The sequence below is a fragment of the Urocitellus parryii genome, chromosome 7 (genome assembly GCF_045843805.1).
Source record: "Urocitellus parryii isolate mUroPar1 chromosome 7, mUroPar1.hap1, whole genome shotgun sequence".
Lineage (NCBI taxonomy): Eukaryota > Metazoa > Chordata > Mammalia > Rodentia > Sciuridae > Urocitellus > Urocitellus parryii.
Genome location: NC_135537.1, coordinates 89,885,986 through 89,958,074, shown reverse-complemented (window position 1 = coordinate 89,958,074; position 72,089 = coordinate 89,885,986). Strand labels below are relative to the sequence as shown.

Genomic DNA, 72,089 nt, shown 5'->3' with positions numbered 1-72,089 from the left:
AGAGTTAATTATAGTGTATTGTATTCAGGATTTTTGCTAAATGAGTAGATTATAACAGTTTTTCCCACATGGAGAAAATGGGTTACTATGTAATGTAACACATATGTTAATTTGTTTCATTATAGTAACAATTTTATATATCATTATAGTAACAATTTTAATTTGTTTCATTATAGTAACAATTTTATATAGTCTACATGTTGTATACCTTAAATATATAGGATAAAATTTATTTTGGGGGCTGGGGTTGTGGCTCATTGGTAGTGTGCTCGCCTAGCAGGCATGAGGCACTGGGTTACAGTCTCAGCACCACATAAAAATAAAGACAATAAAGTCCATCAACTAAAAAAATATTTTTTAAAAAATTTATTTTTAATGGGCTGGGGTTCTGGCTCAGGTGGTAGAGTGTTAGCCTAGCATGCATGAGGCACAGGGTTTGATCTTCAGCACCACATAAAAATAAAATATACTGTGTCCACCTAAAACAACAACAAAAATTATTTTAAAAAGTCTCAGAACAATTGAATGTAACCTTAATTAAATAAATTAGCAATCATGAGTACAACAGCTATCTTTTAATTATATTTTAAATTAAAATTTAAAATTATGGCATAAACTAGAAGATTAAAAAAATCTTCCTTTTATTGCAATAAGCATGGAAATTAAGTAAAAGTATTATTAAAGTGTGATTACATTTTATAAATGCATAAATTTGGTTGGGTGTTATAGAGTCTAATTTCTGACCTCCTGTGGAATAGCTGCTGGCCACATGAAGCACCTGTAGGGCACAGATGATTTCCAGATGTGGAGGAAGGTTCTTGCCTTGAAAGGTGTGTCCTTAGAGGGCTCTGGCCAAGAATCCCTGAGAAAGGTTTGTTTCCTGAGAAGCAAGTGAATCAACTCTGCTTTGAAGGTTAGAGGGACCTTCATGATTTTCCCATCTTGAATATCTATGCTGATCTCCTTTAGTTCAACTATGCTAAAAATAGCTTCTATTCAGACTAGTCTTCTCAAAAATTTGATCTGTTTAATATTGCCAGATAAATTCCTGCATCAGACATGGTATGACATTATTTGGGATTCATATTTAAATAGGTGCTCTAAGCAGTAGGAATTCTAGAATGAGATATTCAATGGATAAGTATTCACTGATTCAATTGAGTTAAAAAATTCTAAACATAATCATTTTTTTCTGCTTTCCCTGTAATATGTTCCTCACACCTTCCTTTTCCTGGCCTGTTTTTTTTTTTTTCTTTTCATTTTCTAGTACTGGGGATTGAACTCGGGAACACCCTAACACTGAGCCATACCCAGTCATTTTTATTAATTTTGAGACAGGGTCTCACAAATTGACGAGAATGAGGTCAGCCTTGATTTGATGATCCTCTTGCCTCAGCCTCCTGAGTTGCTGGATTATTACAGGTGTGGACCACTGTTCGTGCTTTATCTACCGGCCTGCTTTATCTCATCTTGGGAAGGCTGTTTTTGGCTTGAGAGGTGAATGGCAGGCAGGTCTAATTTTGGGAACTGTGCGTACTTTGTTTTGTATTGTATGGTTCCCAGGGAGTGGAGTCATCCTTTGGATGTGACAATTCCATAAAGCAGATGAATAGATTTCTCTGCTGTAAAAAACAGAAGGGAAGTATATGCAACTTTAAGGAGTTTTGGGTTTTTTTTAATCCTCCCATGTGCAATTTTAGAAATGCTGATCAAAGTGTGGTTTAAATTCCATTCATATTTTCAGGTCTTAATTTGCATGTCATATCTTTCTTAAGTTAGTTTGCTAGCTATGCCTTATGAAGTGAATGTAATAATACTTGTCTTAAGTGGGACACCCCTGTGCTGTGGGGCTCTGATCTCTAAACCTGTATCTCAATAATTCCTCCTGGAGTGGGCTCCCGGAGATGTCAGCTGGCCCATTCTACCCTTTAAATGAGCTACACAAGGAGGGAAAATAAACATTGGTAAACAACAAAGTGAAAGTTCTCTACAGCATTATTCCAAATGATAATCTGTGAATATATGAAGAGGCAGGTCTAGTTTCCAGAAACTTTGCTTGTTCCACAAGACATGCCCTTCATATGCCCATGAAATCTAGTATCCTCTGATTATTGACATTTGAGAAACACAGAAGGCACAGCAGTGAGGAATGAAGAAATGACTGTCCACATCTTCCTGTCACTGAACCTCCCACTGCCTGAGCCCTGCAGTCTGGGCCTGGCTCCTGCCAGGGCCTGGGCTTCCCGGCTGCTGCCCACAGCCTCTGTTCCTCCCCCTCCCCCTCTCAGGCACCCTTAGCAGTTTCTCCATTGCTCTTCTTCTTTACCACCCTTTAAGCCTTGGTGTTCTCTGGGTTCTTTCCTCATTTTCCTCTGTCACTGGGCCTCTGGGTCATCTCTGGATTCAACTGCCAAGTACACTTTCCAACCCTGGCCTGGCCTGTCTCTCATGGCTCTGAAGGCAACATTCCCACACGTCTCACCACGAACTCAGGAATCCAAAAGTTACCAAAATAACTCCACCAGAGCACTGTTCCCCTACATCCTTGCTACCTCAATTTCAACCATTCCTCCTGCTCACACAATCATACTTAGATCCTCATCTCCATGATCTCTCTCTCCAACGAGCCGTCTTTCCATTAATGTTGGAGCATCATTTTCTTCAGTGAGCATCTCCCCACAAGACCTTGCACTCTCTCGGCTCAGACTCTCCTCTCTTCTCACTCAGGCCATCAAGAAACACTCTGACTTGTTTCCAAGTTGCCAGCCTCACCCCTGGCTGACAGGGTCTCCACAGGGCAGACAGGTAATCATTTAAAAACTGAAAGTGGTGGCACACGACTGCAACCCCAGCAACTCAGGAGGCTGAGGCAGGAGAATCACAAGTTCATGGGCAGCCTGGGCAACTTAGCAAGACCCTGTCTCAAAATAAAAAATGAAAAGGGCTGGGAGGTAGCTCAGTGGTAGAGTGCCCCTAGGTTGAATCCACAATACCATGAAAAAAACAAAAAAAAGTTAAAAAACAAAGACTTTAAACAGTTGAATTAGTTCAGTGATTCTCCACATTTTCTACCAGATAAGTTCACATTTTATAAGGGAAGAAAGATTTGAATGTGTCCCCCAAAAGTCCAGGTGCCTGGAATCTTAATTCCCAAATTCATATATTGATAGCATTTGGAGGTAGGGCCTTTGGGAAGAAATTAGGATTAGATGATGTCATGAAGGTGGGACCCTACCATGGTATTGTAGCTTTTTGGGAAGAGGAAGAGAGCCCAACTCCTACTTCCTCACCATCCAAGATCATGATGCAGGAAGAAGGGCCTGCTGGATAAATTTCCGTTTGCTATAAATTACCCAGTCTCAGGTATTTGTTATAGCAGCGGAACATGAACAAGACAGCCTCCATCCCCTTCTGAAAACCCAGCTTCATTTCCCTCCTCTCTTCCATGCTTGCTGCATGCTGGTTCATACTCTCACATCTCTTGTATTTCTGTCTTATGCATGCTGCTCAATCTGTCTGGGGTTCCTATTTGTCTTTCAAGATTTAGCTGAACCATGATATATAAGAGTTACTTGAGTACTTAAAGAAAAGGAGGCATGCACTACTCTTGCTTGGGGCAGCAGGGTATCTCATGGTGATATATCTCTCATTTAAGACACTCAGTACTTAGTATTGCAAATATTTGTACCTCCTATCAGACTGTGAGCTCCTTAAGAACAAGTGCTCAATTTTAAAACCTCATTTTTATATATCCTCACCATAAACACCACAGATAGCATGGTGTCTCACCCATGACACGTGGTCAGCACATGCTTACTGGAAGGGATGAGCCACAACATCATGTGGATTTGTAGCTATTCCCAGCTGAAAGGAAAAGACCCATTTTTAACTTATCTTGAGCAACATTCAGCACGCAGGGGACCTGAGCCTCAGCCCTCTGCTGCTCTGAGTTCCTTGATGTGGAAGTTGAGCACTGCAGTCTACTATCTTCTTTCCTGCTTCCATGCCAAGAGCCTGCAGCTGCATGCATCTTAGAACCCATATGGTTGCAAGTGATGGAGACCCACATCAAACCAGCTTCAATAATAGGGTTTATGGATGAATGATAAAGAAAAATTGGCTTACAGAATCTGAGGAAGGACTGGATGACCAGGTTGTGGGAAGAGCCAGGTGCAGCTCAGCCCCAGAATGTGATGGAACAAGAGCCTCCGCACACCTGCACTTTCTCTCCCGCTCTGCTCCCCTGCTTCCTCCTCTCCTCCTGATCACCATTCTTTCCTATGGCAAACATGGCCAGGGATGGTTTCTACATTCTCACAACTTCTACCACCACAGGAATAACCCAAGTTCTCTTTGGTTTTCCATCCAAACATCGTAGGGAGGAGGCCTCATTTGCCCATCTTTACTAGGTGCCCACCACTGGGCCAATCAAGTGGACCAAAATGAGGCTTCCCTAATAACAGTATATTTGGGGAAGGAGTCACTTCTAGAAGAGGATGCTGGCAGTCTCTGCCAGGGTTCCATTACTATTACTCCAAACAGGATGGCCTGGGTAGGTAGTTTTGAAATTCCATGTTCAAGAGACCCAATGTTTCTCTGTCTTTCCTGGACAAACCTTTTTTCTTCTTCTCATGTCTCCTTCCCTCAAAAAAATGTTCTTGTTCCTTATATGCAACACACACACACACACACACAATTTGACTCCTTGAATTTCTATCCAATCCTGTGATTTCCCCCCTTGCAATCAGAATAGGGTTTCCCAGGTAACCATGAATAATTTCATACTTTCTACAGTTTTCTGAACTCAGAAACTAGTAGCTTTAAGCTGTGTTGTGTGTGTGTGTGTGTGTGTGTGTGTGTGTGTGTGTGGTGAGGAGTGGGGGTGGTGGTGCCAGGGATGGAACCCAGAGCCTCACAGAGGCTAGGCAAGTGCTCTATCATAAACTACACCCTGAGCCCTAAATTGTATTTTGTATTACATATGATCAACCTTCTTAAAAATCACTTTTTTGTTTTTCTTATTTCCTTCTTCCTCTTTGAACATTTGGCTTGAACCAAATTATTTTTAAACCAGCAGTTTACTTGGAACCCAACTTATCACATATCTGTGTCCTGTTTTTAATGAATACTGCCCACTCCACTCTGTCTTTCCTGTGTAAGTAATCATAATCCATGGTAAAGAGTTCTGGCCACCCAACTGGAAAATCTTGTCAACGGAGGTAAATTCTAGCCTGTAGAGTAATTAAGTCACTTCCATCCTGAGAAAACATGATACAACATATGTTGTTGCTGGAATTTTTCTTTATCATTCATTCATCAAAGCTGTGTATTGATTACTTACTCTATTATATCTCCAAACCATAGTACAAAGCTAAGCTCCTAGGGCTGATGGGAATGCACATGCAATGGTGGGAAGAGGTGCAAATACAACGCAAGTGGCAACTGCTATGAACAGAGGAATGTGTTAGGAATGCTTGTCCCACCATCATGGCAGAATGTCAAAAATTCACAGTGTATTTCTGGTCAGACAACCTGCTAGGAGGCATGACCATATTTAATGAGTGCTGCATTAGGAAATTATCCCAGTAAATTCTGTGTAAATGTCTAGACCATAGCTATCCCTCTTGTACCAACATTTCACCTGCTTAATTCTCACTACTAGTTTCCTTTTTCCTTATCTTAATTCTTAGTTTCCTTCAGGAGGAAGTACTGGTAAAGAAAATTGGTCTTATCTACCAAACATGGAATCCAAATACTATTGTGGGGTTTTCTTTTGTCCCAGAGAAATAATATACATAATATTGCAATGCTCATCTTCAGAAAGCTGAACTTGTAAAATATTCAATATTCACAAAAGATTATAAGGTAGCTGGCATTTTGTTGACTTTCTGAATCATACTCTTGTGGAAAAGATTTTGCCTAAACTGAGATAGAGTTAAGTATGAAGTGAAATCTCCAGGCCTTTATTTGCATTCCTTTATCTGGTGGATGAAACCTAAGGATTAGGGTTGAGGGAACGGCTTTGCCAGGCAGGTAGGAAGATGGGAACCAAAGCCCAGGTGCTGGAGAACCAGGTGATGAGTTGACACCAGCGGGGGCAAGGCACAGGTCCGGGCAAACCTGGCATGCCCAACGATACCAGGAGGTCCCCAAAGCCTCTGCAGTGGGCCCCGGGGATCCAGTGGGAAGCAACATGCAGGGCAGAGGAAATAAGCCTGGGTGTGGAACCCTCTGGGACTTCCATAAATCCTTAAGAGGGACTCTGCAGAAAAGTGGGATCCTTGAGAGCAGATGAATGGTAACACACTGGGGACATGGAAGCATTCACACAGCTGTACTCATCAAATCCACAGGCTGGTGTTGTTTCCATCTGTAAACTCTTTTCCTCAGTATCTGAGGACTACCTCTTGCTTGTTTCAGGGAACTCCCGAAGAGCAGGAACCCCCTTATTTGTACCAAGTTGCCTTGAAGTGTCCTCTGCTTCCTGTAAATCTCATGGAACATTCTACCTGTATTTTCCCCATTAGACACCTAATTAAATTCTAATCATGACAATAAGATTCCTGGCTCCAAATTATACCTGAGTAATTGGATCACTGTGAAAAAACAAAACACAAATGGAAACCCCTGAAAAGACACACGTGTCCCTGGATTTTTTAACGTGACCACCCTCATATCACTTCTCATAGGTTCAGCCTCGTTCTGGACCCAATGCCCGATCTCAGCTCTAGGGAAGATGATCAGAGCCCTGGCCAGCTGCTCACCAGCAAGCATTATTGCCAAGGATCCTGCTGTAACCTGGGGTTTCACACCCCTGGGGACTGGCCCACACATTTCCCAGTAGCCAAGACGTCTCTAGGAACTGGGCTGCTGTCCCCTTTTCTGCCCCCCCACACCTCCACCTCCACTGACCACTTGGTCCTCCACCAAACACCCCCCAAGAAGACACTAACACTGGAATGTGGGTGGAGTCTGGACCCTCAGTAACATCTGTGCACACCCCTGGTCCCCGCCCTGAAACTGAACGCCCATCACCCTTCATACTTGGCACTCACCCCTGGCTGCCTCCTCAGCCTCAGCTCTGTGCAAGCTCAGGGAAAGAAGACTAAGACACATGGTGACTCCCTTGCCTGCGCTAGCCAGTAAGTCGTGGCCTTGTTGTTGCTTGATGCTGGAGGCCAGCACGTTTGCTACTCAGGAGAGGCCCAGCAAGGTCTGCCATGCCCATTTTTGAGTTTTAGAAATCTGAACTTTTAAAGAGTGATTTTAACAAGTCTCACCTGCATATTCTTGAGACTGCTTTATAAATTCCAGGCCCATCTCTAAAGACTTAAGTCCAAAACCTGTTATCAGGTAACCGGTCTTCTCAGGTTGCTCAGAGTCAGGCTGCATCTGAATTCATAAATCTCTTGGGTCTTAAGACAATATCACTACTGTCTGTGATGTTTGGCCATTCAAGGCAGAGCCATCCGTGAGATATAATGGAGTAGCATGTGAGTCCACTTTGTGAAACTGTAACCGACATGCCTGAAAAGGTCAACTTAGAGGAAGAAAAGTTTATTTTGCATCACAGGTTTAGAGGTTCTGTCCATGACTCCACTGATTCCACTGACTCCACTGTTCTGGGCCCAAAATAAGGCAGGACATCATGAGAGAAGGGAGTGGAAACTGAGGAAAGATGCTTATTCATGGCAGCCAGGAAGCAGAGAGAGGTTGAGTGCAAGAAACTGCCCATGGTTACCACCCTTTAAACCATTCAAATCATTAATCCATCAACGAGATTAATTTGTTGATTAGGTTATGGTTTTAATGATCTGATCATTTTGCCTCTGACTATTCTTACATTGTCTCACACAGAAGCTCTTGGGGACACCTCAGATCCAGACCATAACAACTAGGTCACTGTCACAGGTAGACGAGATGGGGAGGGAACATGAGGAAGATTCCCACTGTTCTGGGACATAAAATGTAGTTGGTAGCCAGAGGAAGTGAGTGACTTTGTGAACTGGGTAACAAATTTAAAGATCCAAAAACATTTCATTCATAATTGTCCAACATGATGAGTTCCTTCCCTTTCATTTCTGTCAATGATCCTCTGACTTATTTTCCCTTCACAGGTGCTCTTTGTGTGCATTTCAGCTTGCTGAGATCACCCGTCACGTGGAGGGACAGGGAAACACCAAAGGAGGCAGGTTACTCATCGTGTGACTTAATCGTTTTCTGTTGCTACAACAGGATCTGACTGTGTGACTTACTTAAGAAAGAAAAGAGGTTTCTTTTGGCTCATGGTTCTGCAGGCTGGGAAGTTCAAGATAGGGCAGGCTCTGGTGAGGGCCACGTGCTGCTCTACCCATGGCAGAAAATGGAAGGGGAAGGAGGCTCATGTGGAAGAGATCCCATGGCCAGAAAGGAAGCAGGAGCTGAGGAAGCTGGACTTGCTTTCTAACAAACTACTCTAAGCACCAGAGTATGAACTCAGTCCCATGATGACACTCATCCTTCCCCAGGGTACGCTGCCCCCAAATGCTTCCACTAGGCACCACTTTTCAACACTGGTGCTATGGAGACTTGAGCCTCACCAGTGTCTTCCTGGGGGCAAACCATAACAAACCACAACATCATGCATCTTCGAATGAGTGTTTGACACTCACGCTACAAAACACTGAACAGGATGCCAAGTGGACTCAATGTCCAAGCACTCCCGGAAACTGCCAACTGAACGTCAAAGAGGAAAGGGTACCTTCACTGGTAATTTCCACAAAGGTTCGTACCAGAGCAGCTCCACAGAGGCAGCTGACGAAGTGCCTGGCTTCTGTCCTTGCCTGGCTGTCAGACAGCCGTCTCTCTGTCCCTTCCCCACTCTTTATGCAAAATAAACTTTTCTCAGCAGAGATGCTTCCCTTGGGGCCCAACCAGAGCAGCACTAAAGGCAACCAAAGAGTCCTTCCACGAACAGTGATGTGCTGGGGAACAAAGTGGAACCTGGTGTTCAGGGACCAAACCAACTGTGTTCTAATTTGTCTGACATTGATAGCAAACGGGGCTGCTGTGTGACAGTAATGACATGCACTCCTCATGGGAGGCTGTGAAAAGTAGGTCTAGAGAAAAAAGGGAAGGAAAGGAAGGAAGGAGAAACAAACACCCAGGCTAAGAATAGTTCTTTGGAATTGCTGTCTCTGCGGCCTGAACCCCATAACAAAGCCTTTCTACCCAGGCCACGAGCGATGCAAAGAAAACTGGAGAGGGAAGGGAAGGAGCCAGAGCCTTCTAAAGCTGGCCCTGCCCCCTCTGGCCATCTCTTTGATACTGCACACTGTCCATTCAAGAGGACACAACTTCTGACCAGCTCCCCACATCTGGGGCTCTCCCCAAATTACCTGTCATTGCCTTTTCAATGCTGGGCAATCTGTAAGTTCAGATAACTGCCTTTATTTGGCTCTGTCAAAAGAAACAAGACCGGGGTTGATTTGCAAACAGAGATGTCACCCCACCTGCCACTCTCCACTGCATCTCCCCAACCTAGGACCCAAAGAACAGCCAGATTGACTGTGCAGCTCTGCTGATCAGCATCTAGGCCATTTTACAAAGTATTTGTATTATTTTCTGTTTAAAAATTTACTCCTTAAGTTGCAGAAAGAACATGCATCATTTTAGAATGATGGTTTTATCTGCAGTCTCATTCTGCTTCCCTTCATCACCATGACTTACCAGTCATATGCAGCTGGCTGCCAAAGCCAAGACTCCTATCTGTACTGAGGTTATTCTTTATTTAAAGGAATCAGTTAGATTGATTGTGGAAATTACTTTTTACCCTAATAGTGACCATATTTTTAGAATTCTGTGCATTCTTCAAAGCATTTCACATATGCAACTTCATCTAATTTTCATAGCTATAACTTAAGGCAAATATTATTTCTAGTGGCAGATAAGGAAACTGAAGCTCAGAGAATTCACAATGTCACACCTACAAAAGGGTAGGATTCAATCCATGGCTCCCAACTATACATTCTAAGCTCTTCCCACTGAATGACACTGCCTCTACTTACTATGTCCTCAACTATTTTCAGTCATTTAATAAAAGCTTCTCTAAGGAATGAAGGGTTAGTCCCCCACACACTATTATAAGCATGGAGGGAAGATGGACGTGAACTACTGTCTGCATTCGTTCTGCCACCATAACAAAATGCCTTAGACTGGGGAATTCATAAATAATGGAAATTAAATCCTCACAGCCTCCCGTTCTGGAGGCCAAGAAGTTCAAGATCGAGGTGCCAGGAGAGTCAGGGTCTGGTGAAGCTGCTCTCGGCTTCACAGATGGTTCCTCTCATGCATCATCACATGATGGAGATGATGAAAGGGAAGAGGAACAAATGCTGTAGCCTCACATGGAGGAAAAGATGGAGGCAGGCAGCTAGCTCTCTGAAGCCTCTGTTACAAGGGCATTGACTTCATTCCTGAGGGCAGAGCCTCAGGACTTAATCACTGCCCCAAGGCCCTACCTCTTACTACCATCTCGATGAGATGAGAAAGTTTCAACAAGAATTGTGCAGGGGCCACACGGGTTCAAACCATAATGACTACTATGCCACAGGCCCCTATTCACTTCCCATCAAGTGGAACCACCTAGGAGAGTTAATGCACATAACGAACAAAAGATATGACTGAGCCTACAATAAAGAGCAGTCACAGAGTTCTACACATGGAGCAGACCTGTGCCAGATGGGGGAATGAAGAGGCAGTGCTTGCATTTTGTTTGAAAAAAAATGTCCAGTCAGCCCATGAGGTAGAAATTGCTCTAGCAACTGGGGCTGGGATATTCCTGACAAGATCAATGATGGATCCTTGACCCAACAGTGGTCCACCCACAGATTTCCCAGAAGCTCAGAGGGGGCAGACTGGTGCAAAGGACTCTTCCCAAGGAGGGGATGGTAGGTAGCTCCATCAGTGTGGCTAGTGCCTTCTAGAACCTGGTGGAACTTTACCACTGAGTCATATTCCCAGTCCTTCTCATTTATTTATTTTAAAAAATTTTGAGACAAGGTCTCACTAAGTTGCTTAGAGCATCACTAAATTGCTAAGGCTGACCTTAGCAATTTATTTGTAAGGCTGACCTCGAACTTGTGATGCTCCTGCCTCAGCCTCCCAAACTGCTGGGATTACAGGAGTACACCACCACATCTGGCTCTTTCTAGAATTTGTCCTGGGATAATGTTGAGGATTGGCTGGGAAAGACTGCAGGCCATGCAGGAAGAGGCAGAGAGGCTAAAACACATGGATGGAGTGGGTGAACAGAGGATAAAGGATGGCCAGGAGAAGGAAGAAATGGGACAAAAGGACCTTAGACCTTCCTCAGTCCTCAAGAGCCTAGCAGTGCTGATTCAGGTGTATCCTTAAATAGTTCCCCATTGTCTTAAGAGAGCTGGGTGAGCCTCGATAAGAAGTGCTTCTCCTGGCAAAGAGCCTTTTCAGAATTTGGTGACAGATGGTGCCCACTGTTTGAGTATATACACTTACATCAAATGTTTTAAAATCCCAAGTGATGGGTCACAACAGGGAAGGGAACTGGCAGGAAGATTGAGTAGGGAAGAAGAAAGTTGACACTCACCTTCAGTGACAATGTAGGGTGCTCAGCTTCAGCATCCTGGCCCTGACCGACTGCTGCCAGATTCAGGAAACCCTGTCTACGACTGTGTCCACAGTCATACAACAGCTCCAGGAAGGAGACATGAGTCTACAAGCAGAAGTGGCTTGGGGACATTGAGCTGGACCCTGTTGCACCTGTAGATGCATGGGACATTTCTCACCAATGACCCCTTCTTGGAATCAAATCAAATACTTAAATTAAAAAAAATCCAATCTGTATTCTCAAAAAGTCTGCCTTAAACCCTAACCCCCTCTGTCCTACTTAAGGCCACTTTACTTTACAGTCTGTCTCCACAATTCATAAATAACTGGCTGGTGTCTCCAAATGAAGTGTTAGCAGTTAGAGACAATGGTTAGGCCTCCGTGTGTTCCTCTTTACTCTTTTCATGCCCCAGGCTAAGGAATATTTTGATGAATTGCGTTATAGAAGAAAATAAACACTCTACACTATAGTTCCTTAAGTTGCATGAACTTAGAAAGTAAAGATGATCTATGCATTCATAAAAGTGCTGAAGGGATGCAGGTGTATCGGTTGACTCTTGTGATTTACCTTCCAATGTTTTCTCGTTAGTCAGTACATGTATCTTGTACAATAACCCAAGGCCTAAAAGCAGACAGTGACCTGCTTCCCTCCCCAGAGGTGAGCATCGTTCTGTTATGACATTAAATTTTTGAACTTTGAGAACTCTTCTGCACATTAAGTGGCCCATAGATTAAATTGCAAAGATCCTCTGGGAGAAGGTTCTGAATGAGTAGCTAGAACAAAATGCCATTTTCTTCTAACCTGAATATCCATCTTCCTTTAGGGCACAAACTGTTATTTGTAATCAAGGTAAAATTTCTCATATGTCCAACATTATGAAATTAGGCTCATATTCAGCAGTATATGATTCCCTAAAACATCATGAGGTCTTTTGTGTTCAAAATAATAACAAATTTATTCTGCAACCTGTTTCTTTCAAAGAGTGTCCTTTGGGTTTCATTTGGTCCTTGCATGTGTAAAGGGACAGAGTCCTTTTGGACTATCTGGCAATATTTATTTTTTCTGTTTACAGAATAAAATAAACCCTGGGGTCAAAGTATGTACTGGTGAGAACAAGTTCAGGTGACCATTTGTTAGCCATCTCCTAGGCAAGGGAATCTTAAACTTGGGAACAAGGGAAGGTGCCCAAGGAAGAACAATTTCCCAGGGGAGAATTTTAGAATCAGTGAGTAGGAGGGTCTTTGAAAAATTCCACGTGTCTCCTTATGCTAAATCAGGGGTCAGCAAACTGCTGTTCATGGGTCAAATTCCAGCATCCAAGATTTCCTGGAAGGCATCCAGGCTCCTTTACCTCACTGTGTCTGAGGCTGCTTCTGCAATGGCAGAGCTGAGTAGTTATGAGAGAGATCATGGCCCACCAAGTTTCTGTTAACAATCCAGCTCTTAACAGAAAGAATTTGTCAATCCCTGCCCTAGATACTTCTTGAGAATCATGAGTTGTCATTACTAAGTAATGCATCCTTTTCCTTAGATATATTTCTCAGGGCTGTAACAGCTAAGTTTAGCTTTGCATGGCAGTAACAAAGATCTGAAAAACAGTGGCTTAAACCAGCTGGTTCTATTTTGCTTAAAATTCTAGGGGTGACTGACACTTCCCAGAGTCAGGGATTAAGGTTACCTCTATGTTTTTGCTCCTCTTCATTGCCAAGGTCACATGATAGTCCAAAATGGCTGCAAGGAAGCCAGGCATAACAGTCACATCCAGGCAGCAAGAAGGGAAAGTAAAAAGGACAGCCTCAACTCAACTTTTAAGGAAAGCTCTAGAAATACTACTAAACACTTAAGGTTATTAATCCTTGTCTAAACTTGGCCCCCTTGTTGTAGTGGAGGATCAGAAGTACAGATTTTTAGTTGGTAGAAAGTAGCTCAGCTAACAAATCAGGATTGTATGATGGGGTTTGTTGTCTCCCCCAGAGCAACCTTACTCCAATCACCAAGCCCCTCATTAAGTTGGGCTCATGCCCTACGCAGGACAGTCATTTGTCCTATCTTCAAAATAATAAACTTTAAATATTTTTATAATAATTATTTAACACATGGTGAGATCAGTACCAGTGAGCAGTAACTTTGGTTGACTGTCTTCAAATCTCCATTCAAAAGTACTATCTCCTGAAGGAACTGGAGAAATGTGCCTTTCCTCAGTCACAGAGGAGTTATGTGGGTAGACCGGCATGAGCAGAGTGCCTCTAACACAGTCCACTGGAATTTCACCAGGGTCTTTTGATAGACTGCTGGCCTGTCTGGTGTGTCTGTGCCTGCAGGTCCCCGATGCTACTCCATCCCCGCCACAATCTCCTTCATCACCACACATTCCATTTACCTTCCACACTACAGAACCCACAAGTCAGAGAGACTGGATGTTCACCCACCCCCAAAGCCACATCTACTCCAACATGCAACACAAGAGGAACTTCTCTCTGCTTTCTAGTACACCCCGCCCCCCCCCCCCCCCCGCCAAACATATATAGTTCTTGGGTACTAGAGATTTGAACTCAGGGGCACTCGGCCACTGAACACATCTCCAGCCCTGTTTTGTATTTTATTTAGAGACAGGGCCTCACTGAGTTACTGAGGCTGACTTTGAACTAGCAATTCTCCTGTCTCAGCCTCCCAAGCAGCTGGGATTTACAGGCTCTTCCTAGGCTTTTAACATCTCTCTGCAACTTGCAACTTGGTAGGTCCTGATAATTTTCAACCAAAAAGGGCTACTCATCTCGCTTTGAACACAGGTGGAAGGAGAGGCAGGGGTGGATCTAAGGATATATCAGGAAGGAAGATATTACAAAGTCAAAAGTTAAGAACAAATCCTGAATCCTTGACTCCAGAGAGTTTCCTGCATACTAACAAGAGCAGAAAAGAAAAATTAAAAGTCCCATACCTTTGGCATAGTGGTTAGTACTTAGCAACTAGTCTTGTGCCAACATTTTTCTTATTCTACAAAAGTAAAAATGAGACTTTCAGTATCAACATGGAAACTCTGGGGAATTTTTGTCTCACATAACAGTGCAGCCCGAATTGGCATAGTGTCTGAGACCTAGACCACCCCATAGGTTTCATTTTCTATAAAGTTAGGAGACAGGTATCATCTGCAAAGTTCCAAGATATATTTAAAGGCTATCCCAAACAGCTGAAGTCAAATAGAAGCCAAATGGGAAAAAGTGAAGAGGAGAAACCAATGAGGTGGCATACACCAGGAAAAATACACCCCCACCCCTCACACACACTGAAGTTCAAAGAAATCTCTGTCCCCAAGTCTTGATACTGGGAGAAGCAAGGGTCAATGTTCTGTTTGTAACAACTGTAGATCTGAAGTAGGAAGCAGACCTATATAAAGAACCAAAGAGATGAGCCATGTTTACAGAGTTGGTTTCTTGAAATCTGAGAGAAAGAAAGCTGTAAGACTATAAAATCGAGCTAGCCTAGACCATAACCCCAGCCTGTCCCGGCCACACCTACCCCAGCCTTACTTCCCAGTCTCCCTACATGGAGCTGGTATGGGAAAGCCAATGCCTTCAAATATGAGCAACAAGAAGAAATCACATGTATACCACTTCAACATCAATTAAAAAGGGTTAAGGAAAACACAAGGAAAGTGGTAGAAAAGCTTATCAATGGGAAAGTAATAGAAAAACGCTGCCACTGAAGCATATGAGATTTCTGGCTAAATATTTTGCAATGAATTTTTAAGACTAAGGAAAGCAATTTCTGTAAGAAGGAAGATCACAAAACAGAAATAACTCAGAGGAAAGATGGCAAGAAACAAGGAGCAGTTTGAATGTGAGCTTGCAGAACTCAGAAAAAAACGGGAGGGCGGTAACCAAAGATAGAAATGAGTGTGCACAAGGGAGAAGAGACAGCAGGAAACACAATAAGGGACAGCAGACCACAGTGAGGAAGCACCAAATGGAGTAGAAATAGAGATTAAAACTGCTAGGGAGAAGAGGAAAAGAGTCAGACAAGGGAGACGCCTGAAGAAAGAACTGGATCAGAACAAATCCTTTAAAGATATAATCCAAGAAAACTTTTCTTACTAAAAAAAAAACAGGGTCAAATTTGACTTGTGAGAGACAACAGATCAGGGATAACAGGTCAATGCTAAGGAGCATCTTGACAGAATTCAACATTTAAGACAAAAAAAGAATCTTTTAGGATGAAAACTAAAGAGATAAATATTGGCTCCAGATTTTCTTAATCAAGTTAAACCCAAGAAGATAACTAAGCAACACTTACAAGATCCTCAAAACACACACACACACACACACACCAGCCCAGGTTTTTATGTCTAACCAAACTGTTGTTAAAATATAAACATCCAGGGGCTGGGGTTGTAACTAGTGGTACAGTGCTGGCCTACCACATGTGAGGAATTAGGTATGATCCTTAGCACCACATAAAAAATAAATAAATAAAATAAAGGTATTGTGTTCATCTATAACTAAAACTATTTAAAACAAACAAACAAGCAAACAAAAATAACAAAAACAATTTGCTCTGAACATGTAGGAAGTGCAGAGATATTGATTTCACAAGACCTTGAGCAAACTCACAGATAATGAACTGTGGTCATCTAAATAAGAGGGGAAACTAAGGCAAATGAAATAGCAGTAAGAAATGAACATTTTTACCTAGGGAAAGACTTGAAAAAACAAAGAAAGAAGCAAGAAGCTGGGGGTTTGGATGACAGGATGGAAAGTGGACACCCCATGCCCTGACATCGTAGCTATAATACAGCTGTCAAACTAGGACAAGAGGGAAGGACGGAGACGAAGAGCTCCACAGGAGGGGGTGGCTGACCCTTCACTCACAGGTGGGAGTCAAAGGGGCTCATTTACAGAGGACAGGTCAGAAAGGTGATGAGAGCATTTCACTGATTGTCCTGCTCCTGTCCCTCTGGAGTTTCCAATGGGTAAAATCCCAGCCTCAGACTTTGCATGTGCTGGCCCTCCTGGGCACGTCTCTATGAACATCCATCTCTTTCATGCCTTTCCACCTAATTCCTGGAGCTGCATGTCCTTTGCTGCCACCCACATTCTGCACATGCCATCATTCCCACAGGATGCCCATCTGTCTCCTGGAATGTCCCTTCCCCATTCCCTCATTGCCCCTCCAACTTCTACGGTCAGCCTCAGTGTCTCAAAAAGGCCTACCCTGACTTCCCCAACTGAAATGAGTTCTTTGGTTATATACAATGCATTTTTTTCCCTACTAATACTCCAAACTGGTGGGATTATTTATTTATTATCTGCTTTTCCCACAAGATCGTAAAGTCCAAGAAGACAGACCTAAATCTGCTTGGAACCCATTTAAATTCTGGGTCCTAAGAATGATCTTTATATGTGGGAAATGCTTAATAAATGAATATTCACTGAGGTGAACAAAACAGCCTTTACCCCATCAACTATACTTTCTCTGCCTCCTCTCCTCTGTATCTAAACAGTGATAATGGTAAGAAATTATTTCTAAAAACAAGACCAAAAACTGCAAGACATTCTGTTTTATATACTTTCTTTACTAAGTCAGGAAAGAATAAAAATGCATTTTCGAAAGATTTCCAGAGAGGACTGATATAAAAGAGCTTTCTCCTAAGCTGTATGATCACCATGAATGCAGAAGACATTCTGTCTCAGGCGCTTTGGGGTCTGGTGAAATTCTATTGTATGTTTCCACATGTCATTTGTCACACGCAGACAGGAAAGTATAAAAGCAGAAAGCTTTCCACTTACTTTGGATGTTCAAACTTGTCTATAAGATCAACCTTTTCCACCAGGTCTCCTCCAATTGTTCGGACTAAGTCATAGAAATCATTCTCTGTGTAATTTTCAGAGGGCAACCAGAATGAGATGTCATTTATCACGGCAGGGTATTTGCTGAGAGGCTAACAAAACAAGAGAAGAAAAGATAGATGGACTTGTTAGTTGGATGAAAATAAATTTTTCATGGAAAGTTTCACTTAGTTAATTAGGAAATGCTAGTAAAACGTTATTTTAGCATTTGAATTTTCAGGAACAAAATGAACTGATAAGATAAATCAATATTCAAAATTAGCAAATTCTATTATGAATGCTACAGATTCTTATCACATTCATGTGTAATGTTATCATATATTTATATTGCAATTAATGTCCAATTTAGTATAAAGCAATTTGAATATATCATATTTCAGATTTTCCCATTTGAATTCTGGAGGAGAAAAGTTCAAATTTAATTAACATGCAATTCATTAACTTTTGATGATACTTTCAGGAAGCCATCTTAATAGAGAAATAAGTAAAGGCTTGTCAAAATGGATATTTCAATTAGTAATGTCATTATTTGTTGCTATTCCTAATTATTAAAACAAGGGACTGGGTTAGAAAGTAGTCATCTATGGGGTTGTTTTTCAAATTTTGCCTCTATGGATATAACAAACACAAACAGTCATTTCCCCCATTTTATTCCATTTTTCCATGGTTTCTTATTAGCTCAGTATTCATCACTATATTGGAGAGACACTGAAATTAGATACATTTAGAAATTCCTGCACTTGTGAACATGCTTAGGCACATCATAACCTCAGATATACATATAAGTTCTAGACTACATGTTAGTATAGACTAAAAGACAAAATGTTCCATTATATAACTATGAACTCCTAAAGGAATATTCTAAGGAAATAAGCTATACATTTTCTAGAAGGACAAATTTGCAAATTGATCTATGCCAAATCTGATACCAGTAACACCCCCTCTCCCCACTTCCTGTGAATCACTGATCAGAAAAAGTATAAACTTTTAAATAGCAAAATCTCTAAAGAACTAAATATACATAAATGATTGTTCAACTTAAAATATCAATAAGGTTGTCAAACCAATGAATCAGCTTAGAGTACAAACTTCAAACAGCATAATACAGCTACCATTTTCCTGTCTTTGACAAAATACTTCAGCTCCCGAGAAACATCCTATGTTTTCTCCCTAAAATAAAATCAGGATGCTGTGATAAATAACCCATGGGTCACATAAGAGATGGAAGTTGGGTGGCTATGCAAGTTGTTTTTTCTTTTGAAAACACTCTTGTGGCCCTTAAGGAACATGTAAATTTAGGGAGATCAGTAGGAAACTAACTGATGAAATCTACTCTCCAAAATCTAAGCTGAGGTAGCACACTTTCCAAGCTCTTGATGTGAGGCAAAGTCACAAGGAAATGGGAGAAGTCCCCCAACCAAGCACTTCTGTCAGTATTCCATGGGTAACAGTTAATAAGGAAGTCAGCCAGAAAACATCCCCCCAAGATACTAAAAAATAACATACATTATTGTAAATACAGTTTCAAGAATCATGGAATTAGAAAGAAAAACCCACACTTTATTGTATTGCAAACTATTTCAAGCTAAGAAAGGTAACAAGTCTTAAGTTTTGGCTTTAGAAAGAAAGCATACATTCCACTAATTGGTAGGTAGCAGATATGGGATAGCTACTAGTGGCCCTTGTTTTTTTAAGTAAGAGAAATTCATATATTTTTTTTTTTTAAAATAAGAGAACACCAGCAGATCTATGGGTACTGAGATCTAGGCTTTCAGGTGTTTAACCACTGGGGTTGGGGTGCAGCTCAGAGGTAGAGCACTTGCCCAGCATGCATAAGGCCCTGGGTTCCATCCCCAGCACTGCGGGGTTTGGGGGAGATTTAAAGGACTGGCCATGTTAAAAACCACCCAATGGCTTCATACTGTTTGTGGAATTGATTCCTAAACGTTTCTACCTCTTTCAAAGGTTCTCCAGGCCCAGGCCAGTCTGGCTGACTAGGTTTCTGGAACACACTAAGTGACTTCCTGTCAGTTCATCTCCTGCCCTCCCTACCCAACTTCTGGCCTTTAGCCACTGGCCTCATGTCCGATCCTCCCAGACCCCATAAGCCCCTTGACATGGCCCCCATTCTCCTCCTGCACATTTCTCTCTATCATCCTCTTACTGACTCGATATCTTTCCTGGACATAACAGTCCTTGTGGGTGGGGTGTGCAATGCCTCTTTTTCCTCCTCTAGATCTCTGTTCTCTGGCACAGTTCCTATTGCCCTGGGGGACGTCAACAGGAGCACAGCACAGCACTGGCTCACTCAGCCTTCCCTAACCACACCAGGGGCACAGATCTTCTATGTCCTTTCTGATATTTATTTGCTTGATCTTCTTGACCTATCAGTTTCTAATAAAAGATAATAAAATCTCCTACTTTCATCAACTTTATAAGTTTTCCCAGTAATTTTATCAGCTTTGTTTCACCTATTTTGAATCCATATTGTTAGGAATATAAAAGCTTATTGTGTCTTTTTGGTGCATTTTACCTTCTAGCAGTATTTATGTACTTACTAATCTCTATTATTGCCTTTTGCCCAAAGTTAGAACTTCTTAACTACCTTTATTTTTGTTAGCATTTGCTTGGTAAATACTTTTTCAGTCACTTTGATACAAAGTTTTCTGTTTTTTTAAAAGATGTTTATATTTACATATAATATTGGGGCTCATTTTGATATAACTATACATGTATAGAATACAATTTGCTCCAATTCAGTCCCCAGTACTTCCCCTTTCCCTCCCCTCTCCCTCCCTCCCCCTCTCCGTTCCCTTTCTTCTCCTGTGGTATATTCAGGTATGTACACAGGATGATTTGGTAAGTTTCATTACACCATGGCTCCCGTTCTCTGTCTCTCTCCTCCCCACCAATCCCCGTTCTCTACTCCACTGATCTCTCTTCTATTGCATGGGACTCCCACACACTTCTTTTTCCTTATTTTGTTCTAGCTCCCACTTACCATAGACAACATTTGACCCTTTCTGAATCTGGCTTATTTCACTTAGCAGGATGTTCTTAAGTTCCATCCATTTACCAGAAAAATGCTATAATTTCGCTTCTTCATGGCTGAGTAGAACTCCATTGTGTATCTATAGCACAGTTTTTAATCCTTTAGTTATTGGTGGTTTTCATAAACAAGCTAAATTTCATTTAGAATCCAATGACTTTGTCTGTTTGATAATGGGGACTGAACCCAGGAATGTTCTACATCTATGCTACATCACCAGATCTTATTTTAGATAAATTCTCCCTAAGTTGCCGATGCTGGCTTTGAACTTATGATCCTTTTGCCTCAGCCTCTCGAGTAGCTGGTATTTCAGGTGTATACCAACAAACCCAGTTGTTGTTTTTTTTAATTTTTTAATTATTATTTGTTGGTATTTCACAATGCAACAAATGTCACAATTACTTAGTGACATATTAATTTTCCTTCAGTGGTGCTGGTAATCAAAACTAGGGCCTTGGAGCTACCACTACAGGTAGGCCCCTGAACTACAGTTTAAACAGATTCCCTTTTCTAAAAAAAAAAAAAAAAAGAAAGAAAAAAAAAGAAAGAAAAAAATTCAATTGTATATTTGAAAACCTTTGTTAAAAAAGCCCAATATTTTTAATAGTATATTTATTTCTTGCATTCCACCTCTTTTTTTGTCAGACAAAGTCCGTGGAGATGGACTTTCCATACAACTTGTGACAGCTTGTACAGCAAATAGCTTTGGAAGGCACAGGTAGTCTCTCCCTGGGGAGGGGCAGAGAGCAGAGCTGTTTCCTCACCAGAATGATAATGTTTTCCTCAGGATCAAATATTGGGTGGGTTTACTAACAACTCCTTTAATTGACTAGGAGGAAAATAAGCAAATGTAGTGAATAAACAAAACAGTGGGAGATTCCTAAGCAAGAGGGTTCTCATCTGTGCTAACAAAGTAGCAACCAGCAGTCAGTGTCCCCCCGCCCGGAAATCAGGGCTTAGGAGAACCAATGCAAACAGGCAACCACTGCTGCTTCTGTGCTGCGGTACCACAGTCCTCTGTCTCTGGGGTAGGAGTCTTGTCATTCTGCCCACACCAGTGAAGTGGACAGAATGTGGCCGGCTACAAGAGGGGTAAATTATTAAGTCTTTTCTAGCCCCAACACTCTGTCCTCCTGTGTTAAACTTGTTGTTACTGGAAAAAAAAAAAACCTGATATAATCTGGGTGGTGTGTGCAGACTCCTCTTGAATGGGAGATTTAGCAGATTTGTTGCACTACATAGTCAACTTAAAAGGAGGAATGTTTTTCTTTTTGGCTCACTGTTTCAGAGTTTCAGCCCATGATCACTTGGTCTGCCTTTGGGCGTGTGGCGAGGCAAAACCTCATGGCAGGAGCACAGAGGGGAGGAGGCTGTTCACCTCATGGTAGCCAGGAAGCAAGAAACAAGAAGGGGCTGAGTTCCCAAAATCCCCTTCAAGAGCACACCCCCCAGTGACCTAACTTGCTCCCACTAGGTCCCTCTTCCTCAAGATCCTATCACTTCCCAGTTGTGCCACAGGTTGGCGACCAAGCCTTTAACCCTTGGGCCTAGGGAGACATTCCTGATCCAAACTGTAGTACTTGCTTTCCACTTTTGCTTTCTGATGAATATTCTTCAATGGCTTTTTTTTCCCCTCAATGAAAATCTGTGGGAGGCAGACATTCTAAGTATCCCCATGTCTAAAAGCCCTCACACTTAAGTAGTTAGGCAGTGCGCGATTGTGGATTTGTCGCTGTTTCACCTCAGCACTTTGAAAACATTTTCCTGGTACCTATTAGTAATGATGACAAATCTGCTGTCAGTCAGTGCTATTCCTCTGTTGGTAATCTGTCTTTTCTTCCTGGCAGTTTGGAAGCCTTGTATCTTTACCCCTGAGGCTGTGCAGTTTGACTCTGATGAGGCTGGGTATGCATTTTTCTTTATTTATTCTGCTCAGTACACAGAGTGTGCTTTCAATCAGAGGGTTCAGGTCTTATTCCAATTCTGAAAAATTCTAGTCATTCTTTTCATTCTTTTTTTGTATGTAGAGCAACAAATTTGTGGAACTTTTGAATCTCTCTTCCATTTCTGCTAACTGACATACTTTAAAGGTTTTTGTTTTTGTTCCTGCTATATTCTGGGTGAGTCTTCGATAATAGTTTCTTATCTATTAATTCTCCCTCAATTAATACCAATAAATTGCTTAATTTTTTTCTTTTTTTTATTTCAATGAATCTATTACTCATTTCTGAGATTCCAATAGTTTTTTTTTCTTTCCATATCTACTTACACCTCATTTCTGCCTGTTTTGGCCCCTTACTCAGAATTTCCTGCTGGTTTCTTTTACAGTTATTCTTCCATTGATCTCCTTGAGGACATCGGGTAGTTTTTGAGATCTTTTTTTATTCTACTTTAATCTGCAGTGCATTCAGACTCTGTTGATCTGGAAGGCTGACACTCAAAGATCAGTGCTCTGGTGGTGTGTGTAGGCTCCTTTGGATGGGAGATAACTGAGAATATTCTCTCACTCTTCCTTGCCTAGAGGTTCTTGTGGCTCCTCCATTGAATCCTTAGCCATAAATGGAAGTGACAGTGGTGAGAATCTAAAAAGAGAAAATAAAAATGCCATAATCCTGCTCCATTCCTCCCTAAAGAAGGCACGTCACTGTGAGCTTGCCCAGTGGTTGCTGGGGGTGAGGCTGGGGTGGCTCGTCTCCTTCTGCTAAGGAGGCCTGTGTGTCTAGCTCTCTTCCTTGGATGGAAGCTTCATAAGCTACAGAGGTCACAGAGGCAGTGGTTCTGGCTCTGACACCTGACGCTGGGCTCCTTCAGTCCTGGTGATCCTCAGGTGTCCTCCCCTCCCGTTACCATCCTGAGCCCACGGTCCACATTCCGCTTTGTCTGTGTTTCTTGCTCACAGTGATATGCCTTCTTTAGGGAGGAAGGGAACATGATTATGACATTTTTATTTTCTGTTTTTAGATTTTTATCTATTATTCTTTTGTATTTGGAGAAGGCAAAGTGCAGCCTACAAAGTGACATCACTTGACTCCACACGATGGCTCTTACCTCTGAGGGAGGAAGATACAGACCTCTCTGAGAATATGATGAAAAATTCAAATCCTTGTTCCAGAGAAGCATATATTTTCACAAATACAGATTTTTGCATAGAATTTCTAGGATTCACAAACTTAGTAAAAGCAGTTTCAATGAATCAGAATAAGTACTCTATGAGCCATATTCAAAACTGTGTCATGCAGTTCAAATACAGACAGTTGAAAAGACTGTACTAAGAGTTAAAAACAGCAAACTGATATTTTCTAACAAATCACATATGTACATATACTTTGCATACATCTACATTGTAGAGCATATGCCTTATGACGAGAAAGGCATTGTCATTTGTCTTGTGGTAGCTCCTTGCAGTGCAGTCATATTTACTTAAATACAAGTTTTAAAAGTCTGCCTTTTATAGGTAGACTTGGAAACCTCTTCCTGAGCTTGACCATGCTACTCCCAGACCTGCTGGCAGAGGAGGGTCAGCTTTGGCTTTTGTCCTTCGTCACAGTCCAGCTCCTTCCTCTGCACAGTTCCCAGCTGCCCCTCCTGCTCACAGATACGGATGCTGAGAGCACCTGGTACAAGCTTCCAGCAGCTAACCACCACTGGGTCTGCTTTCTGGGGGAAACTGACCTGAGACCCCAGACAACAACCAAATGTCAACACTATGGTGACAGAAGAATTGGGTGTGTTGAGGGAGGTGGTGAGCCAGAAGAGCATGAGCTAGAGCGAGGCAGGCTTCTGTCCCACCCGCTCTATGTTGTGTAGTTCTCTATAGATCTCTTAGGTGGCTCTGCCAAAGATGTTCAGGCAACCTTATACAGACCCTCACAGGCCACGGGTGAAGTCTTGAGCCACAGCTCATCCACAGTGACAGGATGCTTGTGATCCTCTCACGTTCTAGGTTGGAAGAAGAACAGTTCTGGCCAACTTCTACTTGCCTCCCTGTTTCCCTATCATGAGGCAGTTTCTCATCTTCTCTCGGGTCTGAGGATGTCTGCGGCTTCCTGCCTCTGTCCCCTCTGAACAGAGATGAGGAATATAAAACCTCTGTGCAACGGGTATTTCACAACTTGGGTTGTCATCACTTGTTCTGCTGGAGACCAGACTGTGTACCCACAAAAAAAGGAGACCTGTCCCTAATACCTCATAATGTGACCTTATTTGAAGGAGATATATGGGGGGGTAGAGGGGGGAGAGATAGTCAAATCAAAATGAAGCAACTGGGGTGAGCCCTCATCCAATATCAGAAGGGGAAATTTGGACAGAGACCTGCACACAGGGAGGATGCCAGGGACAATGGGAACATGAAGCTGGAGACTGGGGTTACGTGTCTACAAGTGAAGAAATGCCAAGGTGACCAACAGATCACAAGGAGAGGTGTGGGAGAGATTTGCAGGAGTTACCAACCCTACTAACACCTTGAATCCAGGTATCTGATCTCCAGAACTGTGAGACAATACATTTCTGATATTTGAGTCATGCTGTCTATGGTGCCTGGGTACAGCAGCCCTAAGAAGCAAATACACCCTTCTTTGGTTTCAGTGCTGTCCTTCTCCTGTGTGTGGGAGTGCACGTCTTGGCTTTTCTTCCCGGTGTCCATGTAAGTAATAAATGGTCTAAATCTAAACGTGGCTCACTGGATCTGGACCAGCCAAGGCAGCTAGGTCTGGACCTTGCCTGTGATGCTGTGGGCCTGACACATGACTGAGGCCAAATCACTTTAGTCTCTTCATCTGCAAAATGGAGGTGGCACCCACTTCAGCACACAGTGGGGCAGATGACAGGGAATGAGTTCATAAGCATACACAGGCAGTAGCTTTCTGGCCAAAACAGACAGAATTTCTGGCCCAGTTCAACTGACACATGAATTTGATGGTAATCCATGACCTAAGATGAATTATAATAAGCTTTCAAAGGGACTTCAGAGAAGAGGTCTAAAAAGTGAGGTTCTGGTTTAGTGACACTATTCATCCTAACTGGCCCCTGCTCCAGGTTTACTTCCCTCACCTCCATATCTGAAATACAAATGTTGCCATGGACCTTCTGGGTTCAAGTCTACAAAGGATCTCTTCTTATAATTTCATGATAAAACAAAAATTCTCCAGCCCCCATACATCTGTCATAAACTCAAAGAGATCATCCTACAAGGACAGCTGGATAAGAAAACCCAGCACAGCATACTTTTATTCAAAAAGTTTGCTTCTACATTAAAGCCTTCCCCTAGATTTAAACTCCATTCTCCTTTTTAATGTTACTGACATAGGATAACAGATTATTATTCTTCAGGAAGCAAATTTTCTGTACTAGTCAATCATCAACTCAATCTCTGGTTTTCTTTCCTTTAGGCTAAGTTATTAAGTTTGCTATTGGTTTTGGGCACAGAAGCTATTTTGACAGGCAAACAGTGGTAGGTCTCTGTTTCTTCCACATGTTCTTCACAGAGTTCTGCACTTTTCAAGCTGACTTACAGTTGGCTTTTAACCTTGACCAAGTTTTGTCACAGAATATTTTTTCAACTTCTATGGACAATGCTTCTCTTTCTGGATCAAAATAAATATCCACTTGAGTTTACTGTGATTATATTACTAACAATAGTTGCCATTTGTGGGGAGCTGTGTGCCACAGACTTTATATATATCATCTCATTAATGCATAGCACAATCCTATAAGACAACCACTACTGCCATTCCCACCATGTCCCTAAGAAAATTGAAGTTTAGAGCCCTTAACTAATCTGTCTAAGGTCAAAAAGCCAATAAACAGCAAAGCAAGAACAAATGCAGTTCTATTAAGACCAGGCTGGGATATTAACTCTTCTTTTATAAGGCCTCTCATTAAACCCAGGGTCTCTACCTTAGTTCAGGGTGCTTTAACACAAATACCATAGACTAAGCTGTCTAAACAACATGAATTTCATCCAGTTCTGGAGACCACATTTCAGGTCCAAGCACCATCTGGGGTTGGAAGGTTCTCTTCCTGGTTTAGAGACAATTGTTTTCTTGCTACTTCCTTGGCAAGGTAGGGGGCGGGGAAAGAGAAAGGGAGAGAGGGAAAAGGAGAAGAAAATGGAGGGGGGAGAGGGAGGGGGAGAGGGAGAAGGTACATTTCTGTGCATAGCCCAGAACACAGGTGCAAGGTGCTGTCTCTTCTTAGGAGCACCCTACTCCCTTCCTGAGGTTTCCACCTCCCAAAGACCCTACTTGATATTGGGGGTTAGGATTTCAACATATAAGTTTAGGGGACACATACACATTTGGTCCACAACAAGTTCACAGGAAATTGCTTGCTTTCTACTGCTCTTTCCAGAAGTAGTCTATTTGCCTAATTAACAATTATGGAAGTAAGACCAAAACTAACATTTATCCCTATGGTGCCTTCTATGACATTTCCTTTTCAAATGATTCATTTAGCTTTTAGACTAATTATCTTGATTTACAAGTACTTCCAGTCTGTTTATAGTACATATGATTGTGTTCTTTATCTAAATTAACTTAAAAATCACTTGTACCTATAAAAACAGTGTGCACTATCAATTATTTGGCTTTATATCCAAATGTTTGACAGCTCTTACTTAAATTCCATCTATTCATTTGATAATAAAAAACTACTTATCAAATTAGGCTGACAAGTTTGGTACATTATGAATTCAGATTGTTTTAAATCAGGATTCCACGTTGTCTTGATCTTTACAGATTTTGTTGCTTTGTTCCAATATTTTGTTTTTATTATTACCGACTCTTGCTGAGTGCCAGGTGCATACTGTGTTGGGCAGAGGTGGGCACAGTTCATACCCAGGCAACTTAGCATTAATAGGAACTTAGCATTGATAGGAAGTTGCTCATATTTACTCATAACTTTTGACAGAATTTTGGTTCCTTTTGGAGATTTGCAGAACATGGTGTTTCCATATTGGAGCCATGAAGAACCATCATTTGGAACCTTATATTCTATTAATTGTGAATGGTTTTTATATCATGGCCCTCAAGTGGCCAGTGAACTCCTTTAAGTCCTTTCAGGCTTACTTTAAAGCTCTAGAATGCTTTAAAACAAGTATATAGTACAACACATTTGAAAAATGATATGTTGTGCTACTCTCATTGATCAGGATATGAGTGGAGAGCCTGGCCATCACGGATGGGCACATATTATCCAAGGGACATCAAGGATTCAGAGTAAGCTTTCACATTTCTGGCCTAAATATAATGCTTTTTAACGAAAAGACAAAGAAAAGACATTATTATTAAGATAAAGAATCACATGGGCCTCTAAATAAAAAAGAAATTGCAGAGGAATGGGGGCCTGGAGCCCAGAGTTCTGTAGTTGTGCTTCACTACCTTAAAGCATCTGGTCAAGTATTCATATAGGCTAAAAATGCCAAAAATAATAATGTTTTGGGGTGTCAAAAGTGTTCTAAAATTGATTGTGGAGGTGGATGTACATCTCTGTGAATATGCTAAAAAATACAATGCAGATGTTAAGTGCAGAACTTATGTTTTTTTTTTCCCAATTAATCATACTTACTATGAGAGAGATACGTCCCTTCCATTTAAAGTGAATGGAGGCCCATGTTTGAAAAAAAAAATAAAAGAAATCTCGATCTAGGTCTGTGAACACCTGCTAAAGTTTGAATGTATTCTATCCTCACCAAAACTCACATCCAGGTTTAATTCTGTAACGGAACGGTATTGAGAGGTGGGGTCGATAGGGAGGTGACTGGGTCATGGGACACAACCTGAAAAGGGATCAAGAGCTGTTTCCCTGATACTGGATTAGGGATTATGGTACTAGATTAGTTCTCAAGAGAGCAAATTATCATAACAAGGCCACCATTGTGGGGATGTAGCTTAGCACTGGCCTAGTATGTCTGAGGCCTGGGGTTGATTCCTAGTAACATAAAAAAGAAAGAAAAGGGGAAAGGAAGAAGGAAGATGATGGACAGAAAGAAGCAGGGAGAGAAAGAGTGGAAAGGGAGGAAGGGAAGCCAGGCTGTGTGTTTGGTCTCTTCTGCACATGTCTATTGTTTTGTCATGCACACTCTTGTCATGTAGTACCCTCCACCATGTGGTGACACAGCCAAAGGTTCCTCACCAGACATAGGCATCATTCTGCGAGGACTTTCCAGCTACCAGAATCATGAACCAAATAAGCCTCTTTTCCTTATAAAGCATGCAGTCTCAGGTATTCAGTTATAACAATATGAAATAGACTAAGAAACCTCCTAACTATAAATTTAACCTCAAAATGATATATACTTAAGAGCATAAACTCTAAAAGCAGGCTTGCAACTTCTTTCTCATTTTAAATCATCTCAGTTTCTTAAAGTCCCCCATTCTAATAAGGAATGTTTATTCAATGTGGCAAGACTGAGGGTCAGCCAGGGAAAGTAACTTTCACTTGCCTGAATTCGTACTGATAGTCTTCTGACTGTCCCAGTTTTGGGAGGAAAGAGAATAAATCTAAATGGAATCTGAGGAATCTAAGATAATTTCCAAAGGCTTGTTCAAGATAGAATAAAGATCAAACTTCTTTCATAGAATGGATTCCCTTGGATCCCACCTGCTGCTTCCTTCACTCCTGGTAACCCAGTCTAGTTTAGGTCCTCTAGGGCCAGATCCCTTGACACAACTACCTCTGAATACTTCTTCCGGACCTCCATCATGCCAAGGAATTAAAAATATTTCAGCTGCTTCTTGACAAGGACCCTCTCCTCCCAGGGAAAGATGTCCACCCTGTGTCTATGTGGGAGCTCTATCTACTTGGTGTCAGAAATACCAGGAAAAGTGGGTTAGGCTGAATTAATTACTTTTGAAAAAACTGAATGATTTAATATTTCTAGAAAATAGTCTAAAATCAGCTCTCAATCATAGAGTAGAATTGGAGAGAAAACAAAAAAGCTACATTTTAAAAGAGAAAACAGTTTAGTTGTTCTGAGCAAATAAAGGGAGTGAGAGGGAGGAGGAAGGATGAGGTGGGGAGGAAAGGACTGGTGATAACACTGCAGGTGGCTGGTGGCTTCATGGGTACCCACTGCACTATTATGCTGTTAAATCTGAACACTGTATATGTTCTAAATAACAAATATTATATAAAAAAGAAAATTAAAGGAAAACGGATATCGTGCTTAGTTACACCTAGAGAAAGAACATAATAGAAGGAAATATTAAACACAGTTGCATTGACTGTAGCTTTCTTTAAATTACTTTTTCTGCATTTAAAATAAAATACCAGCTGTTAATATTAGGATCTACTTCAACAAAGAAGACAATGAGCTTGAAGCGTCATTTTCCTTTGCACCAAATTCAAACAAGTCCAATAAATCCTACGAGAAAGTTCAGGAGGGTGAGCTGATGCCTTAGTTCAGGAAGTTGAACTTGGGGTTCTAATGGAGAAACACCTGTCCCTGAGCTCAGGTGCTGGCCTGCAGAAGAACCTGCACATCGCAAGCGTCTAAGAACACTATGACTAGCACCCATCAGGCACCTAATATATGCCTTTCCTGGGCTGTTTGTATTGGCACTCAGAAGTTACAGTGCTTCCCATAGAGCCCACAGACCAGAGCAAAGGAGACCATAAGAAATGGTTAGTGCAAAATTTAATATGTGCAAAAGGGACATATGCACCAGGGCAAGGGCAGGTTCAGCAAATGAATCTGTGCAAATGTGGCTTAAAGCCTGTGTTTGGCCATCACAGAAGTAACCACACCTTCTATTCAGGAAGTAAAGTCTCAGTAAGGTTAAGTTTATTCAAATTTTAATAACCAAACATGGGTACATATTCAGGAGTTTCTGGCCATCTGTCAGATTGAAAGCCAACAGGGAAAGGAAAAAAGTCAACATGTGTTTTCCTGAGAGTCCTCATCCCCAGGGACAGCAGCTCCAGGGCAGCCACGCCACCTCTGGCCAGCCACACATATCGCCAGCTCTCTGCACCCAGGTTTTCTCATCTGCCAAAGCAGGTGCTTAACACTTCACAAGCTGTTGTCCAATCAAAACTGTCCCACAGTGTGTGGTAAGGGGTTCCTTGAAAGACCTGAATCATCATGAAGTGCTGGCCTTAATCATATTAGTGAGGGAAAACCTGGTAAAGGTTATTAGTGGGGTTTGTCCTTCCTAAAGTTTAAATTTTGGATTCTCCTGGTTAACTGAGTCCCATCCTCCAGTCCCCTGGAGGTCAGAAGGGAACCCAGCAGAGGCATTCAGACAATGCACCTCTTCCAGGGTGCCCTGTTATCAGCTCCACTCTTACCACAATTCTTTCCTCTCCAAATATGACCCTGCGCTTGTCAGTTGAAGAATCTGAACTATTTAGAATCAGAAAAATCCGTTTTTTTTTTAGAGTTCTACCAAATAAACCCTATAAAATATCACTAAGGCTGTGAGCAAGCCAAATCACCAATCAAGAGGTAACATTCCAAGTCCAATAATAATGGCTATCCTTTCTGAAAAATGAATAATAATGTTTCTATATAAAGGATCAATCATGTAGCCAAATTTTTAGATTTATTTTTTCCAAAGTCTGCCATATCTTGGTTACCTGAGTGTGCTAAAAGTTTTGCAACTTTCACTTCCCATCCACACATGCAGCAGGCAGATGGTGCAATCCAGATTTTGCGGATGGGGAAAGGGAAGTGCTACAGTGCTCAGGGTGTGGGGAAGAGTGAGAGCAGAGAGGGATCTGAGAACAGAAGCTCGGGATTCCCAGGTCTCTTTAGACTCCATAAATCACAGCACACCTACCAAAGCACCCCCTCTTCCTGAAGGCGTCCTTGCATATGCTGAACCCCAGTGGTGTGTCCCCTCTCATGTTTCCTAGGATCCCTCTATTCCTACAGACTCAGTGAACTCCTCCATAAAATAGGAATGAAATCCTTACCTCATCAAATTATTATAAAGGTTAAATGGGTTAACATAAAGATGCTCCTTGACTTGCAACGAGATATGGCCTGATGAACCCACTGGAAGCTCAAAATACTTAGGTGGAAAATGAGTAAGACCTAACTGACTGACCACTCCAGCTCAGCAGCACAGCACATGAGAGAGCACTGGGGGTTTGCCTTCGTGATCACAGGGTTGACTGGGTGCTGTGGCTTGTGACTGTTGCTCAGGATTGCCACAAAGGAATCAGACCATGTACTGCTGGCCTGCAGAAAGAGTCAAGGTAAAAATAGTATGGTTTCTACTGAATGCCCATCACTTTCACAGCACTGAAAAGTTAAAAATAAAATATAAAAACCAAAGATGGTAAGTCAAACCATCATAAGTCGGGGACAGTCTGTATAAAAACTCTTAAAAGTTAAAAAACTTATAATTTTTTTAACTTATAAGGTAAGTTCTTTCTCTTTATTTTGTAAGACTGTAAAATTCATGGGATCATAACATCTTACTAGTTGCCACTCAGTACTTCCATATGCCATAGCTCATTTCATCTTCACATGAGATCTGCAAAGGATGTCCCTCAGCTGCTGCAACTTGTTAGATTTTGTGACCTCAGGGAGCTCACTAATTGATCGGTATCCCATCTCCTAAAGAGAGATCATCCTAGTCACCATGGAAGCCGTGTAGTAAATACATGTGCTGGTGATCTTGGTGATCTTACTCATGCATGGCTGAACCATTATTGGACTCAGATCCAACTGCTTCTCCAGCCTCATGTTATGCCACTTATCATTATGGTTTGTAATCTACACTCACCTGTTCATGTCACTTGATTATATGAGTTTCAAGGCCGGGACCACATTTTATCCCTCTATTAAGCAAGGTGATGTGCATCCAGTGGAAAAAACTAACATCTCTTGAACTGAGTGGAGAAGAAAATTTGTGGCTCTCTTCATTACTCCTGGGTTCACCAACCTTGATTTCACTGAGGTACCAGGGAAGCTGGTTCTTGGGGCATGGAAGTAGGAAACCAGAAGCGCCAATGGAGAAATGCTGACAGAAGAGAAAATCTCCTGAAAAGAGAAAATGATTGGAGGTGGAGCCCGGACATATTTCCCCCTTAGTTATATCCATCAAAGGATTAAGGGATAGATCTCTTCTGGCAGAAAGGATGAAAGGATTAGAAAATGAACTTGGAAATGCTGAAGGCCTTTTAGACTTGATTGAGCTGGAGAGAACAGAACAGAAAGCTCCAGGAAGGGCCCTGGACTTAGAAGGAATAAGTTCACCTTGTATATTGAGCTGCTGCCACTCAGCTCCAAACCCACCGACCTGTGCTCTGCTGCCCGAGCTGGGCTGGGCTCTGAAAATGGTATTTCTACTTTGTCAGTGGCTCTGTCAGGCTCTACCAACTAGGCCTAGATGGGAGATTGCAGGCTGGAAGAGGGAGAAAATCTGGCTTTTCTTGCTGCCTGTCCATTCCTGTCAGGATCCCCAGCAGCACTTCTGTACAGTGCAGCATCAGTTGGACCATGAGCAGCAGCTGAATCTAGATTACAATTTTTCCAGGGTCTGCAGGACCAGCTCCATTGTATTCTCCAGAGGTGCCAGCATAGCTGCTGATGGCTGTCTTCTGAGGTTGGATCTTAGTGCTGGGCTCAGAAGATGCCTCCTCTTCCAAGGTGTGGGCCTCAGCTCCAAGAGACCCTGCTACAAAGCTAATGTTAAGGGGCACTAATTTCAACTCCTTCTTTTGTTCCCTCAGTTCTACAATGGAAGCTGCTTTCTGAAGTTGCTGCCTCCATAATTCCTTCTTAGAAATTATGACTTTTTGGTTACTTCTTTTAATCTTTAAAGAGTTGATTCTTTGTATTAGAAACACAAATGCTGATAGGATCTCTTGCCTGGACCCTGGCTGACACACCTAGAATGAAAGAGAAAAAGACTGACCTGAAAGAGTCTGTGGTCTCTATCCCTGTTATCATGACAGATTCTAATGAACTATAGAAATAAGATCCAGAAAAAACAATTTGCAATGTCAATCTAAACAAACAAATGAAAAAAAAATGTGTTGAGAAAGTTGCTCAGGAAATAACTGAGTTGCTTCTGGCACAAATTCTCTAGTCTTTTAGGGAACTTCAAAGGTACTAACACTGCCTCCTCCTTTCATATACTCAACAAACACTCTCCAAGAACTAAATCCTTCATGAAAGTGCCCCAATCCCTGCAAAGGCAAAGAAACCAGACCTCTGAGCCTTCAGGTGTCTTTCCATCCCTTTCTCAGATACTCTGGTATCAGAAGAAATTTCATCTACGTGAGCCTAACCTGGAGGGTTAGGGTTTGCAGGCTGCTGGAACAGGGCTGGCGGGGCATGTCACATACACCTGTCACACAGCAATGACTCTTTTCATGCTGCTTCAAGTCCAGCTACCTGCTGCCCTAAGAGGCCATCATTAATTGTGTGTGGTCGATAGCACTGTGAAAGAACCCTGTGCTCTCATCAGCACGGGATTCCCCCACTGGCCTCCTGTCCCCACTGCCTCTCTGCTGCCTGCAATGTCATGAGAAATTTAGCCTGAGTCTGAGTAAAATGGAATCAAACATTTTCCTATGGGCTATTTTTCAATAACTTCTTCCCCAAATAACCTGAGGATTCAAAATGGTTTGCAATGCTTCACTGTTATCCTCCTTTGACAGGTAACATATAGACAGCCTTTGTTCCTATGAAAAGTGTGACAAACCTGAATTTGACAAGCCAGATAGGACGTAATTTCTTTTTGGCAGACTTGTCCAAGGTTCTTAATATCTTTTATTTCTTTCTTGATTTCCTTCTTTCTCTCCCCCCATAACCCCTGAAGGGGAGATTGAAAGGGTGGGGAGAAGGGAAGGAAACTCACTCATTTCATTTGCAGGGTTATGCAATATTTTCTCAAGCTTTTTCTTTGCTACATCTATACTCTTACTGATCACCACTTGGCCCCTGAATTAAACAGATAATTCTGTCTCTGAGTAGAGGCTGGAAGGGCAGAAGGTGTACCTCCTGCAAGGACAGGCTAGAGTGGTAACCCCTCCAAGAGAAAAGGCAGAAGAGTGAGCTCCAGGGCCCTGAACCTGCCTGTAGCTGATAAACCTGTTACTCGCTCACAGTTAGGCAGCAGCCTGCCTGCTCTGTCCATCCTGGCCTGCTTGCTCTGTGTGCTGCTAATGAACCAGAACGCTGTCAGTGCTTAGGAAGCCTTTGGTTGGCTCCCCCTTTCTTGGATCCTGACAAGGAGATGAGGCAGAAAGCAGAGACGGGAGGAGGTGAGGGCCAGAGGGAGACTTGAGAACTGAGGAGAGGGTAAGGCAGAGAGCTGCTGAGGGCATAAAGGAGCTGGGCTGTGAGCAGGGCTGGAGCAGGAGCCATGTGGGCCAGTGTGATGGGTGGTCCTTTGAGCATCGTCATTACCTTCCAGAGGCCCATGTACCTGCCATGTCCTCCTTTCTGGGCTTCTCCCACTTGGGCCTGCTGTGGCAGCCAGGAGTGCTGGCTGTGCTGTGGGCATGCAGCGTTTCCCTGCTAAGTGGAAGTAAGGAAGGCCCTTGCAGGACACATCACCATGAGAGACAGTGTCTGCTCCGCTCTCACATTCTAATTGGCTCCTGAACATGAGTGGATGAATATGGGATCCCCCTAGGGACTGTCAGATGTCCACTCAGCTCTAAAGCAAAGACACCAGGTAAATCCCAAATGAAGAGTCTGGTATGGAGGTGCAGTCTATTTTCAGGCTGGCACATTGGTAATCCTCCACTGCTAGGGCTCACTACTATTTCCAACAGATTTTAAACATCACAAGTGATACTAGAGGGTGGATGTCTTAAAGGTCTGAGCCAACTGAAGCAAAAATGGCTGGAACAGGGATATAAAAATATGAACATTTTTGAAAGGTATTGTCTGCAAACTAACTTTCAGTATCCATCAGCCCATGATAGGTGGTCTCAAAGATACTAAAGATTAGCAAATATCCCTGTTTTACAAGAAATTTACAAACTAATAGGGAAGGCCATTATGGGCAAAATTAATTTAAATATTAGTTTAAACATCAAACTAATTTCAGGAATGAATTGCAAACACAGTATCATGGGAATTCAAAGAACAAAGGAGTCATTGGGATATTTGTGGAGGAAGGGGCAACTGTATAATGCCCCAAGTGAGAAAAGGGAAATATGGATCCAGCAAAGAAAAACTATCAGCACAACTCTTAAGTTCCTTCTAGCTCCATGTGCTAAGGCACAGGTGAGCTCTCTGGTATGTTGAATTTAAAACACAACCAGGACATCCAAGTGGACACGATTAGCAGGCACCTGGCTGACTACCACGAGGAGAAGCTGGGGCCAGAAACCAACCTAGTGAGAGCAGAAGCTGCTTGTTGTGTTTCTGTGGTCTTTCAACAAAGTTAATGTAATAGATACAAGATTTCTTGTCATATTCAATCAATACGCAAATAGAAAAAGTGACCATTTAGTCTAGGACCACTAAGTTCCTGAGTTTTCCCTCCATGCTGCTGCTGCTTGGCCTTAGGTCTCTCAGTATGACTTTTAGACATCTGATTCAATTGAAGTATGTTTGGTTTTCTTTCCCCAAAGTTCCAGGAAATTAAGTTATAATTTTGTCAAAAAAAGATGAAAGGGTGGGGTTTTCCTATCCAAGACTAAATGGCATTAACATCAAAGAGTTCCCCCACCCATTCCCAAAGGTTCATGAACAGAAGTCTGAATTTATTGTGAAAGTGTCATGCTGCGTTTGCACTTGTTCTCTTAGGTCTATTTTACTAATATGTGGTTGATATGGATAATTTAATGACATCCGGTTAAATCTTCACAGTTGTCTTTTTTTTTTTAAAGAGTGAGAGAGGGGAGAGAGAGAGAGAGAGAGAGAGAGAGAGAGAGAGAGAGAGAGAGAGAAGAGAGAGAGAGAGAATTTTTTAATATTTATTTTTTAGTTTTCGGCAGACACAACATCTTTGTTTGTATGTGGTGCTGAGAATCGAACCCGGGCCGCATGCATGCCAGGTGAGCGTGCTACCGCTTGAGCCACATCCCCAGCCCTTTCACAGTTGTCTTGATGACTGGTGAGTAATTTCTCATGGTTAATCCAATTCCAGAGAAATTTCACTGTGTGCTTATAATGTGCAAAGCAATGAGTTTGCTTTTAAGAATTAAAAAAGCATACAATTGAGTTTAAACTTCATCGAAAGAGAAAAGTCATCTAGAAATGCTTATAACATAAATCATTGGAGGCTTTATGCAAAAGTTAAGTAAAATCTTTATTTCCATTTCAAAAAATCAAAAAGTCAACCAGGTCAGTACAATTTACATAGCTCTACTGGTGCTGATATAAAATTTAATGGGACAAATACTGCATTCACAGGGCTTAGGGATAAAAAGTGGATGTGACCATGTATCAGACCCCTCTCCTTTGAGCAGATAATATTCTGGAAACAGATAGGAGTATATCCATACTTCCAGCCTGACCCTCCTCAACATATTTCTGGGGTGATGACACCAAGGTGCAGACTATAGATATAACCACAAAAACTATGGAGCATGTGCTGGGGCTGAGGATTTCTAGACTGGGCTATATGGAGGCCTATGCCTCTAACCAGCTGAATCTGTATCTCTGGGAGCAATACTTGATATCAGTGTCATCAGAAAGCTCCTTGGGGAACAATGATGCATTGGGAACTGCTGGTCATGTCTAATGCCATATGTTCATCTCACTCTGTAAAAGGCTACTGGTCATGCACACATCAGTATTCACAACTGCGTTTGTGTGCACTGAGAGCTGTTCAGTAGCAATGTCAAATAAATACGCTATCTAGCGATTACGGTGCTCTGGCAATGAAGCAGGTACTGAGCTGAGGAACGTACATACATTCTGACATATAATCTTCAGAAACAATCTTGGGAGATAAGTACTACTGTTTTCCCGGTCTTCCGAGGGGAAACTGTAGCTCAGAAGTTAAGTGACTTGCTCGGAGTCACACAGTTACTTAGGGTGGAGCTGGCAATGAACCCTGTCTGCTTGGCATGAGTGTTTGTACTTCTCATCACTAAGATTCACCAGCTCATTTATATGTATAGATTATTCAATTTTTCAAATGTGTTCTGCAACTATGCACGAAAAGCTATTTCATTCATATTTATCCATAAAATGGAGAAAAATAAAAATCTCCTTGAAAGTGATTTGCCAAAAGTGTATATATTCAGCATCTATTTTCATACAACATGTTTCTGATTATGTATGTCCAATCTCAGCATCCAGACTCTAAGAGGATCCTGCCAGCATTCCTAGATACAGTGTGGTCTAGCGTGCTTCATCGAACACTTCAGGAGCCACTGCAGGATGACTGCTGCAGTCCAGCACATCTGCAGAGGTGACCGCAGTCTGCCTACAAATTGAACAGGCTCTGCAAAACACGACACTGCTGAGCAAAGCTACGGGGATTTTTCTGTTTTCAGAATAAAAGACAATTCTTCTATTATAGAGACAAAGACAAACTAGTTTTCTGAGCTCAGTCTTCTGCTAAGCACGGATAGTGCTCCTGCCATGTAAATACTAATCCTACGACTAATAACAGCTAAAATTTACTGAGCTCCTACTATGTGCCAAATGCCATCTAGTACTTTCCACTAATCCACACACCAACCCACCACTACAGAGGCAGACCCAGAGGCACAGAGAGATTGAGAAATTTGCCTCGGATTCAGTAAGGTGGTGCCAGAACTTGGGTGGGACTTGAACAAGCTGGCTCTTTACTATATAGAGAAGCTCCTCAACTTACAATGGAGTTACTTCGAAAAACCCCACCAGTTGAGGGTACAGTAAATGGAAAATACATTTAATATGGAGCATCGTCTTAGCTTAGCCTACATTAAACATGTACAAAACATTCATTAGCCTACAGTGGAGCAAAACTGTGTAACACAGAGCCTGTGTTACACAGTGCTAAAAATCTCTTATGCAGACACAGAAGTGCTAAAAATCTCTTATGCAGACACAGAAGGGCATTTTGCAGACATGATAGGATGCAAACCCACAAAACACAATGTCCCAAAATGCTGGCAACTCATCCACTGCAGAGTGCTAGCTGTCCCCCAGTGTGATCAAGGGGCTGACTAGGAGCTGAGGCTCACAGCTGCTGCCAAGGATCCGGAGAGAGGATGTGACTGCATATTGCCTGCCTAGGAAGAGATCCAGGTTAAAAATTCCAGGGCTGGAGTGCGGACCAATGGTAGCACACTTGCCTAGCAAGTGGGAGGCCCTGGGTTCCATCTCCAGCACTGCAAAAGGAAAATAAATATGTAAAAATCCCAAATGTGGTTTCTACTAAATATGTGTCACTTCTGCACCATCGTAAAATCCAAAAACACAGGTCACAGCATCTATTGGAACCATCTCTTGGGAACCATCTATTTCAGGTTCTGTGACAGGCACAGCGATTGCAAGGACAAACAAGATAAAGCTCCTCAAGGGGCTGAGAAACACCTAACAGAGGGTGGCAAGCAAGGGCCAGTTTTCTGTGTAAGTCTCAAGGAGCAGCACAGTAAAGACTGACCTAAAACTGTCACGAGATGCTATCAAGAAAGGTTTGGTTTGGTAGAGTATTCATTCCAGAAAGCAGATCTTTGGGTGATCCCTGTGCCCATGGTATGGATATAAAGGTGTAAAGAAAGAGGCTGGAGTGGCCTTAGGACACGGATGGACCTCAGTCTCAGATTTAACTCTTCAGGCCTTGAAGACCACCCAGGGATTACAGTGTTAACACAGAGTTAAGAAAAAAAAGACAACCATAAAGTCTAGCATCTAGTGGGCAATGCAATAAATGGAGATTACTGGGCAGGGAGTACTCAGAGGAAAGGGAGAAGATCCAGTAGGCAGAACCAGTGGCATCCCGAAGTTTAACATAGCAAAGGGAAAGGGCAGATGTTAGAGAAAAGCCAAAAAGTGGGCAAGACAAGTGGGGAAGGAGAAGATAGTCGCCTGGTTTCTTTGGCAGAGGTGCCTAAGGCTTTGCTTTTAGTGCAAATCAACAGTTCAGGGGCTTTTGTGTTGCTTTGTGCTTTAATATGAATGATTTGTTTATATTTGAAAATCAGGAAATTTAACATTATCTGGGTTTCTAACTTATCTTCAGAAGTACATGGGGTAGCCCTGGACTTGGACTTCCTATGTTAGCAAATCAAAAGGGAATGGCGATGCCCTATTGCCCACAACCCTACTTCTTCCCCATGGCTCCTAACTTCCTCCCATTCACTGCCTGGCCCATGCATACATTTCAAATGGTGGCTCTCAACTCTAAATCAGATACTAAGAACAGGAAGGAAGAGTTTGCTCTGGGGAGGACTTCAGGGACCACGCTTTACAGAGGCGGGAGTGGACACCCATCCTCAAGAGGCCTGGCTGTTGCTTTCCTTGGAGAATAAATGTCCAGTCATGACTTTTGGCCCCAAGTGCCTTACCTTACAGGATCAAAATCAGAGTTTTACGTGGGTTTAAACATATTTTCTTGTAATTTGCATATATAATTTAACATGTATTAAGTACATATATTATCCCATTTAACAACTCTATGAATATGAATATCCTCTTCTTAGAGAGTTTAGTATAATTAGCCTAAGATCACACCAGGGAGATCTGAATGGCCAGTACACCTTCAGAACTCAATGTCCCCACTTGAGGCAGCATGGGACACTGGATAGAAAGAAGATTTACAGATGCTCTCTGTAAAGAGGTTTCCAAGTCTTGGAAATGCTAGTTTCAGGTTTCTTATTGTTAGGCTTCTCAAAAATCTTCATAAAAACTAATGGGCTTTATAAATCTTTAAGCGAGGGAGGCCACAATACCAAATTTAGTCATAAAATCATTCACATAGAAATATATAGTAGTGTAAAGAATGGGTTTTGGAACAATAAAAATTAAAACTTCTAATTATGGTTGAGAAATATAGAGTCTTAAAAATATATATTTGCAAATCTTATGTTTCATTTACTGAAATCTGCTAGCTTATGATCCAACTATTTTCTCACCAACCTGAAATATTCTTAATTAAAATAAATCCTGTATTATGAATCTACTAATCTGAAATTTTTGTTAACTCAACAACTTCTAAAATACTAATATAATAAAAAACAATCTTACACCTGTATGATATTTTTATGGTCACCAATTCACATATTATTCAACATGAGCTTTTAACAACAGCAATTGCTGTGTTCCCATTTTATGAAGAAAATTAGGTCTGAAAAAGTGTAAATAAAAGGACCACTTCAAAAAGATACCAAGTAAACGACAATACATTAACCCATTACTTTCACCAAAATATATCCTTAAGGACTGCCAGATACTAATGAAGAGAGTAAACACTAATTTAGTACATTTTAAATATTAAAAGTATTTTTCCCATTTATTAATCATTTGAAGATTATTCATGTGGTTATATCCTATAATCATCAATTGGCCATACGTTTTGAGTAATCTTATTCCTCAATCAACAGTGGTTTAAAGCCAGTATATTACAAGTCATCTGTTCAATATGGCTTAACCATATTAGAACTACTAGAATTTTAGTATACCAAGGAGCCAATCCTAATTAATAACAGTCTTTAATACCGGAACATAGTTACCAACCACTTAAAGAATCAATGCCATTCAAATTCTTCCAAAATAATTAAAGAGGAAGGAATACTTCCAAATTAATTTTACAAGGCCAGCATTAACCTCATACCAAGGCAGATAAAAAAGAAAAGAAGAAAAAATTAAAGGTCAATATTCTTATTTTTTGGGGGGTGGTGGTGGTACTGGACATTGAACTCAGGGGCATTCAATCACTGAGCCACATCCCCAGCCCTATTTTACATTTTATTTGGAGACAGGGTCTCACTGAGTTGCTTAGGGCCTCACTAAACTGCTGAGGCTGGCTTTAAACGCACAGTATTCCTATCTCGGCCTCCTGAGTCTGTGTTTTATCCTGAAAAGCTAGAAGCTTTTCCTCTAAGATCAGAATAAGACAAGAATACCCACTCTGACCACTTCTATTCAAAGAAGTAGTAGAAGGTCCAGGCAAAGCAAAATAAGAAAAATAAATAAAAGGCATCCAAATTTGAAAGGAAGACTTTAAACCATCTCTGTTTGCAAGTTACATGACCTTATATACAGAAAACCCTGAAATGTCCATCCCCAAACTGTTATATAACCAATAAATGAATTCAGTGAATTTGTAGGATATAAAATCAACACACAAAATGAGTGATGTTTCTGTATACTAACAACAAACTATTCATAAAAGAAATCAAAAAAATAATCCCATTTATAATAGTATCAAAAGGAATAAAATACTTACGAATTAATTAAACCAAGAAGCTGAAAGATGAGTACACTGAACATTATAAAATACTGATGAAACAAACTGAAGAAGACACAAATAAGTGGACAATTATCCTGTGCTCCTGGACTGGAATAATGAGTATGTTACGAGTCCCTTATAACCAATAGTGGTTCATATATTCAATGCAAACTCCATCAAAATTCTAATAAAATTTTTCACAAAAATATACCTCACTATAATTCATATGTAAACACAAAAGACCATAACTAGTCAAGGAATTCTTGAATAAAAAGAACAAAGTTAAAGGCATCATACTATCTGATTTCAAACTACATTACAAAGCTATGATAATCTAAAAAGAATGGTGCTGGCCTAGAAACAGATATACAGACCAAAGGAACTGAACAGAGAGCTCAGGAATAAACCCAAATATATATGGTCAATTAATCTCTTTTGGTGGAGAGGGGCAAGGATATACAAGAGAGAAAGAACAGTCTCTTCAAAAAATGGTTTCTGGGCAACTGGATATCCACATGCAAAAAAAAAAGTGAACTTGAATACTTATACCATACACAAAAATCATCTCAAAACGGATTAAAGACATAATTTAAGATCTGAAATCATAAGCCTCCCATAAGAAAACCTAGGAATAAAATTCTCTGACACTGATCTTGGCCATGATGTTTTGGCTATACCACCAAAAGCAAAGGCAACAAAACCAAATCAGGTGTGACTACATCTGAACGGCAAAGAAAAAGTCAACTAAATGGAAAAACAACCCACATAAGGGGAAAACATTTGCAAGCTGTTGTTAAATCAAAACTCAACAGACCAAGTATCTTAGAAATAAAAGGGTTTATGTTGAGCCATTATAGGTATTGGAAAAAAATAAAATAAAAAGGTACAGGTCTTGAGACAACTTCCTACAGGGCTGTGTAACAGTTGGAAAATGTCCACTGGACCAAAGTTCGGAGCATTTTTATAAACTTTGGGGGTCTGCCTGGAGTTAGCAGTCTGAAAAGTTTGTACTTCAACAGGACACAGGGGCTCTTGGAGTTATGATGATTTGAAATCAAGTTTTCAACATACACAATTTACTTGGCAGCTGTGATTGATTAACTTCCCTTATCTGTTCATTATCTGGCCTTTGTAATGAAATATAGGAATATCAGAATTTTTCTTTTTCCTCTCTCTCTCTCTCTCTCTCTCTCTCTCTCTCTATATATATATATATATATATATATATATATATATATTAAGTGGTTACTATGCAAAATATACAAAGACCTCATATAACTCAATATGGAAAAAAAAAAAACAAATAACCAAATTTTAAAACATAGGCAAAGGACCTGAATAGATATTTTTCCAAAGAAGGCACAGAAAACGGCCAACATGTGCATGAAGAGGTGCTCAGCACCACTAATCATTAGAGGAATGAAAATCAAAACCACAGTGAGGTAGCACCACATAACCGTCAGCATGGCTATTATCAAGGAGAAAGAAGATTAGTGTGGGGAGAGGGCACAGTGAAAAAGAAAACCTTATTCACTATTCATAGGACTATAAATTGGTACAGGCCTTATGGAAAATACCATGGAGGTCCCTAAAAAATTAAAAGGAGAACTACTGTATGATCCAGCAATCCTACTTGTGAGTACATACCAAATCAGGAATTGGAAGGGATAATGTGTGGCCCCCCAATCATTTCAGCATAATTCACAGAAGCCAAGCTATGGAAACAATCTGAGTATCATCAACGGGTGATCGGATAAAACGCAGTATACAAATATGCCATGGAATATTGCTTAGCCACCAAAGGAGGACCTCCTGCTGTTTGTGATTAACATGGGTGAACTTGAAAGACATTTATGCCAAGCGAAATAAGCCAGACACAGAAAGACAAATGCTGCAGAAGGCTCACATGTGGAATCTAAAGACAGCTGAACTTACGGAAGCAGGAAGTAGGAAGGTGGCTGCTGGGGCATGAATGGGGAGGGGAGATGCCGGCCAGAGGGTGCAAACTTTCAGGTATAAGACGAATAAGTTTTGGGGATCTTTATGCAGCGTGGTTACTACAGTTAATACCACTGTACTGTTTACTTGTAATTTGATAAAAAGCAGTTTTGAGTGTCCTTGTCACATAAACACAGAGACAAAAATGTAACTCTGAGTGGTAAAAAACATATCCATCTGATTGTGGTAATGGCTACCCAGTGTATACGTCTATCAAATCATCACATTCTATACCTTGAATACATACATTTTTATTTCAAAGATATATATATATATATATATATATATAATATTTTTAATTATCTATGGACATTTATACCTTTATTTTATTTATTTATATGTGGTGCTGAGAATCAAACCGATGCCTTACACATGCTAGGCAAGCTCTCTGCCACTGAGCCTCAACCCAGCCCTCAATTACACATTTAAAGAAAAATCAAAATAAAACAGAAATGTGGATGTTTTTATTTTTAGTCTGAAGAAGAGTAAATATTTACTTGCCTTGCACAATTCTGCTTTCTTTTTATATAGAGTTATTCCTAAGATCCCCAGCACTCTTTCTTAGTATGAAAAAGAATATTGGAAGAAGTATATTACAGTAATAAAAATAAAGCATTTTTCTTCCCTGTGCTGCTCTTGTCATTTAGTTTCCGCATAATCTAATTCTTATTCTGATCAGAGAAGAAGGAACTGAAAATCAGAATTTTATTAACACCATAGCTATCTCCCCACTCTAGGGCACATGCACAAACACAGCCCTCTGGGTCCTATTTCTGAATTTCACAGATGAGCTTTCCTGGCCGCTTTCTGTGCACATGATATATAAAGTAGCTTTTGTTTCCAGAGATTTATGTCAAAGACTTCTTCATTAAATGCTATTTGAGGGCAGATGCATATGCTTGGAAGATTAAAACAAAAACAAAACATGCTGATAAAATAGCCATCAAGGAAATATGCCTGTGATAGGCCATAATGTGGTCTTTTCCCAAAGGATGCATTCAAAATACACATGCCTGAGATGGAGGTTTCATGAAAATCAAAGGGAGGTCACTAAAAACTGGGGGAGGGAGGAGGGAAGGGAAAGGAGAAATAACAGAATGGTCTGGCCAAATAACTACATTGTGTTTACACACAAATATGTAACATGAATCCACTGTTATGTACAATTATAATACACCAATGAATACATGGAAAAATAAACACTAAGAACATTGTGTGTACAGGCACACAAACATGCACATGAACACACACCTAAGGAGGAGGGAGGTAGAAGAGAAGGCGGGGAGAGAAGGAACAGAAGGAAATAGAAGGGAAGGTAGGAGGGAGACAGGAAAGGAGGGAAGGAAAAATCGGAGGGTAGGAGGGAGCGTTAACTTCAAAAGGCCTTTAAAATCATTTAAAAAATATATGAAATTTCCATGTAGAGGAGTCATCATTTGCAAGTGGACTGGAAGAGGTTTGTTGAAAAGTCAAATCTAGACTTTTGCTTGTTTGGTTTGATGGTGGGGGGCACGGGGAATGATGCTGCTACAAACATTACCCAATTCCTTTTGGGAGTTTGGTGAATTTTGCCGTATCTCACATGAGGGGTGAATGGATTTATGAAAATAAAGGGAGAGAGAAAGTAGGGTATTGATCAGAGTAGTATCAACAGCTGTGTCCAACTTCTCACCTTGTCAAGAGGAACTCAGGGTCAGCAGGACCTTCATGTGCCTACTCAAGTCCAGTGTGAATGTGTGGGAGTGTGCGGATGTGTGCAGTGTGTGTGGGTGTGTGCACAATTGCATGTGCATGCCACGGGAGGGGGGAGGGATGGGGGAAATCTAGAGCTGTTGGTGGTTCCACAGAGATATCCCCTGAAAAAAATCCCACTTTTGCCTTTGAATACCACTACCAATTGATGAAAAGGCCACTTGGCTCTAAGACAGTAGCGATAATTTCCTCAGAAGTATAAAATGTCTCAGGGTTAGGAAGACAAAAAGATATCCTTTCAACACAGGGGACGCCCCCCCCCCTGCCTGGAACAAAACAGACTACAAGGTCATCAAGTGCACACAGTATGAGCCAGACCAGCTGAGCTCAACCCTGGCTCCACCACACACTGTGGCCTATTATGTAACCTTTTTAGGTCTCAGTTTTTTATCTGTAAATTGGGGTCATTTATAGTACTGCACCTATGTAAAAGGCTTTTTATATAAAGGGTATAAAACAGTGCCTGAAAGCAAGATAAAAAGATCTGTTAAAAGAACAAATAATCCTAACTGTAAATATAAAAAGGGTGAATTAATTTCTGTTACTGAACAGATTGATTTATTAATAATGTGAATGGCATCCATGTTTCCCTGGGAAATTTTAAGCTGCCATAGAAATGAAATTGTCTGGAAGTAGAGCCACATTTATCATTTTATAAATGGGGAAACTGAGGCAGCAGGTAGGTCTACTTAAGCATGTAGGATTCTTCTTACTTCCTACAAAATGCTGCTCACTTGGTTGCATCTACAGCAGGTATTCAATAAACATTGGGACCCTGAGATCTGTGAATGTAATCCAGATAGAAATATTCTTCTTTATTCATATTTCTCTTATTTCACAGATGCTAAGGAAGAAGTGATACATTTGGCAAACTGAACCATTTTGTTTTTACAATTACTTTTGTTTTTCAAACATGAGAACACACATCCATTGGTGAGATGCTTGTTTAAAGAGCATCACAAGATCTCCTAACGAATGAAGGCAGGTTGGAGATCATCAGATGCTGCAGTACAATTATTTCTTAAATCCCCTTGGGCTTGGCTAAGCACACATTTAATACACCTCAAATAGCTCTATGTGAGCTGTATTGCTTATGCTGCTTTGAAAATACTCAAGCTGTCAAAAATAAGCCAATACAGTACATCATGGAATCTGCAAATTGAACACTGTTTTGTCTGCAAGGCCAGTAGAAACTTCATTATTCTATGTCTCATGCTTTTAACTAATGTACAGGACTATCCCAGTTTGCTGAAAGATAGTTCCATTTTTTTTTAAACTTTGAAAAAGGTCATTTTAAAAAAAAGTCTTGTGAGATCTGATTAAAAGTTAGTCTAGTTGTAAAGAGTTTTACAACTGCATACAAAAAAACTTCATTATTCTGTAGCAAAGGCTCTGCCACAAATTGTCAGCTTGGACCATATGAAATTATTAATAAGTGAATGTTTTTCAATGCCCCCAAAGCTACTTTATATGGTTACATCTGTAGTTGTATAACCCAGGAAAAACTTCTAAATTCTCTAAATCTCAATTTCTCATGTGCAAAACAGGGATACTCTAAGTACTTTCTTTATGGTGTTATTGTAAAGATTATAGAAAGGACATGAATAGTACTTTGCACAGTCACTGTGGGTACACAATGCTAATTAAAAGTTAACACTATTCGTAGTTATAATATGAACATCTGGTTCTGAGGCTGATTTGTTGAAGGAAATGTGAGCTGGAAATATCTTGCTGCGATCATTTTTAAAAGCTCCTTCAGGGCAAAACACTCCAGGGCTCAGTGTACACCAGTAGGCCACCTAACCCTGTCCTTCATTTGTGGGATTAACAACAGTCTCAACAAAGCAGCTGTTGGCTGGAGGAGGGTCCCAGAGCTCAGAACAATTAATGAGCACATGCAGCACTTCTCACATATCTGCCTAGAAACTGAAAGACTTGAGGAGTGATGGCACCCCAAGGGACCATGTTCAGCAACACACTGGTGTCGTCCTCAGCAGCAGCCCTTACAGGTTAGATACATGGCTGCTTTTGGTTTTTAACAAAAAGCAAAACGTAATTAATTGAAATGCTTTCTAAAATCTACTTTCTGCTGGTCATGGGATTCCTTTATTTCTCCATATTTGTGTATTTTGATTTTAGTTTCCATTTGTATTTCTAGTCAAAAGAGCACTAAATGTCCTGAAACTGCTTTTTGTGCAGTGGTTTTCTCTCCCCAGCAGCACAGGTATTCTCTGAGGCAGGGGCCATCTCCAGTGCTGGGCACACACCAGGCTCCCCGTAAATAGATGGTGAAGAGTGGATGCTGCAAATACAGTTGTGAAATGGGTCCCTGACTGCAATCATTCTGCATACCTTTAAGGTTGTAAACCTCTAAAATGACTACTGTGGCCCTTTTTAGCTTCCTGTAAACTCTTCTGCTATGCTGCTGTAAATCCTTGACTTAATTTTATGCATACAGAAGGATAACTTTCCAGAGCCAACGAATAGACAAGTTCCCCAATGGTTCTGTTTATCCTTCATACTAAACAAATGCAGTTTCTGGCAACCTACACTTTCCGCTAATTACACATATTGACAGATATTTATAAGTACAGCTGGTAATAGAGCTAGACAGCAGTATCCCATGGAAGTAAGAAGACTACCTAGAACAGGAAGAGTGAGGCCTCTTCTTAAGAATGGTTTTCCCAACCTTCTTGTCATGAAAGACAGTTTCTAGGAATACAAGGATAACTTGCATGGAGATAGCATATTCAACTGTCCCTGTACACAAAGTGACTTTAAAGGCAAGATCTCAGTTATTCCCATGATACAAATAGGGGATGTTTTATGTCCATTTAACAGAGACACTCAGTCTGCAGTGGCTGCAGAGCCATGTGGTGGACAATGTTGCTGGACACTGGATTCCTGGGCTTTAGAAGGTGAAATTGACAGGACAGGGGTACTTTGTTTTTGTGTGGTAGCCTTTTGAGTTACAATATATTCGTTCACCTTGAAGCTTCAGTTTCTTCAAATGAAAAATGGAGGTTAACACAATCCAGAAAAACAAATCATCTTGAGCTCCACACTTTCTTTCTATTGATCTTATGTTCTGACATAAAAAAAAAGTAGATGAAACTAATGGCAGAAAAATAACAACAACAAAGCAAGGGAGGATAAGTTCTTGATTTCAAATGGGAGGACAGTATTATTTTTTAAAAAATTATATTGGGTACAATGATGCTTGCCTATAATCCCAGCAACTGGGGAGGCTGAGGCAGGAAGATCACAAGTTCAAGGCCAGTTTCAGAAACACAATGGGTCCCTCAGCAACTTAGTGAGACTTTTTCTCAAAATATAAAATAAAAAAGATTGGCATGTGGCTCAAAGGTAAAGCACATCTGGGTTCAGTCAAGAGTACAAAAACAAACAAAAGAAGCCATTTTATTTTAAGTAGATTTGCAGGCATGTGTAAGTTTTATTTTCTTCATCAGTCAATGAGTGACAATGTTGCCATTGTGATTACTTTTGTATTTAAGGAAAGAAATAAGAATAGGAAATCAACAGTGACTTAACTGGACAGAAGGTGGTAGCCACAAACTGTCTGGTGCCCACATTCCACATATAATGCAAAGTATCTTCTAATGGACAAAAGAAAAATATTGGTTTGGGGACAAAACAACGTGGTGCTTCTGCTAAACCTGGAAAATAGACATTAAAATCTTATCTTGTGGGTAAAGTTATTCTATTGAAGAGAGGTATCAAAAGTGTTTTGATATAGTTACCTGTAAATTTATGTAATAACTTTTATGATAGGACAGGAAGCGATTTTCTGCTTAATATTCTCACTTAATATGTACAAAGTATTTAATATACAAACATGAACATTTATGGCTATATTGGTTAAGATTTATTTAACATTTTCCATGTCAGGCACTGTGTTAAGGATTTCAATTGTATTTAGACTCTTTTTTTTTTCAACAATTTTATCCTACAGGTAGGAATTAATATTATTCCCATTAAACAGATGGGACTATAGCCGCCAAGAAATCTTAAAACTAGTAAGTTGGTAGAGCTGGGACTTGAATTCGGGCTTTCTGCTTTGGAGCTCATGTCTTACCACCCTTTTGTTCTTGCTTACTTATCTTTATATTTCTCTTGTAAATTACTGTTTTCTTTTAATTGAAAAAGTACTCAAAGCCTGTCTCCCCACCCAGACTTCTTATAGCTATTTTCAGAGTGACACACGGGTTGGTCGCTGTGAAGACAAGTCTGGCTGAGCAAAACCTCGTGGCAGTCCAGAATTCCCTCCCTATGGTAGTAGTTCCTGCCCAGCAACAATGGGCCAATCCAAGCTGCTGTGGGTGGGTTAGGAGCTGAGGTCTGGGGCCCTGGCTGAGAACTTGCTACTGGGCACTAGCACCAAACACATGCTGAGGAAGAAACTGCTGGGGGAGACACCAGAGGATGTAAGTGCTATTCATTTTTAACCAGATGGAATGAAACATTATGAAATTTCAAGAAACATCAACTAAGATTCATGTTGCAAATGGACACTATGAAAGATACAAATGACAAGTTATTTTTTGATCCAAGCTAGTACTAGATATCCATTCATCTGACTTCCTGGATCCATGCTCATTGGAGACACCATGGTTTTGCTCCCTATAGTTTTGTGAACAGTTTAAAGAAAAAATTGAATGTAATTAAAAATGAATTTAATTAAAAATTGAATGTAATTAAAACACACACACACACACACACATACATTCTCTCGCTCTGTCTCTGTCTCTCCCTCTTACATTTTCTATATAAAGGGGGAAATAGAAAAAGATCATAAATCATATTGAGTTCAAAAAGATATTTCAGGCTTGTGTCATCTTCAATTTTTCCTGCCCTGGCCATGCTTTCCGTCTTTTCTACAAGGAGCCACATCTTCTCTTAACGGAAAGTGTTATTTAGAAACCATGATATGGGTACCAGGGTTGCGCACTGCTGCAGCTGTTTCTAGGTGTATCAATGGGCAGAACTAGGGGAGGGAAACACACACACACACACACACACACACACACACACACATACACACATTCTCTCTCTCTGTCTCTGTCTCTCCCTCTTACATTTTCTATATTAAAAACTCATGAGTTTATACCAATACTTCTGATTCTAATCTAACAATCAGAGTTTATTCTTGCCTTTCTTTTTTCCATATCTATAATTCCCTTCTCAAACATTGAGAAAATTTACTCTGTTATGCTCAATATATTTATGCCTTTGCTCAAGCTGGAATAAATAAAAGGTAGTTTCAGAAGTGCCAACCCACACCATTGTTAAAAAAAAAAGACCCTCATGATTAAGAAATCAATAATTTTTTTGTGACAATCCTGGTTTTTTTTTGGTGGGGGGAGGACAAAAATCTACATATAGTGAAATGCATAAGCCTTAAGTGTACACTTCCATGGTTTTCATACTTGTATATGCTCTTATAACCCAGCCCTCTGTCCAGATGCAGAGCATTTGTGATGAACCCACAAAACACAAAATTTGTCTAACAATCATGAAGGCACATTAAAATACCTAAGAGACAGCTGAGCACAGACTGGGAATCACAATAGACACTCTAAATAGATGTTGAATCAATGCATAAATAAATAATTCAGGTCAGAGAACAGAAAATCCATGTGACTGTTAAAAACTGGGCATAATGGAAGTTGGGGCAAAAAAGACTGGAAAAGAAGTAATATTTAACGAACAAACGGTTTGGATAAAATGCAAAGGGGTTCAAGATCCATTCTGTATGCAATGCAACAGGGATCTATTGAAAAGGTTGAAACAAGATAGTATAATCATGATATGGGGGTTGATGGCTGGAAATGGGGAGAACCAGGTATGGTTCTTTGGCTTTGGGGAAGCCAGTTAGGTGGTTATTCCAAGAGTGTGGCTAAGGGTTCTCAAACTTTAAGGGACAAAAGAATCATTGGGAGTATGGTAAAATGCAGATTTCTGGTCTTATCCCCAAAGATACAGATTGGGTATGTCTAAGACAAGGAGACGCATACAGAAAAAGAAAAGAAGAGAAATGGAGAAGGGGAAAGAGGAGGGATCCATGCCAGAAGGCCTTAGGGTAGAAGAGGAGGTAGGATGAGGAGCTGCCTCACAAACCTACAACTCACAAGCCCACAATGGGAAATCCATGTTTGAAAAGGGATTAATCAGCTGTCTTTTTTTTTAAGGTGTGTTCTGCATGTCCAAACTGGAAAACGGTTAATTTGGGGGTTGCCATAGGACAGAGGCCTGACCAGGCAGGCAGAAATGAGAGGGTGAGAGGGCTGAGGGAGCTGGTGGAGAGAAACACAGAAGTAGTGACATGGTTCAGGCTGGGGCGGGGAATGCAGGCAGACCTGGCAAGAGGCGGAGAGCAAGAGGATGCCAAAGACAGCGGAAAGGGACTGGAGAGACCCAGAAGATGGAGGACTGTGGTGTGAGATCTGCAGCCAAAGAACGGTGATCAGGTGTGGCTGTGATGCCAGCACGTTCAGTCAGGTGGAAATGCTCTTCATAGGTCAAGTAACTGTGGCACCTGAGCAATTTCCCAGGCTGCTGAGGAGAAAGACCCCTTCAGGGGTGAGACCCACTAGGCCATGAAGGAGGGTGATCAGATGAGACCGTGGGGAGCAGGCAGGAGTTTTTCAGGAAGAAACCTCCAGAGAAAGAGTCCGACCTTGGAGAATCCTAACAAAGGTCTCCTGGGGCCTTTTTCTTTGACTTATTTTTTTTTTAATTTTCTTTTTATTAATTACTTTTTTTTAAGTACTGGGGATGGGACTTAGGGCCTCCAGCATGCTAATCAAAAGCAGACTGCCACTGAGCTATATACCCCCAGCCTTTTTCTGTTGATTTGAGGGGTAAGACACTTTTGGGTTTTTTTGGTAACTCTTTTTTCATTAAGTTTAATCAATTCATTTTTGGATGCTAGGGATTGAACTCAGTGCCTTGCACATGCTAAGCAGTATCTGCCACTCAGTTACACCCCCAGTCCCTTTATTTTTTATTTTTTTAGTACCGAGGATTGAACTCAGGGGCACTTGAACCTCATCCCCAGCCCTATTTTATATTTTATTTAGAGACAGGGTCTCACTGAGTTGCTTAGCACCTCGCTTTTGCTGAGGCTGGCTTTGAACTCGTGATCTTCCTGCCTCAGCCTCCTGAGCTGCTGGGATTACAGACCTATGCCACCACACCCAGCTAGTCCCTTTATTTTTTAATACACAAAATATAAAAATTATACATATTAATGAGGTACATGGTGATATTTTGATATACGTATAACACTGTGGAATGTTTAAATTGGTTAAAATGGGTAAGATTCTCAGTGTGCTTTGTGATTTTCTTTTTTAAATGATTCACCAATCTTTTCCATTAAATTATCTATTATTACTTAATAGCAATGTAAGCATCTAAATCATTTTGAAATGAAGGTATTACAACCATAAGTCCAAAGGAGGAATGAATTAAGTCAGACCAAAATGAAATTGACATCTGCTGCTATCCAAGCAGGCCCGCTGTGCATGGTCTTACACATTTCTATAGGTTGTCCTCTGATTACAATAAACCTAATTAGTCAATAAATAACGGTGGAGGCTCTAGCTAATTTGTTCAGCGTGCAAGTTCAATTTACATACTAATGTTGCATATTTGCCTTTAATAGATGCAGCATGTGAAAGTAAGTATAATAAATGAATAACCATTTGAGTATAAAGTTACCACGTCTTCATGAAAAATTTGAAAATGGAACAGCCAGTGAATCTATGTATTTCTCCTGTACTAGGAAATAAAGCTAATGTCAGGATGAGAAGATAAATGAAAATTGTTTCAGAGTGGCAAAGCTGTGGAAGCAGCTTAGGGCAGCTTCCACAAAGAAATAGGTAACAACTGATGGAGAAAAATGTTCACCCAACAGGCGTGGCTTCTGGTCCTGGAAGAGCCTGAACAGCTGTAGGTCAGTACAGATGTGGCCCCTGCCTCAAGGAGCCTGCCAAGAATTCCTCTCCTTTTAGCTCTTCTTAAAATGTGCTAAACAACCAAGTTCTGCCATGAGGGTGAGGCTCCATGCCCAGAGGCACTACTTCCTGAGCCTGAATTAATCTGTAATCAGGAATGTGTTTTCCATTCTCCTTTTATTTTTTCCCTTGAAGAAGGTTAAATGGCACAATGCAATTTCTGTGAGGCAGGTGTGTAGTTAACAAGGTGCTAATTAGGAAACTGGGTGAGAAGAAGTAAAAAATCCCACACAAAACTAGATACCTGAATGGTGAAAAGAGGGCAACTAAATTACCTTTAGAAGATGCAAAAATTATGGTAATACAATGTTAAAGATGTAAATTTAAGGCTGGGGTTGTGGCTCAGTGGTAGGTACTGGGTTTGATCCTCAGCATCACATAAAAATAAATTAAAAATTAAAGATATTTAAAAAATACATATCTTTTTTAAAAAGATGCAAATTTAAGTCCAGAAGAGTGAAATAAAGAGAAGATGTTATGGTTGTTATCACTGCATCAGAATGCAATGGGCATACCATAATACTCAAGATTGTCAAAACCTTAAAAAATGTAAGTCAGTTCTCAGTATCATCTTTTCTTCCATTTCCTCACCTTTCCACCAAAATAACTCCATTAGGAAGATATTCTGGACATACAATGAGGGCAGCATTACTGGAATATTATTCTAATTTCTTTTCTTTCATTTTTAAGTCCTTGGTCAAAGAAAAAATATTTTCTGTTTAACATACAGAAACATTTGAAGAAAGAGATCATCAAAAGCTTAGATCTTTTTTTTTTTTTTTTTAAAGATTGTGAGGTCAGCCTTCCATGATGATTAGCATTTATGTAACTGTCCTTAGTCAGTTCAAGAGTCTGAAGCCTCTTTAGGGAGTAATAGTGACAGTCTAGGGAGCTGAACAGGCCCCGAGGTGAAGAAATAGATATCTGGCCCTGCAATCCCTCTTCTACCCACCCTACCTTTGTTCTTTTAAGTCCTCATTTCTGGAGGATACTTTTATTTGTTGGCCTTTGCACTCTGACCCCTGAGTAGCATTTTTTCAGCACCAATCCATGTTAGCATCTGCTCACCAAGTACATAACCCTGGGCAATGAATGATATTACCTCCCCAAACATGAACTGCCCCATATCACTCTCTTAACAGGTTCAGCTCTGACTCACCCCCACCTTCCACAAGAAACACCAATATTCCAACTTCTCATTTCTGCTTTGGCCTGATTTATCACCTGGGCGCAGCCTCATTTGGAATCACATGCTCAACTAAAGACAGAGCCACTTGAAACAAAGATGATGATGATGAGAACAAAGTATAAATTTTTATACTCATGTACTCAGTGGATCAAAACTGGATTCATCATTCCCTTCTCCAACTCTGGATTTTCTCCTATTTCTCATATTTGGGAATCACTTTTCTTCCCGATTCTTACTTTCAGTAAGGACACACCCAGTATGTCCAGGCCAGACCCAGTTTGCACCTATAAATGCAGTAGTAACTAACAGTGCCCTTCAACTCTGAAAGGCAGATTTCAATTTAGAAGATAAACGAGATGGTCACTGTACTTCTGTCTCTCAAAGGACTCCAAGGCCTGTCAGTACTGTCTCCTACAAGCTCTTGAGCCCCAATCTTATTTCTGATCTCTATTACTTACTCAGTCTCACATCTTTTCTTCTGTGCTATGCCCAAATGAACCTCTAGCCTCAAGGCTCCAATCCATCCTCCATATTATCAGCACTGGGTTATAACATGGAAATCTGATTATGAAATCAGATGTATTGCAAATTGCCTTCCAGAGTAAATTCAAAACCTAAGCTTCAAGTCTCAAGTCACCCTTGCCCCATTTCCCAGCCTACTGCAGCTCATGCCCTATAAACACCCTCAAATGAACCGGAGACCATGGATTGTCATGCCACCTGGCTTTTGTCATGCTTCCCTTTCTTTGGTCTGACTCTCCCCCACTCAGTGCAGACTCCCGAGGAAGGCTGCCTTCTTCATCAAACCTCTTACACATCTCACTGACCCTCTATCCACCATGTGCATGAGCCATCCAAGGGCAGAGAATTGAACTCTCTGTAGCCTAAGTGTGGAGCACAATGTCTGGAAAAAGAGGAGATGCTCATAAATGTTTTGCAAATGAATAAACTGATAACGTTCTTGTGTTTGAGATAAATCCTACCAAATTTCACACATTTCAACTATGGTTCCAATGAACAGCAGGGAAATAACTCCTTTGTAATTTCCATGCAGCTTGGGAGGATTTCTTCCTTGCTCTGCTGTCAATGTAACTTGAATCAGAACCACATATTAAATGAGTGACAGAGACAGTGAGAGAAAATGTCACATAGAAAAAGACACAAAGAAGGGCAGAGATGATAATATGGAAGGATAGAGGCAGTAAGATGGGAGGCAGAAAAGGAGAGGCCAACAGATGCTTCAACAGCCACTGTCTATGAACACACGGCCACACCACTGCAGGATGGCAATACTGCAAAACCCCGGGTGAAAAACATGATCCATTTACTACATCTGCAGAGGGACCTGCAAGGAGGGAGGGCCACACTGAGGGGGTGCTGCTCTTGAGGCTTCTTAATAAATAGCAGCCCTGGAGGAAGTGCTTTTAAAAGTTAAAGATTTCTTCCTCCTTCTCAGATACCACATTTATCATTGCCTTTTTGCTCTTCTGGATTTTAAATCTAAAATCTGTTTTGAGGTATTTCTACCATCTGGCAGGAATTTTCTTGAAGGATAAGGTCCCAAGAACAACCATAAAATTTTCCCCCCTAACACATATAGACACACACGCGTGCGCGCGCGCGCGCGCACACACACACACACACACACACACACACACACACACAAATTTAAACTGGCAAGATTAAGTCAAAATGAATGTCATGAGGAACAGTAAAATCTGACATGGACAGTAGAGGAGACAAGAAACTCCTACTCATTTACACAGTATCATAGAATATAAAATGGCCTTTGAAAGTAAATGACCAAAGCCAGGCATGGTGGTGCACGGCCATAATGCCAGTGATCTGGGAGGCTGAGGAAGGAAAAATGATATTTCAGGACCAGCCTGTGCAACTTAGTGAGATTCTATCTCAAAACAAAAAAAACAGGCTGGAGATATAACTAAGTGGTAGAGTGCTCCTGGGTTCAGTTCCTGGAATATGAGAGAGAGAGAGAGAGAGAGAGAGAGAGAGAGAGAGAATATCAGAGTATCTGACTGAACTTACTTTATCAGTGGAAAGAGTGTTTAGGTGAGTGAACCAGGACAAAATAGGTAGTAGCTAGCTAAAGAGTTCCACAAATTAATGCTTCTAAATCCCAGATTACTTTTCTCCTACCAGACACTCAAAGATGATATATAGGATGAATCTGGTTAGAGTGTCACATGTGTGATTAAACATATGCCTAATTTATTTTTTTAAGGGTGGTGCTGGGGATCGAACCCATGGCTTTGTGCATACTAGGCAAGTACTCCACTACTGGTCTACATCTCCAGCACAAATATATGCAAAATTTTTAAAAAATGCTAAAATCAACTCTTTCCTACTCCATCAGAACCTCAAGAATCTTAACATATAGGATGTGGGGTGATGATACTAGGCTGTACAGAATAAATAGATATTTATTTAGAAAATGGATAATAAAAAATGGACCACAAAAATCACATACAAATAACAGCAATCACCTTTTAGCCAGTAATATTCTAAATGTGCTACATAGAGTTTCTAAACAGATGACCACGTTTTCAGTATTGCCAGTAATTTATTTCTAGCAATACAATGGCAAAATCTGCAAATGACTTCCTTATAAATATATAAAAACAATGAAAAACAAACAACTCTATTAAAACAATGGGCAAAGGCCCTGAATAGACATTTCTCCAACGAAGATAGACAAACGGCTAACAAGGATATGAAAACATTTCCAACATCACTAATCATTAGAGAAATACAAATCTAAACCACAAGGAGATCTTATTTCACACCTACAAGGATAGCTATTATAAAAAAGAAACAGAAAATAAGTTTTGAAGAGGATGTGGGGGAAAGTAAAATCCTTGTGCTCTTAGCAAGAATGTAAAATGGTATAAAAATAGAATTATCATAGGCTTTACTTCTAAGTATACCAAAAGAATGAAAAGCATAGATTCAAAGAGATATCTGCATTTCACCACAATAAAATAAATGTTTGGAGAGATACTTACCCGATTTGAACATTACACATGCATATAGGTATAATCATCACATAGTACCCATAAATATGTATAATTTTTGTGTTAAAAAATAAAAAGGTGATATTTGTATATCCATGCTAATAGCAGCATTCCAGAGTATCAGTGACAGACAAGTCAATAAACAAAATGTGGTAAACAATGGAAAATTATTCAGCCTTAAATAGGAAAGAAATTCTGACACCATTGCAACACAGATGAATTTTGAGGACATTATGCTAAGTCAAATCAGTTGCACTGAGTCAAATACTGTCTGAGTTTCCTATATGAGGCATCAAGAGGAGTCAAATTCATAGACAGAAAGTAAAAGGTTGGTTTACAGGGGCTGGGGATATAATGGATACAAGTTCCAATTCTACAGGATGAAAAGAGCCTGTGTTAATGAGGTACTATTCAGAGGTGAACTGATTGGACTGTGAGAGTTGTAGCCTAACCTAATTCAAACTGGAATGGACTGACTGTGGTCATTGAAGGCAGGAGGGGTATGGCTAGAGGAGACAGGTCACTGGGGGTGTGCTCTGGAAAGGTTCATCTTCCCCCTTTCTTCCCTCTGCTTTCCAACCCCACCATGAGCTTATCAGCTTTCTTCCACTGGACCCTTCTGCCGTGATGTCCTGCCTTACATTGGGCCCAGAACAAGGGACTCAGCTCACCATGGACTGAACCTCTGATACCATGGGCCAAAATAAACTTTTCCTTCTTTAAGTTGTTCTTGTTGGGTATTTTGGACACAGTGATCAAAGACTGACTAAAATAGAAATGAGCCTGGGCCCCCAGAGCAACAGAGTTGGTCATCTATGGACTGAGACAACTGATACCTTGAGCACCAAACAAATATTTCCTCCTCTAAGTTGTTCTTGTTGGGTATTTTGTTCACAGCAATGAAAAAGCTGACTAAAGCATAAATGTTAAGGAAACTTCCTCCTCAGGGTCTCATTCCAGCTTCCTGTGATAATGCTCCTGTGAGTTCATGCTCTGAATCACCTTCTTCTTTGTGGGATGCTGTGGGACTACAGAAAAAGAAACACGCTATACTCTTGATCAAGTACTGAGCCAAACCCGTATTGACTTGGTAACCATATAATGAAGAGGCAGGCTCTCTAGCATGTATCTAAATGACCAGTTCTCAATGGGGCACATGAAGGGCAAGTAGAGGCCATACAAAGCTGGTAGAAAAGATGACAGACTGAATGAGCAAAAATGGGAGAGGGGTATGAACATGAGCTCAAACGATCTTGAAAACACAGATTTTAAATACAAAAAATCATAATATGAAAAAACAAACCAATTAAGTCCATAATCAGAGTATGAACTCATTTTGCTCAAAAAACTCCAGTATACAACTATAGGAGAAACAGAAAAAGATAATGGTGGGAATAGAGGAAAAGCATTAATCAAGGAGCACTAATAACTCAGATTTCTCTATAATTTAGCAAATATACAAATCTCTGGAACAAAAGTAATTTTCAAATACTCAGCAGGATAAAGATGAATCTATACGAAGATGCATCAAATTAAAATTGGAGGACATCAAATGTGAAGAGAAAGCTTTAAACTTTACCTAAGGCAAAAGGCATTATTATCTACAAAGAAACTACTATTGATGAAGATCAGACTTTTCTAGAACAAAGGCCTGAAGTCGTATCTTCAAAGCTAAGAAAAAATGACTGTGTCAAGAATTTTATGCCATGCAAAATTATCATTCAACAAGAGTAACAGGGCTTGGAGTGTAGCTCAGTGCAGAGCATAAATGAGATCCTAAGACAAACCCCAAGCACCAACAAAACGAAACATAAAATAAAATAAAATTTTACAAAAAGGAAAAATAATGAGGGCAAAACAAAGATATTTTCAAATATACAAAGAACAAAAAGGGTTTACCACTTATAATCCCTCAAGAGAAAAAATGTTCAAATGGTATATTTTATTATGAAGAAATGTAAACTGTAAGAGAAGGTTTGATAATTCAAAATTTGATAAGTGTTATAAAGTTTACTGTTAACTAATTAAAAATAAATTATGGCCAGTTATGGTGGCACATACCTGTAATTCCAGTGACTTTAGAGGCTGAGGCAGGAGGGTCACAAATTCAGGCCCATCCAGCAACTTAGCAAGACCCTGTCTCAAAATAAAAAAAAAATAAAAAGAACTAGGGATGTAACTCAGTGGTAAAGCATCCCTGTGTTCAATACCTAGCACTAAATAAATAAATAACATTTTCAAGGGCAGGATAATAAAAGATAGGACAGTGGCCGCCACCAGCAGAACAGTACCTATTTTGTAGCAGTCATGGTGGTATAATACTGGTGTTGGTGAAAATATAAGTAAGAGTTAATAGGCATTAATCAAGATGTGCTAGGCTCTGTTATAAATGCCTACATACCCATATGAGGATTCCCGATACAAACCCATCTGTTCTCCTATCACTGTGTCTCTCCTCGTTTACGAAGAAAATAATGCTCACTGAACATATAAAAGGTCCTATGGTTGGTCATCTTCTCATTTCTTTCCCTGTACCTTCCTATTAGTTTCTTCTGGGGTAAACATATTTTTTTTTCAGCAAAAGATAATACTTAATGTACATGTATATATAAAACTTGGTGAGGTGGGAAAAGTGCACGTGGAAATAATTTCAAAAGTTTGAGATCTATTAATTTCAATGTGATACAACGAAACCAATGGGATTCTCACAGCTGGATTTTTATGGGAACATAATGAGGAAACACTGTAAAATCCTGCACTGTCTCTAGCTAGCACCATTTATGATAATGACAGCAAAACCAGATCCAGGAGCTATTCCAAGCCAGAGAGATTAGGTAGTAATCACAGGCTCAAGCTCTAATACAATTCTGGAGGGACAGAGAAGGATTTCGAGAATTAACTAGCAAAACAGGATTAAAATAAAGAGGAAGAAATTTTTGACCTCCACATTCATTGGTCAGTATCAGTGAAATTCTACATTCACCTATATATAGCACCACCATTTTTTTAATATTATAACTGTCTCAATAAAGTTTCCTCCTCTAGATTACAAACAACTTGAAGTCAGGAACTGCCCATTTCACTTTACTGACTCTAGCATCTAGCATACTTGGTATAGGCAATAACAGAGTTTACTAGTTCAACATTGGGAGCTCTCTGGAGTTAGCTTTCATAAAAATCATTGCCCTGTCACTTACTAGTATTGTTTTGTATAATTACTTCTTGGTGCCCAGACTCAGTTTCATCATCCACAAAATGGGCTTATCATATCTACTCTATCAATTGCAGTCCATAAAAGCTTTAGCACAAGCAACAAATTTATCTTAATGAATTACACATAGGATTCAACAAGTGGCAAATATCATAAAGTCTCAATAGATTACTGTATAGATGAATGCCTTATTGAATTGTAATTGCCAGAAGGAATAAGTAAAAGGAAAAGATTTAGCTTTGGCCTTAACAAGCTCCCAGTTCTCACAGTGCTTGTTGCCATAGAAAGAGCACTGGTCAGCTTTGACAGTTTCCCCTGGACATCTAGGCATGGCTGACCTCTGAGATGACTGAGTTGATACCAGAACCTTTCATAGGCACTGTCCTATGGATGCCGACTGAATTCTTTGCCCTTTCAATTTCTTGTGAAATCACCCCTGGTTCTAATTCTAAAGGGTGCAAGCAAATCTCTGACTTCAGCATATTCTTTTAAATGTGCATTTAAACTAAATTTACTCACACAGTTCCCTCACCTGGGCAAACACAAAAAGGAAAGAAAGGAGGAATGGTTAAGGAGGGAATCTTAAATGTAGAATCTCTGGCTCCACTCAAAATAAACTGACTTAGAATCTGCATTTTTATAAAATCCATCAGCATATTAAAGTTTGAAAGACATTAATATATGTAGCTGCTAATAAATTCATAAAGTAGGCCATTTAAACTCAATGCTTAATTTTTCTCTAAGTTCTACACCAATTATTGGATTTGTTGGAAAACAAATCCTTTGGCTCTGAATAACCTACCTATGATTTTTTTTTTTAAAAAACCAGGGTTTGAACCCAGGTGTGCTTGATCACTGAGCCAGCTCCCCCAACCTCCCACCTTTTTTTTTTGAGAAAGGTCTCCATAAGTTGCTTAGGGCCTCACAAAATTGCTGAGGCTGACTTTGAACTTCTGATTCTCCTGCCTCAGGCTCCTGAGCAGCTGGATTTTCAGGCATGCCAGGTCAACCTATGAATGTTAAGTCAGGTTAAACTTCAGGAAATGCCTTCTTGAAGCTCTGAGTGAACAATATACTGTGCTAATGCTGCTAGTGAGATGACTACCCTGCAAGGTTCCTCACCTGTAAAATGGAAAGAAGAATAGCAGCTAAACTCAGAGGATTGCTGAGAAGATCTTGTAACAGAGTGATCATGAAGGCCAAAATGAGTGCTAACGACTAAGCGTGATTACATGTGGGGTGAGAGTTTGCACTCACTCACTTGTTCTCCACCACTGCAGTTGCAGTAACAAGTGTTTGAGACAGCATCCAGGTTAGGAATAAGATGGCCTGTGGCCAGAGAAGAAAGCCAGGAAAAGCTCGCGACTGGGAGAAAAGATTATAGGCAATATTACTGAATTATTTGTAAGCCACTATGGACAGGTAATTAATGATTTTAAGTAAACTATGAAAGTAAAATGTACAATGTTGAGCAATTTTCAACAACATTACTCTGTGTGGGGCAAAATATTAAATTTATAATTCTGGACTCTTTAAGGAACTCTTAAACAATTAACAAAAGTTGCACTAATTGAATACTAAGGTCAGTGCCTTGAAATTGCAAATGTGGCTTTAGAGGAATTGGCTGGAGTACATGAATGAAGGCACACACACATCAATGAGCACAGTATGGGAACTTAAGTGGTGGACAATGATCTCTTGTATGGAGCAAGATGACACTTGTAGGAAAAAACAACCAAACTGTTCATCCACTTATCTCAAGCACTGATCCAGGTGGGCCAGAGAGGGCCAGAATTGGCAAAGCCCTTAACTCAAAATATGTAAAATAAGAATCAAAAATTAAAATCACATAACAACTTGAGGATCCTACTTACTAGATCTAAACAATGGTTTTCAGGCATTCATAAAAAAAAATCACAGAAATAAGGCCTCAGGGTACTCCAGAGAAACTGCTCCTAGCACCCAAAAGAGTGCACTCACAGCTGGATGAGCTTAGAGACCCCAGAAGAAGACACCACAGAGACCAAGAGAGTCTGAAGCATAATTTAGGAGGGCCCAAGGGGGAGATGAACAAAGAGAAACTTCTGCCTCCTATACAACAGGGGCTTCCAGAGTTTCTTGGCCAGAGAAACCACAGCTCACAGTTGCTAAGAGGCCTTTCCCTCAGGTTTCCTCTCCTATCCTCTGTGAAGAGTACTGCCTAAGGTCAAGTGCATTAAGTGACAGAATGAGTCTGAATCTATATATAGATAATCACTCTCTGAAACAGTTAAAAATTGCTAACATATTACTACTGACTGTATTACTTATCCCAAACAAGAAAACCACTGTGTTAGGTCTAAAGGTGAGCAGCTGGCCATGTGCTTCTGAATATAAAAAGGAAAAAGGGACAGGCTAAATAATGCCTCCTCCAAGATGTCTGAACCCCTGGAATCTGTGAACATTTTACCTTATATTAAAAAAGGTCTCCACAGAAGTGATTTAGAAAGAATCTTGGGATGGAGAGATTATCCTGAATGATCTTGCTGGGCTTCATGTAAGCACAAAACTCCTTATAAAAAAGAGGCAAAAATTAAAAAAAAACAAAAACAAGGTGATAAGATCCCAAGAGGGAAATGGAAGGGTAACAATGCAATGTGATGTGTGGCCATGGGTCAAGGATGAGGACAGCCTCTAGAGCCTGAGGAGGCAAGGAAGCAGGCCTCCCCCAGAGCTTCCCCCAGCTCTGCTGACACCTTCCCTTTAGGCCAGTTGGACTGACTTTGGACTGAGTTTGTAGTGATTTGTCATAGCAGCAATAGGAAACCAATACATATTTTGGTATCTGGAAGTAAGCTACTACTTGTTACAAATACTTAAAAAAACATGAACATGGTCTTGGAACCAGTTAATGGACAGAGCATTTTGATATAAAAGGTTAGTTTGTACTGAACACACTGTTGTAGAAATGAATGGTAAAGACTCTGACCAGGTAAGGAGGAAGTGAGAAGCATGGTAGAGAAAACTTACATATCTGAGAAAGACAGATATAACTCATCATAAAAAACTGACAGGGAAATGCAGAGGTCAAAGCCCTGCTCGTGATGGCTGTGAAGGAAATGAGGTCTCTGTTAACGGGCACCGGAGGAAAGAGGGCCCTTGTTACAGGGAGTAGCATTGTTAGAAGAGAAGATATATGAGAAGTTTCCAAAATAGTTGAAGACAGAAACCCAACACAATGAACCCCCAAGCAGGATAACAGAAAATCAGACATAGTTCAAACTGCTCAAAACAAGAGTCAAAAAAGAAAGGCAAGAAAATCACATGTCCAACAGAATTGAAGGGAGGGGGGATTTGACCATGTAGACACCTTTACTCATAAAAATACACCTAAAAAATGAAGGTGAAACAAAATCATTTCTAGTTGTTTCCAGACTAACAAAAGCTGCTAAGGGAAATGATCACAGAAAATAACCAAGATCTACAGAAAGTAAACAACAAGGGAAATGTGAAACAATATAGTTTTAATTTCTTCAAAAGAAAACTGACTATTTGAAACAAATATAACAATGCATAATGGGATTATGAGTTGTGGGAAAATAAAGTATGACAATAATATAAAAAAGAGGTAAATAAAATTACATTATAAGAAGGTTGTTAAATATTTCATCAGGTTGTGTAATATTTATCTAAGGTAAAGTGTGACAAATTAATTATGCATACTATAATCTAGAGTAACCACTTAAAATCATTTGAAGTGGCAAAACTAAATAGCAACAGAGGAAATAAAACAGAAGACAAAAACAAAAAAAAAATAAAGCTCAATTTCCAAACATAGGAGTAAACAAATAAAGAATAAATGGGGAAATTGAGAAAGAAATAAAAAGATGATAGAATTAATCCAAATTATATAAACAATTAGAGTAAATCTAAGTGTATTTAGCATTCTAATTATAAGATAAGAGACTTGGGTTTAAAAAAAAGGACCCAATTCTATGCTGCTAATAAGAAACACACTTTTTATTTACATTTCAATTAGAAGATAGAGACTTTAAATCTGGGTTTAAAAAATGGACCCAATTCTATGCTATTCATAAGAAACATAATTTTAATATAAAGACAAAGGATGAAAGTTATATGAAAAAAAAGATGTCATTTTAAACACTAATCATAAACCAGTGTGTCTACTTTAGTTTCAGGAAAGGTAAACTTTAAGAGAAAAATATCATCATTGATAAAGATGGGTACTTCACAATGACAAAATGGTCAGGAACAAAGCCCAAAATTGTTTTTCTCTGTTTAAACTAATAAGATTGATAAATCTCTCTTTTCCTGCATATAATTTCAGAAGGTTTATGAACCTCATGAGTATTTATGGACCTCTATTTAACCTATTTTTAAATTCACATTATTTTAAAGTTCAGCCGTTTTCAAGTAGCAGATTCTCTCAATCCTTGACAACCATTTTTATTATCATTGACTTAATTCTTGCAAGTCATCTCACCTGGAACTTCACCTTCTGATTAATGTCCGAGATGCGGAACTGCTTCAGGAAGCGCTCGTCCTCACTCCAGAAGAGGCGGATATCAGGGATGTCATAGAGGATCATGGCCAGTCTTTCTAACCCGAGGCCAAAAGCCCAGCCGATTCGATCTTGAGCACCAGCTATAATTAGGAAAGAAAATAAAAGGGCTGTTTAGGGAAGTATGAAGATTGGGCCGGTAAACACTCCTCCCCATAATTATCAGGAACCCTGCCTGAGGCCTATAGGCAGCAGCGCCCTGCAGAGCCATGATGGAAGGCACCCCATCTTACTTTTCCTTCCTTTCTGTCCTTATGATCCTTACTGCCCTCATGAAAGCACTATGGAGCCACATGGACAATAATATTTTCTTTCATTTCTGAAGAAAGTTCAGGCTCTTTGAAACCTGCATTCTCACCTATGAATTATGCTTTTTCTGTAGTCTTTATCTGCACTGATTTAAACATGTAGCCTTCTAGGTGTCAGTTACATAAGAGAAGGAAAAGATAGGCTTCTCCCGAACTGGCTACAGATAGGGCCATATGTGCAAAACAGGCCACACTGGACTGTGAACATTCAGAAAGTGTGTGTCAGGCCATCAAAATCTTCAACTTTATTAAAAACACCATGTGTCCTGGTAGTAAGAGCTCCTCCAACCATGTGCAGAGGGCAAGGAAGCCATGGTGAAATGCCTATCTAGTGTCAATTACCCCAAATGGAAGCAAGCGGGTCAGATTCTGTCAGTACCATGAATTCTAACAGTGCATTTCACATGTATGAATCAGAGTATAAGACAAAAGACAGGGTGGTCGAGTGTAAGAAAGGAGACAGGAGCAGTTCATACTTCTAAAAGACCTTGGAAAATGAGCTCATGAAATGAAAAAATTCCAAACAGACATAAAGCAGGCTCCTGAGGCAGACTGAAGTGGCTCCCGAGATTCCTACCTCTCATGCACAGCCCCGTGGAAACCTCTTCCTTTGATTGTAACTGACCCATGAGAAGGACAGGGTCCCACCCCAGTCATTAGTTTGTCTTATGTGACTTGTATGACTCTCTCCACCTTGGCAGATTGGAGAGAGGTTTCCCCTGCTGGCTATGAGGAGGTGAGTGGCCATGCTCTGAGGAAACATGTGCCCAGGACCTCGGGGAGTCCCTAAGGAGCTGAGAGGCACACCAAAGCCAGTGAGACACATGGGAACCGCACTCCCATAATCATGAAGAACACATCCTCCTCAGTCTGCTAGGCTGAGAAGACCCGGAGCTTGAGAATATAGCCCTAACATTTCTGATTTCAACCTGGAGAGACCACACACTGGGGGACCACACCAGTCCACATCCAGAGTCCTGAAGCAAGGAAATGGATAGTACATTTGTGTTGTTATAAGCCATTTAGGAGATAATTTGTTCTTGAGGCAGGGGTGGGGAGTGAAGAAAAAACAAATCAGATAGGAAACGTGGAGAAAGGTGACAGAAAATGGCAGAGTTCCAACAGTAAAGGGACAGGTGCAGCCTAGGAAGGCTGGGGGGGTGAAGAGACAGCGAGGGCAAGGCTGGGCAGCTGACACTCTGAGGAGGAGACAGAGAGGAGCTGATGTGCTCTGGTTATTGCTGCCACCACCATCATTCACAAATGACAAGGATAAGAGAAATCAGAAAGAAATGTGAGCCTTTAAACAGAGGATTTGTTTCAAGGATCAGTGAATAAAAAGTATTCAAAATGCCACAAGAAATGATACAGAGAGAGTAGGGCCTCAGTCAGAGGGAGAGTGTGTATGAAGAAAACTGCGTGGCTGGCTACCTGTGTTCCCAGGACAAACAATCATCCAGAAGGGGGACAGGGAAGGGTCTGTTTAACCAGAAGAATGCTGCAGCCAGAGTTCCTGACCAAGTGACCCCTGCCTAGAAAGGAGCTGATGGTAGAGGGAAAATAGAGTAATTCATAGTGATGCCTGAAAACCTTAGAGAGGCTGATGACCAACTGAAGATACGAAAATTAACACAACACCAACATTTTATACCACTGGAAGGATTTTTTCGAGAAATGATATTCCTGAACCTGGTGAGGGACTTGGTTCCAGTATTCTCACTTGTTTCTGGTTATGCATTCTATTCTTTATAACCATTTAGAGAACAATGTAGCAACAGACCAAAGATCCACAAAAATGCTCACATACTTTATTCTAAGATTTTAGGGGGAGATTTATCCCAAGGAATTAACAAAAGCAGAAAGATAAATAAAGATATTTGGAGCAGTATTACTTAGAAGAATGAAAACATTCTAAGTGTCCAAAATTAGAAAACTGTTTAAATATTATAGTACATTAAAATATTGTTATATTAAAATACATAAAATAACTATATAGATGTTTATTAAATCACAGAGTATAAGGGAATATGAACACTTCTATGATAAAATAAATATTTACTATGATATTACTACTTAATACAGGTACAAATGAAAGTCATAAGATGAAAATTAAAAAATGTGATGCTCATGGGTCACTATGAGTAGTAGTTCAAAAACAACTGCTTATTTTTAAAATTCACAAATAAGAACTATTATGAGATATTTATTTGTGATGTAGAACATGATGTTTTGATATAAGTATATACTGTGGAATTTCTAAAATGAATCAACAATCATTGATTGCTTCATAAACTTTTTTTGTGATGAAAACACTTAAAATCTAGTCTTGGCAATTTTCAAGTAGGCAATACATAGTTATTAGCTAGAATTATCATGTTGTACAATAGATCTCAAGTTTATTCCTTTTTCCTAACTGAAATTTTGTATCCTTCGACCAACAATTTCTAAAACATTTTCTGTACTAGTTAAGTGTTTTCAAGTAAAAAATAAACAACAACAACAAAAAGAGGTGGGAGTATTTATGTTACTTTGTAATTGAATCATTTACACTTCATCTTCAAATGTTAGACAAAACCAACCATCTAGAGACCACTATCTATAGCTGAATGAGCAGCAGATCTAGGGGATTTAGTTTTATTTCATATTTCATGTTATCTGCTCTTTTTATGCAGCACCCTCATTTCTTTCCCCATTCCTCAAAACAAAAATAAAAGTAGTGGAGATCTGTTAAAAGTAGGTTAAAATAAAGAACAATAAATTTAAAAATGGGAAAAGAATATGAAGATATTCACAGGCAAGGAAAGAAAAAAATGATTCTTAAACAAATGAATACTTCACTTAAGATAAATGCAAGATACAATTGAATCAAGTTATCAGTTTTTACTTACCAGGGGGGCAAAAAATAAAAAAAAAAATGATCACACACTTGGTAGCAAAGCACTCTTACACATTGCTGGTAGGATACATGTGGGTTTTTAATTTTTTGACCCAAGGAATATAACATAGCACTAGTTATCAAAATTCAAAATGTATACTATCACATATTACTTGAACTTCTAAATTGAATTGTAAATTCACAATTTTTCATGAATAGTATACTATTCATGAAAAATTGTGAATTTACAATGTGATTTATTGAAATACTGTTTATAATAGCAAAAGAGTGCACACAACCCAAATGTTTATTCATAGGAAATTGGTTAAATGAATAATGGAATATTATTGTAACACCTTCTGAATGATTTCAAATACTAAAAGCAGCATCTGTTTTTTATTTGGGGGTGGGTGGGAGAGAACAGGGCACATGAAGACAAAAGGTGAAAGGCTTTACAATATGTGGCTTTATATATAAAAAGTGATGAGAAATTTTTCAGGTATAGGTTTATTTTTCCTTATCAGAAATGCTCTGGAACAAAAAGTATTTTGAATTTTGGAGTGTTCTGGATTTCTGATTAGGGATTCTAAACCTGTAATAGAAATCTTAATGACTACATAAAATGTGGTGATTTCTTTTCTGTTTATTCTTTTTCCTAACAGGTTTTAAAACAACAAATAATCCCTTTCATTGGTGTCAGGCTTCCAGGAAAGACTATGATTAATAAAAATGGATTCTGATGTTCCACTTATAGCCTGTTTTGGTATTTCTCCCTACAGAGGAGCCAATACATTCTAAGCATGGAAAATTAATGCTGCTATTTACATGGATTTCCAAAAACTCGAGCAAATTCCCCAATACCCCTCATCTTCAATCCTAGTGGGCTGAGATACTTCAATCAAGAGATAAGGGGGAAGAGATAAGATGTGACTTCTGAGATTACATGAGAAAAGTCATGCAATTACCTCCTGCTGTTTTTTTTTTTTTTTAATGATCTTGCTGTGACATTTCCTCTCAGTCAGGATTTCTCCCTCCAAAGATTCTCTTGGAAATCCACCACTAGTCTCTTAGAAAGCTCAGCAACATGAAGAGGACTTGTGTAGGAGCACAGAAGGGGGAACTTAGTCTTCAAGTTGCCTCAGCACCATTAGCAGACACGTAAGAGAAGACTTAGGAGGATTCCAGCCCCAGTTGGGAACCACCCCGATTGTGTAAATCTCCCCAGATGAGGCTCTGGGCACTGTGGAGGAGAGACATGCCATCGCTATTGTGTGCTGTCTGAATTTGTGACCAAGTTATAATTTCCCATTATGGTAAAGCTAAAACTACACTGTAGCCACAGGTTCTACTTTTCTTGGTCTGAAAATATTGCAAATAAAAAATTAGGTAAGGTTTCAAACAGGAGAGAGATCAGGAGTTTCAAGCTTAAAATAAGATCAATATACCATATTATACCACCTCATTTGTGTCATAATATTCTTTCGTCTCTCCAAAGGCCAGGTCGCCCACTATTATTCACAACATTGCTCATCCTAGAAATCAAACCATCTTAAGTCAAGGCTACCTAATCCCCTGTCACCACATGAACCACTGCCCTTCATTTTATTTCTCCAGCTTGGTGAATGGATCATCACCCACCTAGTCACCCAAGGCAGCAGGCTGGGAGTGAAGTTTTACTTCACATACCACTCGTAGCAGGCACAGACCTTTAAATGATATCTCAGAAGTCTCTCCAAGGCCTCCCTTAATTTGAGTCCTACTGTCACTGTGGACGTGTCTTTAACAAAAGTCTTTCACTCAATCCAAGGAGTTCACCCTGTCTCCTCATCCAGCCCATCTCTGAGAGTGCCACCAATTTGCTCCCTATAGCATGAATCTCCACACTGCTTCAAGCAGATGTTTGTGGACTGTGGGTCAGAGAATGATCTCACAGCAAGCCACATTTAGCATTTTGTTCTTGTTTTTACTTTGTATTTGGCATTTTTCTAAAGGATAATTTTTTTCACAAATCTCTATTCACTCAAGGAGCCATAAGATTAAATTACACAGGGTGGGGAAAGCCTGAATAGTAAGCTATAGACTAGTACCTGTGGCTATCAGTTGACATCCAGGCAATCCTAAAGACAAATGGAAACACAGGCATTCAGCTCCAAGTTACAGAGAGAGGGAAAAGTATATCGTTAGCAAGGAACATTTCAAAAAACTTCCAACACATCCCAGGCTTATAATTTTGTAACAGGTAAAATCATGCTCATGATGTGCCAGTCAACAACAGAATTCACATTATTTTCAACTGCACATGATTATCTTCTGACCACAGATCATATTCTGGGCAATACAACAAATTTCAAATGTTTAAAAAATATAGAAATTCTATAAAGAATGTTCTGTGTTCAAAATGGAAAAATATCAGAAATCAATGGTAGAAAATATTTGAAAAATATTCAAAATACTGGGAAATTAAAAAATATATCTCTTAATAACCATAAGTAAAAGGAGTAATCACAAAGGAGATTAAAAAACATTGAAATGAATAAAAATTAAGATATAACACATCAAAATTTGAATTCATAAATTACTAGGTGAGAATGCAAAATGATAAGCCACTTTGGAAAACGGTTTTTAACTAAGGGAAATTTTAGCAGCCAGGGGACATTTAACAGTCTAGAGACACTTTTGATTGTTAAAACTGGGTAAGAGGATTAATTTTGTTCTATAGGTAACAGAGGCCAGAGTTACTACTAAACATCCCATAATGCACAGGATAGTCCCTCACAACAAAGATCATCCATCCCCAGAAGTCACCTCTGAGTTAAATATATGCTTAGCATATAACAAAGGAATTCCATTCCTAGGTTGTTACCTAAAATATGGAAACACAAGGGCACCTAAAGATCAATACAGAGATGCTCTTCACAGCTTTAGTCATAATAGCCCCGTGCTCATCAACTAGTGAATATAGAAACTGTGGTATGTCCATCTAGTGGAATACTACCCAGCAATGAAAGTAAATATATTTTTCACACATACAATAACATTATAATGTCAAAAGCATTACACTTAGTGAAAGGAGGCAGTCTGGTACCAAACATTAAATATACTAGAATTCCATTTACATGACATTCTGGAAAAGGCAAAACTAGAGACAGCAGATCAGTGGCTGGCAAGGGCTAGAGATGAAGAAACTTTGGAGAATAATGAGAATCGTCTATATCTTGATTTAAATTTTGTGTGAATTTTTCTGTGAGTATAATCTAACCCAATCAGTTAACTTATCAAAGATCCTTTGCTTGGATGACATGGCAAT

General features: G+C 40.2%; 1 protein-coding gene across 1 annotated transcript; it reads right to left on the bottom strand.

Annotated features, from left to right (window-relative positions):
* Positions 1-17,405: 17,405 nt before the first annotated feature.
* Positions 17,406-66,536, bottom strand: LOC144256030 (phenylalanine--tRNA ligase, mitochondrial-like). Its single transcript, XM_077801202.1, has 3 exons — positions 66,485-66,536; positions 65,522-65,682; positions 17,406-17,561 (listed from the first exon to the last, which is right to left on the bottom strand). Exons 1-3 carry the CDS (start codon positions 66,534-66,536, stop codon positions 17,406-17,408), a joined length of 369 nt encoding a protein of 122 aa, XP_077657328.1.
* Positions 66,537-72,089: the final 5,553 nt, after the last annotated feature.

Excerpts from the sequence above, each read along its gene's own strand:
- LOC144256030 (XM_077801202.1), bottom strand. The coding sequence starts at position 66,536 with ATGGGTCAGTTACAATCAAAGGAAGAGGTTTCCACGGGGCTGTGCATG. Across the intron at positions 65,683-66,484 it reads CACGGGGCTGTGCATGAGAG|CTGGTGCTCAAGATCGAATC; the intron begins GTAGGAATCTCG and ends TCCTAATTATAG. Across the intron at positions 17,562-65,521 it reads ATCAGAAGGTGAAGTTCCAG|CCTCTCAGCAAATACCCTGC; the intron begins GTGAGATGACTT and ends TTGTTTTGTTAG.